Here is a 72,089-nt window from a genome sequence, read left to right on the forward strand (position 1 = left end):
ATCCAGTAGGAGGCTACGCGTGAGTCCCTCACACCTGCACAAAACAAATAAATCCTCGCAACCAATGCAAATAGGGGTTGTCAATCCCTATAGGGCCACTTACGAGAGTGAGATCTGATAGATACAATGAGATAATATTTTCGGTATTTTTATGATAAAGATGCAAAGGAAATAGCAAAGGAAATAACTAGGTAGTAGGAGATTAATATGATAAAGATAGACCCGGGGGCCATAGGTTTCACTAGTGGCTTCTCTCAAGAGCATAAATATTCTACGGTGGGTGAACAAATTAATGTTGAGCAATTGACAGAATTGAGCATAGTTATGAGAATATCTAGGTATGATCATGTATATAGGCATCACGTACGAGACAAGTAGACCGACTCCTGCCTACATCTACTACTATTACTCCACTCATTGACCGCTATCCAGCATGCATCTAGAGTATTAAGTTAAAAACAGAGTAACGCCTTAAGCAAGATGACATGATGTAGAGGGATAGACTCATGCAATATGAAGAAAACCCCATCTTGTCATCCTCGATGGCAACAATACAATACGTGCCTTGCTGCCCTTACTGTCACCGGGAAAGGACACCGCAAGATTGAACCCAAAGCTAAGCACTTCTCCCATTGCAAGAAAGATCAATCTAGTAGGCCAAACCAAACTGATAATTCGAAGAGACTTGCAAAGATAACCAATCATACATAAAAGAATTCAGAGAAGATTCAAATATTATTCATAGATAGACTTGATCATAAACCCACAATTCATCGGTCTCAACAAACACACTGCAAAAAGAAAATTACATCGAATAGATCTCCACAAGAGAGGGGGAGAACATTGTATTGAGATCCAAAAAGAGAGAATAAGCCATCTCGCTACTAACTATGGACCCGTAGGTCTGAGGTAAACTACTCACACTTCATCGGAGAGGCTATGGTGTTGATGTAGAAGCCCTCCGTGATCGATGCCCCCTCCGGCGGAGCTCCGGAAAAGGCCCCAAGATGGGATCTCGTAGATACAGAAAGTTACGGCGGTGGAATTAGGGTTTTGGCTCCTGTTCTGATTGTTTGGGGGTACGTGGATATATATAGAAGGAAGGAGTATGTCGGTGGAGCAACAGGGGGCCCACGAGGGTGGAGGGCGCGCCTAGGGGGGTAGGCGCGCCCCCTACCTCGTGGCCTCCTCTTTTCTTTCTTGACGTACGGTCCAAGTCTTCCGGGTCTTGTTCGTTGAGAAAATCACGTTCCTGAAGGTTTCATTCCATTTGGACTCCGTTTGATATTCCTTTTCTTCGAAACTCTAAAACAGGCAAAAAACAACAATTCTGGGCTGGGCCTCCGGTTAATAGGTTAGTCCCAAAAATAATATAAAAGTGGATAATAAAGCCCAATAATGTCCAAAACAGTAGATAATATAGCATGGAGCAATAAAAAATTATAGATACGTTGGAGACGTATCAAGCATCCCCAAGCTTAATTCCTGCTCGTCCTCGAGTAGGTAAATGATAAAAACAGAATTTTTGATGCGGAGTGCTACTTGGCATAATTTTAATGTAATTCTTCTTAATTGTGGTATGAATATTCAGATCCGAAAGATTCAAGACAAAAGTTCGTATTGACATAAAAATAATAATACTTCAAGCATACTAATAAAGCAATTATGTCTTCTCGAAATAACATGGCCAAAGAAAGTTCATCCCTACAAAATCATATGGTTTAGTAATGTTTCATTTTCGTCACACAAGAATGCTCTCATCATGCACAACCCCGATGACAAGCCAAGCAATTGTTTCATACTTTAGTAATCTCAAACCTATAAACTTTCACGCAATATATGAGCGCGAGCCATGGACATAGCACTATAGGTGGAATAGAATATAATGAGGGGGGGTTATGTGGAGAAGAGAAAAGAGGAGAAAATCTCACATCAACGAGGCTAATCAATGGGCTATGGAGATGCCCACCGATTGGTGTTAATGCAAGGAGTAGGGATTGCAACGAGGCTAACCAATGGGCTATAAAAATGACAGCAGTTCTCGTGAGCGCTAAAGTTTCTGTTTTTTACAGCAAGTTCAACAAGACTTTCCCCAAGTCTTCCCAACGGTTCTACTTGGCACAAACATTAATTAAACACAAAAAACACAACCAAAATAGAGGCTAGATAAATTATTTATTACTAAATAGGACCAAAAATCAAGGAATAAAAAAAATTGGGTTGCCTCCCAACAAGCGCTATCGTTTAACGCCCCTAGCTAGGCATAACAATCACGAATAGATCTAGGTATTGCCATCTTTGGTAGGCAATCCATAAGTGGCTCTCATAATAAATTCATAAGGTAATTTAATCTTCTTTTTAGGAAAGTGTTCCATGTCATTCCTTAATGGAAATTGGAATCTAATATTTCCTTCCTTCATATCAATAATTGCACCAATCGTTCTAAGGAAAGGTCTACCAAGAATAATAGGACATGAAAGATTGCAATCTATGTCAAGAACAATAAAATTTACGGGCACATAATTCCTATTTGCAACAATAAGAACATCATTAATTCTTCTCATAGGTTTCTTAATAGTGGAATCCGCAAGGTGCAAGTTTAGAGAGCAATCATCAAAATTACGGAAACCTAACAAATCACACAAAGTCTTTGGAATCGTGGAAACACTAGCACCCAAATCACATAAAGCATAGCATTCATGATCTTTAATTTTAATTTAATAGTTGGTTCCCACTCATCATAAAGTTTTCTAGGGATAGAAACTTCCAATTCAAGTTTTTCTTCATAAGATTGCATCAAGGCATCAACGATATGTTTAGTAAACACTTTATTTTGACTATAAGCATAAGGAGAATTTAGCACGGATTGCAACAAGGAAATACAATCAATCAAAGAGCAATTTTCATAGTTAAATTCCTTGAAATCCATAATAGTGGGTTTAGCAACATCTAGGGTTTTAATTTCTTCAATCCCACTTTTATCAAAGTTAGCATCAAGATCAACAAATTCTGGATTCTTGGAACGCCTTCTAGGTAAAGGTGGATCATATTCAGTCCCATCATTATCAAGATTCATATTGCAAAACAAAGATTTAATAGGGGACACATCAATAACTTTTAGATCTTCATCTTTATTTTCATAGCAACTAGAAGAACACGCTCTTATAAAGGCATCTTTCTTAGCACGCATCCTAGTGGTTCTTTCTTTGCACTCATCAATGGAAATTCTCATGGCTTTGAGAGACTCATTGATATCATGCTTAGGTGGAATAGATCTAAGTTTCAAAGAATCAACATCAAGAGCAATTCTATCAACGTTCCTAGCCAAATCATCAATCTTAAGCAATTTTTCTTCAATCATAGCATTAAAATTCTTTTGCGAAGTAATAAATTCTTTAATATTAGTTTCAAAATCAGAGGGCATCTTATTATAATTTCCATAAGAATTGTTGTAGGAATTTCCATAATTATTAGAGGGATTACTAGGATAAGACCTAGGATTAAAGTTTCCTCTATACGCGTTGTTACCAAAATTGTTCCTACCAACAAAATTCACATCCATAGATTCATTATTATTCTCAATCAAAGTAGACAAGGGCATATCATTAGGATCAGAAGAAACACGAATTAGCAAATAATTTCATAAGTTCATCCATCTTTTCACTCAAAACATTAATTTCTTCTATCGCATGCACCTTTTTATTAGTAGATCTTTCAGTATGCCATTGAGAATAATTAACCATAATATTATCTAGGAGTTTAGTAGCTTCTCCTAAAGTGATTTCCATAAAAGTGCCTCTCGCGGCCGAATCTAAAAGATTTCTAGAAACAAAATTCAATCCGGCATAAATTTTTTGTATAATCATCCACAAATTTAAACCATGAGTAGGGCAATTACGTATCATTAATTTCATTCTCTCCCAAGCTTGTGCAATATGTTCATGATTAAGTTGCTTAAAATTCATAATATCGTTCCTAAGAGAGATGATCTTAGCGTGAGGAAAATACTTAGAGATAAAAGCATCTTTGCACTTGTTCCATGAATCAATACTATTTTTAGGCAAAGATGAAACCAAACTTTAGCACAATCTCTAAGCGAAAAAGGAAATAGCTTCAATTTAACAATATCATTATCCATATCTTTCTTCTTTTGCATGTCACACAAATCAACGAAGCTATTTAGATGGGTAGTGGCATCTTCACTAGGAAGGCCGGAAAACGGATCTTTCATGACAAGATTCAGCAAAGCAATATTAATTTCACAAGAATCAGCATCGGTAAGAGGAGCAATCGGAGTGCTAATAAAATAATTGTTGTTGGTATTGGTGAAGTCACACAATTTAGTATTATCTTGAGACATCATGACAAGCAAGCAAACTAACACACAAGCAAACAAAAAGCAAGCGAACAAAAAAGGCAAATAGAGAGGGAGGATAGGGAGAGAGAGGGCGAATAAAACGGCAAGGGTGAAGTGGGGAAGAGGAAAACGAGAGGCAAATTACAAATAATATAATGCGGGAGATAAGGGTATGTGATGGGTACTTGGTATGTTGACTTTTGCGTAGACCTCCCCGGCAACGGCGCCAGAAATCCTTCTTGCTACCTCTTGAGCACTGCATTGGTTTTCCCCGAAGAGGAAGGGATGATGCAGCAAAGTAGCGTAAGTATTTCCCTCGGTTTTTGAGAACCAAGGTATCAGTCCAGTGGGAGGCTACGCGCGAGTCCCTCGCACCTGCACAAAACAAATAAATCCTCGCAACCAACGCAAATAGGGGTTGTCAATCCCTATAGGGCCACTTACGAGAGTGAGATCTGATAGATACGATGAGATAATATTTTTGGTATTTTTATGATAAAGATGCAAAGTAAATAGCAAAGGAAATAACTAAGTAGTAGGAGATTAATATGATAAAGATAGACCCGGGGCCCATAGGTTTCATAGTGGCTTCTCTCAAGAGCATAAGTATTCTACGGTGGGTGAACAAATTACTGTTGAGCAATTGACAGAATTGAGCATAGTTATGAGAATATCTAGGTATGATCATGTATATAGGCATCACGTCCGAGACAAGTAGACCGACTCCTGCCTACATCTACTACTATTACTCCACTCATCGACCGCTATCCAGTATGCATCTAGAGTATTAAGTTAAAAACAGAGTAACGCCTTAAGCAAGATGACATGATGTAGAGTGATAGACTCATGCAATATGAAGAAAACCCCATCTTGTCATCCTCGATGGCAACAATACAATACGTGCCTTGCTGCCCTTACTGTCACCGGGAAAGGACACCGCAAGATTGAACCCAAAGCTAAGCACTTCTCCCATTGCAAAAAAGATCAATCTAGTAGGCCAAACCAAACTGATAATTCGAAGAGACTTGCAAAGATAACCAATCATACATAAAAGAATTCAGAGAAGATTCAAATATTATTCATAGATAGACTTGATCATAAACCCACAATTCATCGGTCTCAACAAACACACCGCAAAAAGAAAATTACATCGAATAGATCTCCACAAGAGAGGGGGAGAACATTGTATTGAGATCCAAAAAGAGAGAATAAGCCATCTCGCTACTAACTATGGACCCGTAGGTCTGAGGTAAACTACTCACACTTCATCGGAGAGGCTATGGTGTTGATGTAGAAGCCCTCCGTGATCGATGCCCCCTCCGGCGGAGCTCCGGAAAAGGCCCCAAGATGGGATCTCGTAGATACAGAAAGTTACGGCGGTGGAATTAGGGTTTTGGCTCCTGTTCTGATTGTTTGGGGGTACGTGGATATATATAGAAGGAAGGAGTATGTCGGTGGAGCAACAGGGGGCCCACGAGGGTGGAGGGCGCGCCTAGGGGGGTAGGCGCGCCCCCTACCTCGTGGCCTCCTCTTTTCTTTCTTGACGTACGGTCCAAGTCTTCCGGGTCTTGTTCGTTGAGAAAATCACGTTCCTGAAGGTTTCATTCCATTTGGACTCCGTTTGATATTCCTTTTCTTCGAAACTCTAAAACAGGCAAAAAACAACAATTCTGGGCTGGGCCTCCGGTTAATAGGTTAGTCCCAAAAATAATATAAAAGTGGATAATAAAGCCCAATAATGTCCAAAACAGTAGATAATATAGCATGGAGCAATAAAAAATTATAGATACGTTGGAGACGTATCAAGCATCCCCAAGCTTAATTCCTGCTCGTCCTCGAGTAGGTAAATGATAAAAACAGAATTTTTGATGCGGAGTGCTACTTGGCATAATTTTAATGTAATTCTTCTTAATTGTGGTATGAATATTCAGATCCGAAAGATTCAAGACAAAAGTTCGTATTGACATAAAAATAATAATACTTCAAGCATACTAATAAAGCAATTATGTCTTCTCGAAATAACATGGCCAAAGAAAGTTCATCCCTACAAAATCATATGGTTTAGTAATGTTTCATTTTCGTCACACAAGAATGCTCTCATCATGCACAACCCCGATGACAAGCCAAGCAATTGTTTCATACTTTAGTAATCTCAAACCTATAAACTTTCACGCAATATATGAGCGCGAGCCATGGACATAGCACTATAGGTGGAATAGAATATAATGAGGGGGGGTTATGTGGAGAAGAGAAAAGAGGAGAAAATCTCACATCAACGAGGCTAATCAATGGGCTATGGAGATGCCCACCGATTGGTGTTAATGCAAGGAGTAGGGATTGCAACGAGGCTAACCAATGGGCTATAAAAATGACAGCAGTTCTCGTGAGCGCTAAAGTTTCTGTTTTTTACAGCAAGTTCAACAAGACTTTCCCCAAGTCTTCCCAACGGTTCTACTTGGCACAAACATTAATTAAACACAAAAAACACAACCAAAATAGAGGCTAGATAAATTATTTATTACTAAATAGGACCAAAAATCAAGGAATAAAAAAAATTGGGTTGCCTCCCAACAAGCGCTATCGTTTAACGCCCCTAGCTAGGCATAACAATCACGAATAGATCTAGGTATTGCCATCTTTGGTAGGCAATCCATAAGTGGCTCTCATAATAAATTCATAAGGTAATTTAATCTTCTTTTTAGGAAAGTGTTCCATGTCATTCCTTAATGGAAATTGGAATCTAATATTTCCTTCCTTCATATCAATAATTGCACCAATCGTTCTAAGGAAAGGTCTACCAAGAATAATAGGACATGAAAGATTGCAATCTATGTCAAGAACAATAAAATTTACGGGCACATAATTCCTATTTGCAACAATAAGAACATCATTAATTCTTCTCATAGGTTTCTTAATAGTGGAATCCGCAAGGTGCAAGTTTAGAGAGCAATCATCAAAATTACGGAAACCTAACAAATCACACAAAGTCTTTGGAATCGTGGAAACACTAGCACCCAAATCACATAAAGCATAGCATTCATGATCTTTAATTTTAATTTAATAGTTGGTTCCCACTCATCATAAAGTTTTCTAGGGATAGAAACTTCCAGTTCAAGTTTTTCTTCATAAGATTGCATCAAGGCATCAACGATATGTTTAGTAAACGCTTTATTTTGACTATAAGCATAAGGAGAATTTAGCACGGATTGCAACAAGGAAATACAATCAATCAAAGAGCAATTTTCATAGTTAAATTCCTTGAAATCCATAATAGTGGGTTTAGCAACATCTAGGGTTTTAATTTCTTCAATCCCACTTTTATCAAAGTTAGCATCAAGATCAACAAATTCTGGATTCTTGGAACGCCTTCTAGGTAAAGGTGGATCATATTCAGTCCCATCATTATCAAGATTCATATTGCAAAACAAAGATTTAATAGGGGACACATCAATAACTTTTAGATCTTCATCTTTATTTTCATAGCAACTAGAAGAACACGCTCTTATAAAGGCATCTTTCTTAGCACGCATCCTAGTGGTTCTTTCTTTGCACTCATCAATGGAAATTCTCATGGCTTTGAGAGACTCATTGATATCATGCTTAGGTGGAATAGATCTAAGTTTCAAAGAATCAACATCAAGAGCAATTCTATCAACGTTCCTAGCCAAATCATCAATCTTAAGCAATTTTTCTTCAATCATAGCATTAAAATTCTTTTGCGAAGTAATAAATTCTTTAATATTAGTTTCAAAATCAGAGGGCATCTTATTATAATTTCCATAAGAATTGTTGTAGGAATTTCCATAATTATTAGAGGGATTACTAGGATAAGACCTCCGTGATCGATGCCCCCTCCGACGGAGCTCCAGAACAGGCCACAAGATGGGATATCGTGAGTACAGAAAGTTACGGCGATGAAATTAGGGTTTTGGCTCTTGTTCTGATCGTTTGGGGGTATGTGGATATATATAGGAGGAAGGAGTACCTCGGTGGAGCAACAGGGGGGCCCACGAGGGTGGAGGGCGCGCCTGGGGGGTAGGCGCGCCCCCCTACCTCGTGGCCTCCTCTTTTCTTTCTTGACGTAGGGTCCAAGTCTTCCGGGTCTTGTTCGTTGAGAAAATCACGTTGCCGAAGGTTTCATTCCGTTTGGACTCCATTTGATATTCCTTTTTTTCGAAACCTTAAAACAGGCAAAAAATAGCAATTCTGGGCTGGGCCTCCGATTAATAGGTTAGTCCCCAAAATAATATAAAAGTGGATAATAAAGCCCAATAATGTCCAAAACAGTAGATAATATAGCATGAAACAATTAAAAAATATAGATACGTTGGAGACGTATCAGTGCTCCAAAGACAACAAAACTGCTAATTAAATCGAATGCCCACTGTCCGATATTACCACAACAAAAAGAGCCACCATAAAATGGATTAGTCCATTATCCAACCCACTCCCTTTTCTTATGTTCGTTTCAATTATAGAAGTTGAACACACCAAAAACAAATGCCCATTGCACTACAAACATGATGCTCATATAAACATTTTCATCAGTTTACAAAAACTTGTAGAATTCGAGACCGAACACCCTGGTTAAAATTTAGGAACAAGATAAATCGAGCGTAAATGCCTACAGATCATACAGCTAACGAGCCTGACATCCAAGCATATAGTCAAGCAGATAATCAAAAGAAATTAATTACTAATACCTGCGTGTCCATCCGCTGGTAGCCTCGGAGCACACTTACAAAAGCGGGCGCTCGCCGACAGATCCCTCATTTCCGCCGCCGCTGTAGAGGTCTCCGGCACGGCGAATGTCACCCCCGGCGACACTGATAGATACCTGGGACTCTATAGGGCACGCAACAGCAGCACAATCCATCTGCCCATGGCTAATCCTGCGTGCAAAAAATGGGACCAAGTAATCTTAGCAATCCGCAGCTACTACATCCAATAAACAAACGGATCTAATCAAACCTTCGCCTAGAGGGAGATTAAGTGGCAGTTTAATTAGCTCTTTTTTGAATCGCCCTACGGCGGCACGAACAGGTCCATGGAGCCCTATCCAAGGTCTCAATCCGGAGGAAGAAAACGAGGTGTAGAGAAGAGCAGCAGGCGTCGCTTGGATCTTGGTCGCCCAGTCTTGACCCCGAGGAAGAAGACGACCTGGACAGAGGAGCAGCAGTCGTCGCTTCGACCTGGGTCGCCACCGATGGACTGACCCTGCTTTTGATTAATGAATAGCTGAACAGTTTGGTGTGGACAAGCTGTCCCACAACTTGGGTCACGTGATCCTGCAAATGCACCAAACGAGCTGCACCAGTACCACATCGCGTTGTTCGCTGGTCCAACCTCAAAAGCACGAAACGTTTGTTCCAAAGCGATACGCGTAAGGGCATCTCCAGCCGCGCCCCCAACAGGCTCCTCAGGCCACTTTTTCGGCGCCGACGCCGAAAAAACGGCCCAGTCACGCCTCCAGGAAGCCGAAAACCGCCGGTTCGGACCTTTTTTCCGCCCGGCGGTCACAGGCCGAACCCGGCGCGCTGGGGAGCCGTTGGGGGCTCCGGCGCTAGGGAAAATCACGCCTGGCCCACACAGACAGGGGAAAAGTCAAGGTTTTCTTCCCCCGACTCGCGTTGCACCCCCCGCGCCCTCGGCCACCACTAGCTATATCCCGGCGACGGCCGCCGCCCTACTCCGCTAGATAGCCATTCCCCGCCGGAAAATAGCAGCGCTTCGCCGCGGCAGCCCCTCCCACAGCAGCTGGGCGTTTCCGGCCGCCGTTTCCGGCCACGGAGGCGCGGTTTAACGGCGGGTACACGCCCACCGAGCGCAAGGTGTTCGGCGTTTTGCCTGTCTCGGCGATGGACTCGGATGAGGAGGAAGAGCTCGCCGCGCTGCTGGAGGAGGAAGCCGCGGCCGACGTCCAGGAAGAAGAGCATCTGATGGTGCTCGCCGCCCTCGCCCAGCTGCTGGCGAGCAATGAAAAGCCGCGGCGAGGTGGCTCGGCGCCGGGGCGGGTGAAAGCAAAGAACCGGCATCGTCTGCAAGGCTACTGCATGCTCTACTCCGACTACTTCGCCGATGCTCCACTTCATGGCGAGAGAACATTTCGGCGCCGTTATCGGATGAGCCGAAAGCTCTTCCTCAGGATTGTGAATTCCATCCGGGAGTTCGACAACTACTTCAAGTGCAAGATGGATTGCACTGGCGCTCTTGGATTCACCTCCATCCAGAAGTGCACGACAGCGATGAGGATGCTTGCATATGGAGCTCCCAGTGATTCACTCGACGACTATGGGCGCATGGCCGAGTCCACCAGCATAGAGTGTTTCTACAAGTTCTGTCGGGCACTGGTGGCAGTGTTTGGGCCACAATACTTGAGAACACCCAATGCGGAAGACACCGCTCGGATCCTAGCCCAGAATGCAGCAAGAGGATTTCCTGGGATGCTTGGAAGCATCGACTGCATGCATTGGAAATGGAAGAACTGCCCATTTGGTTGGCAGGGGATGTACAAAGGCGCCAAAGGCAGTTGCAGTGTGGTGCTTGAGGCGGTAGCCACACAGGACCTCTGGATTTGGCACTCCTTCTTTGATATGCCAGGAACTCACAATGACATCAACGTGCTGCAGTGCTCTCCTGTTTTTGCCAAGCTCGTTGAGGGCCATTCTCCTCCGGTGAACTTCGAGATCAATGGGCACCAATACAACAAGGGGTACTATCTAGCTGACGGCATCTATCCGAGATGGTCGACATTTGTGAAGACGATCTCAAACCCTGTGGCAGGAGGCAAGAACGCCTGGTTTGCGAAGCTTCAGGAGGCTTGCAGGAAGGATGTCGAGCGGGCATTTGGTGTGCTCCAATCTTGATTCACTGTTGTTTGGTACCCCACTCAGACCTGGTCGAAAGATCAAATGTGGGAGATCATGACTTGCTGTGTCATCTTGCACAACATGATCATCGAGAGCGAGCAAAAAGACCCAGTGTTTGACGCTGAACCATACTACAGGCAGGGTCCTCTAGCCGAAGTTGATCACCAGCTACCGGCAACTTGGACTGCCTATCTCAGTATGCGTCAGGAGATCCGAGACCCACAGGTGCATCATCAACTGCAGAAAGATCTGATTGAGCACCTATGGAGGCTCAAGGGGGACGCCGCGTGATGAAATACGAGTTTTTATTTGTTGAACTATATAATTTGTATTGAACTATTTGTTGTTGTAGTATTTTGTTGAAGTATTTGATTTTTCTGTGATGAAATATGTGATAAGAAATAATTGTGTTGATAATTGGACGCCGCGACACGGCAAAACCACGCCGAATATGGGCCTATTCTCGCCCATATGGGCCGTTTATTCGCCGAAATTGGGCTGCAAAGTGGGCCAATTTCGGCGCCTGGGGGCGACGACTGGGCGCAAAACCGCCCCCAACGCCGAGTGTATCGCCGGCTCGCCCCCAGGGGTGATTTTTATGCGTCCTGGGGGGGCCAACGGCTGGAGATGCCCTAAGGCCCCTACCACCTATCACTAGCGATAGAGCATGGGGGACAGCGACTTGACGTTTGCTCATCTCCAGGAATCCACCTGCGGCCAAGATTAAGTCCACACAAGCCCGCGTCCACTGAAAAGTTGCTTCCATCTATCATGTCCCTACACTGAAGTTTAGAGCAACTCCACTCGTTCGGCCTCCCAGCAAATGGGCGGTGCTATTTCAGACCCTCGACCGACGCTTTTTAGGCCCTGGGGGCGATCTAAGTCCCAGCCACGTCCCCAGATGCCACCCCCAAGGCGTTGTAAATTCAAACTTATCCGTTCTGGCTACCTAAAAACGTCACAAGTCCGGCGATCAGCGCCACAAAAGTCGCTGTGATCAGCGATCACCTTGCCACAGTTCGGTGATCAATAACAAGTTTGGCGTTCAAAAGAAAGGACGCGTAGGCAATGCATCAAACGACGGCGTCGGCCTCTGGCGTTGGAGTGGCGGGAGTTGGCGTGCGCGGGCTGGTCGGCGTTGGCGCGGCTTCTGTGCTGGGCGTCGTGGAGGCATCATCGCTCGGGCTTAGCAGCAGCGTGGGGGTCGGCGTGGGAGTTGGCGCTGCCGTCAACGGCATCTGGTTCAGGATGAGGCCACGCTTCGCCAGGTACCACGTCTTGACCTGCTCGTCCATCGCTGACATGTCCGCATCCCCCATCAGGAAAGCCAGGTCAGTGTTCCTCTTCTTCGTGGCGACGTTGGTCCGAAGCAGGTCGAGCTTGACGGCGATGTTCGTCATCAATGCCGACCATCGTGCCTCTATTTTCTCTTCTCTCTGGGCGGCACGGGTCTGGGCATCGGCGATGCAGTGCTCGATGGACTCTTGCAGGTGCGTAGTAGCCGGTGCGGCGTCCCTCACCGACTTGGCTCGCTTGTTCCCGTCCGGGCGCCCATCGGCCGCGCCCGGCGTCGACGCATCTGGCTTGTACGTCTCCTTGGCCTTGGCGAGGGTGCGCCGGACTTCCGCCCACTTCTCGCACTTCTCGATCTGGGAGAACACATGGAGGTACTTGAAATCTTGGTCGGTGTTGCTGTCCTCGCAATACATGGCGAACATCCGCACCATCTGCGCCGAGGAACAACAGTCGGCGGCGCACACGGCGAAAGAATGAGCGAGAGACCGGCGTCATACCTGACCCTCGATGTTCGCGTCGCTCTCCGGGCGAGCCGCGATCTCCTCGACGATCCCATGCCATTTGTTGCATGCCGTTTGGATGAGCGCCCAATGATTCGCCATGGCATTCGACCCGCGCTGCATGTGGACGCCCTTCAAGTAAGGGTCGACCAGCTTGCGCTCTCGAACTCGGACTTGATGCGCTCCCAATACGTGTTGACGTTCTAGTTCGTGCCGGTGATCGAGTCGAGGCATACGATTTTCCATGCTTCAGCGAGGCACTCGTCTTCTTTGGACGCCCACTTGACGCGTAGCTCGCCGGTCCTGGCCGCCCTCTTCTTATTTTTCCCTTTCCTCGCCAGAGCAGGTGCCGGCTCCTCCTCCTCCTCCTCCTCGCCGTAGTCGAGTTCGCTGTCCATGTCGCCGTTGAGGTCCATTGTATCCTCTTGGGCAGTGAACCCGGGGGAGGCGGCGGCGGCGGCCGAGCCGGTCGTGATGATGTCGTCCATGTCGGCCTCCGTCGCGTCGGTGTCACCGAGATGCGACGAGGAGGCTTGTGAGAAGAGCAGCGTGACACCGCGCAGAGGTGGCGTCAGGAAGGATGCATAGGCCGGCGGCGAGTAGGTGTACGGGGGTATTAGATGCCAGCGAACGCGGGCGAGGGCGTGCGCTGGGTCGGGTGAGCATGTGGAAAGGTGATGTTGGGGTTGAACCCGCCATGCCTGTCGCCGTCGGTGTAGCCAGGCGAGGGCGTGCAACCCCAGGGGTGTCGCGACGACGAGAAGCCGGCCGGAGACCCGACGCTCTGCTGGCTCCAGGACGCATACGGGTCGTGGCCGCCGGGTGGATTCATCATCCCCGCGCGAGACACCTCGGCTTGTTCGGCCGCATGATCTGCCTGCTCCGCCACGGCCGCAGCCACCGCCACCGCCAGCGCCGCCCTGTCCCGGGCCTTCTTGGCATTGGCCTTGTTCCGCCTGTGGGTGGTGACAGCCTCCCGACGCTGAACTTTGGCCTTCCAGTCGGCGTTAGACATGCTTGGGGGCTTGGATGGCGGCGCCCTCGACTTCCTCTACTTCGGCTGGGTGGTGACGGTGGAGTTGGCATCGGTAGCGGCGGGGGGCCATTATTTCTTCGGCGGCATGACGGCCGGATGGAGGGGAGGGGGAGGAGAATGGCGGGAGGAAGGAGGAATGGAGGGAAATGGAGGGGGGAAAGAGGGGGGACGGCGGGAAAAGGGCCTTCTCTCGCCGACAGAGCGGACCCATGCCCCTTTTCACTTCGGCCGGCGCCCCCAGGCGACTCCCGGGGGCTTGGGTTCGGCTCGGGTTCGCCGGCTGTTATTTCGGCCCAAACCGAGGACAAACGAGATCCTGGGGGCGTGACCGGGCCGATTTTTGGATGCCGGTGATAAAAAATCGGACTGGGATCAGGTGACATTGCTTCACGCAATCACGCCGTAACATGCAGTTGTGCATCTTCCATTCAATCAAAATCTAACATCTCACAATGACCCAACTGAAAAAACGATTCAGACTCGGCTTTTTCAGTCATTCGACAGTAGCAAAACAACGATCGGTTTGCAAAGTTGTCAAAAAAAGATTGGTTTGCCAAATACTAGAAACTACATTCCTACACGTTGTACCAATCTACTCCCTCAGTGGATGTATGTAGACATAGTTTAGAGTGTAGATTCATTTATTCTGCTCCGTATCTAGTCCATATTAGAATTTTTAAAAAGACTTACATTTAGAAACGAAGCGAGTATATACATTTGTTTCGGAAAATAAAATATTTATACATTGAAATTGATAACTTGGACCGATCAAACTTGCATCAGCCAATTCATCAACGCATCCACCCTTTAGAAACTGAAAAAATAAATCATACTTAGAGCATCTATAGTCGGGGGCCTCAAACCCTTTCAAACGTCCGGGCGGACAGTCCGGTCAAAAAAAAAACCTTACCCATCTGGACACCTCAAACCGACCTCAGACGCTCGGGCTGACCGGCACATCTCATATCCAACCCATATCTAGGGCGGCCCGAGCAATGTCGGGGCGCGTCCTATGTCGCATCCAATCCATGTCCTCCTCCTCCGCCATGGCCGCATCGGTGTTCTCCTCCGCTGCTTCCACCATGGTCGCGTCAGCCTCCTCCTCCTCCTGTTGTTCCACCACCACCATGGTGGACGCAGCGGAGGAGAACACCGATGCGGCCATGGCGGATGACGCGGCGGAGGAGGACGTGGATTGGATGCGACATAGGACGCGCCCGGGCACGCTCGGGCCACCCCAGATATGGGCTGGATATGAGATGTGCCGGTTAGCCCGAGCGTCTGAGGTCGGTTTGAGGTGTCTGGATGGGTCGGACATTTTTTTGACCGGTGAAAGGATCGATATGGTTGACTAGAGGGGGGGGTGAATAGGCAACTACCAATTTTTAGCTTTTCTTTACCAAATTAATCTTTGCATCAAAGTAGGTTGTCTAGATGTGCAACTAGGTGAACAACCTATATGATGCAACAACAACAAGCACACAAGCAAGCAAGGGAACAAACACTAAAGAGCTTGCACAAGTAAAGGTAAGAGATAACCAAGAGTGGATCCGGTGAAGACGAGGATGTGTTACCGAAGTTCCTTCCTTTTGAGGGGAAGTACGTCTCCGTTGGAGCGGTGTGGAGGCACAATGCTCCCCAAGAAGCCACTAGGGCCACCGTATTCTCCTCACGCCCTCACACAATGCGAGATGTCGTGATTCCACTATTGGTGCCCTTGAAGGCGGCGACCGAACCTTTACAAACAAGGTTGGGGCAAACTCCACAACTTAATCGGAGGCTCCCAACAAGACCACGAAGCTTCACCACAATGGAATATGGCTCCGAGGTGACCTCAACCGTCTAGAGTGCTCAAACACCCAAGAGTAACAAGATCCGCTAAGGATGAGTGGGGGAATCAAAAATCTCTTGGTGGAAGTGTAGATCGGGGCCTTCTCAACCACTCCCGAGCAAATCACAAGTTTGGTTGGCTAGGGAGTGAGATCGGGCGAAAATGGAGCTTGGAGCAATAATGGAGCTTTAATGATGGAAGAGGTAGGTCAAAGGGGGGAAGAAGACACCCTTTTATAGTGGGGGGAACAATCCACCCGTTACCCCCCACTCAGCCCCGCAGAGAGCGGTACTACCGCGGGGGCAGGGCGGTACTACCGCTCCTACGCGATACTACCGCTCCCCCTCAGCGGTACTGCCGCGCTAGAAGAGAAGGGGCTGGGGCTGGGACCCAGAGCGGTACTACCGCGGAGGCAGGGTGGTACTACCGCTCACAAGCAGCACTACCGCCACTACTACCGCAGCTAGTACCGTAAAACCCGACACGAGAAAATGCGCACTCGAGTCGAGGCGGTAGGAGCACGGAGCTACAACGGTACTGCGGCTGAGGCCAAGCAGCGGTAGTACCGCTCCGCGGAGCGGTACTACCGCTTACTGAGCTTCAGCCGTACTACCGCTATACTGCAGCTAGTGCCGTAAAACCCGACACGAGAAAATGCGCACTCGAGTTGAGGCGGTAGGAACACGGAGCCGCAGCGGTACTGCTGCTGAGGCCATAAAGCGGTACTACCGCTCCGAGGAGCGGTACTGCCGCTTAGTGAGTCTCAGCGGTACTACCGCTGTGGCCCGCGGTACTACCGCTGGGTCCAGGAAAACACGCACAGAGGAGAAAAGAGGAGCACCAGAGAGACGGAAAGAAACGGTGGGTAAGAGAAGAACGTGTACGTGTTGATTCCACCCAAACCATACCGAAGCAGATCCCCTCTTGATAGTACGGTGACTACTACGAAACTTAGTCCACCAACAAAGTCACGAAGGAAGCTACACCGTCTTGAGTAGAGCGCCGAGGCGAAATAATCGTTTCGTGCCGAAGGATGAATATCTGAAAGAACTCAAAGCACCCGATTAGTCTGCAAATGCATTGTCATCAATCACCAAAACACCGAAGAGATAACTATGCCCTTACAATCTCCCCCTTTTTGGTGGATTGATGACAATACGGGATTTGCACAGAAAAGAGTAATGACATAGAATGCAAGAGAACCCACGCCTCTAAAAAATAGACAGGCTCCCCCTAGATGTTGTGCACACTAGATAAGTGCTTTGGACTGCACGACACACATACTAGGATCACGGCTCCCCCTATATTTTAGAGACCAACAACCTAAGCAAGATGTATGAGAACAACATATATGATAGGATAAGCATGCAAGCTATAAGATACCGAGGTGCATAACACATAGATAAGATAACAAAGGTAGCATATGTCTTACACCATATGTCTGGAACTTAGGTCTCACAAGCACAAAACCAAACAAAACCAACAACAAGAAAGCAAAGCAAACGAACGACACAAAGACACACTCGAAAACACAAATCCCTAAACTCTCTCCCCCTTTGGCATCGAGACACCAAAAAGGGCAGAGAGGGACACTACGACTCCAGGTGATGGGCGAGGAAGGTCCTGAACATCACATCTCTGCATCTTCATCGTGGGTTGAAAAGTGCTCGGCATCGGAGTCGGTCCAGTGACAGTTCTGATGAATCCAGTCCTCCTCTTCAGTGATCTATCCCTCAGACCCACTGACAACTGTGGCTCCCAACTGACGCATGATCTCCTTGTGGCGCGTCCTGGCATTCTTCTCCGCCACATGAGTCATGTACTGACCATGGGACTCCATGCAGAAGAGCTTCTTCATCTTGCGCTAGAGCTTCTGGGCCCAAGATGGTTCTGCACTGGAGTGGCTAACGTCCTCATCATGGGCATCAGGAGCAGCCTCACCCTCAGTTCCCATGGCAGCAGCAGCAGCAGCAGACGGGCCCCCCGTGGCAGTAGCAGAAGGACCCCCTGCGTGAGGCGCTAACCGGTTATCCTTCTTCCTCAGACGCTTGATCTCATGTGACACCAACTCTCCAGTTTCTAGCAGCACTCTGGGATAAGTCTGTGCCCAGGCCCTCTCAATGAGCCTCATGATGAAGGGACCATAGATAGGACACTTGCGCTCAGACACGGCAGATACAAGTTCAGACCACATGACATGAGAGATATCCAGGCTCTCTCCAGTGTTTGCTTCCTTCTCATGCTGACAGAAAAGGAGCATGTCCACGAGGTAGGAGTGAACCTGATCCAGATTCCCAATGCGAGGGAAGAGAGTCTCACGGAATATGCGATGAAGAATGTCCAGATACGGACACAGCTCATAGGTCTTCTTCTCAGTGACAGGGTGAACCTTCACAGTGCAGTAGGGCCAAAGGGCTTGCTTGTGGGTGGAAGTAACATGGCGGTGAGGACGGAAACCGACAGGAGTCTCAAGCCCGTTATCCACCACATCAAGTAACTCCATGAACGCCCGCCACTTGACAGAAAGCCGCTTGCCATTGGTCATCCAAGTCAGATCCTGTCGCTATCTGTTCCAAGATGGACGGTGGCAAAGAATTGAGCCAACAAATCTGCATCGAAATCCTTGTTGAACTGCATGATCCTGAGAATGTTCAGCTGAGTGCACATCTGAAAGGCTTCTCCAAAGTACTCTGGATCCTTCTCCATAGCATCGGTGTCAATGGAGCGAACATCAACATAGAGATTCTTCTTGGCCTTGATCACATCAAAGTAGATGGCAAACTGAAAACGGTTCCAGAACGGACGGTTAACCAAAGTGGGTTCTTGGTCCACCATATAGGGGTTGCGGTGACGCTTCTCCCAAAACTCCTTGCTGGTCATCTCAGTCACAGCCTTCCCTTTTGGCTTGTTGGCGGCTCGCTTCGATTGCTGAGGAGGTGGAGAAACAGTTGCAGAAGCACTTGCTGGAGGCGGTTGGGTGCTCGAGGAACCACCGGCAGGCTCTGAGGTCCGGTAGCGCTTGGAGGTGGCACGCCCGGGGTTGATACGGCGACCTTGCTGCTCGGAAATGTCATCACCTGGAGCCAAACACAAAAGGAGGCAAAACAACCAGAAGAAACGAGCATAAGCCAACAAACACAACAAAAAGATCAAGGGAAGGTAGGAGAATGATGGAAATTGGCATGCAGCGGTAGTACCGTGACCAGCCCACGGTAGTACCACCCTAAGCGGTAGTACCGCCCCAAAGGGAGCGGTAGTACCGCCCTAGGCCAAGCAGTAGTACCGCTCCAAAGGGAGCGGTAGTACGGCTTGAGGCGGATACACAGCAGTTTCAAAGCGCGAGGCGGTGAAACAGTGGTGTCCTACTACCGTGGACAGATCCGGCACTACCGGCCTACCAAATTCAAAAATATTCCTACCAAACATCAATCTAGATGATCTAGTTGCCTTCTCCAACCAACTCAAGCCTAGATTTAGCCAAAAATCTAGAGATGCAACCACCATTGCCCCTAAGCACAAGATCTAAAAGCAAGACCAAAAGAGAGAAAGAACGTGGGCAATACCGGCATCCATGGCAAGAGGACGAGGTGGGGATTGACTCCACCGAAGGAAATGGAGAGGAACGCCCCAGAGGAGGAGATCCACCGGAGCCCTTCCGCGGCGGAACGGTGCTGGAGCGAGGGAGAGGCACGAGGGGGCGAGCGAATGGGTATGGGGGAGAAGAAACCTCCCCCTACCCCGATAAAAACCCCTGGCCCCGCCCCGCAGCGGTAGTACCGCGCTGGGGAGCGGTAGTACCGCTCATAAGCGGTAGTTCCGCACTGGTGTGGCGGTAGTACCGCTTCCATGGTAGTACCGTCCATTACCAGCAGTAGTACCGCTTATCAGCGGTAGTACCGCTCGCCAGCAGCGGCAGTACCGCCCAGCACACCGCGGCAACTAGACTACATGGCTTAGCTAAAAAAAAACAGAAAACCCGCAACAAAAAGCAAAAGAACACATCAGCAAGAGGCCAAGAAACCTCTCTTCAAGAGAGGGCGGTGGCTGAAGCCACCTATGTTTGAGTCAAGAGGTATGGCACCGCGAAGATTTTAACCTTGGGCCCATGACCAAAACTCGTCTTTTGAGCACATGTGCCATCAACAATGGCTAAAGTGAAAGACTTGATCACTTTATGCATAATGGGGGGAGGGAGAGTTCATTGAGAGAACAACACTCCCCCTATGTCCATGCCTACACCTAAACTAGACAACAAATTGAGCGTGGTAGGGTGTGCACGGGTTCAAGCAACATTGCTCGAATCAATGATATTTAGCTCATGCCTTAACTCGCGAAATCTTGCTTCATCCAAGGGCTTCGTGAAAATATCTGCAAGGTTGTCATGAGTGTTGACGTAGTTGAGCTCGATCTCTCCTCGCCTAATGTGATCCCGGATGAAGTGATACCGAATCTCAATATGCTTCGTCTTGAAGTGTTGCACCGGGTTGAGAGAAATCTTGATGGCACTTTCATTGTCACACCAAAGAGGCACTTTGTCACAAGTGACACCATAATCCTTTAAAGTTTGCCTCATCCATAAGAGTTGTGCACAACAACTACCGGCCGCAACATACTCCGCTTCGGTGGACGAGAGAGACACACAACTTTGCTTTTTGGAAGACCAACTTACCAACGAGCAACCAAGGAATTGGCATCCTCCGGAAGTGGACTTCCTATCCACTTTGTCTCCCGCCCAATCGGAATCCGAGTACCCTACAAGCTTGAAGTTTGATCCTCTTGGGTACCATAAGCCAAAGTTTGGGGTATGAGCCAAATATCGAAAGATTCGTTTGACGGCCACATTATGACTCTCCTTAGGTGCGGCTTGAAACCGTGCACAAATTCCCACACTCAACATGATGTCCGGTCTAGATGCACAAAGGTAAAGCAAGGATCCAATCATGGAACGGTATACCTTTTGATCCACCACTTTACCATTGGGATCTAGATCAAGTTGGCACTTGGTGGGCATTGGGGTGGAAGCCGGCTTGACGTCACTTAGCTTGAACCTCTTGAGCATGTCTTGAGTGTATTTGGATTGATTGATGAAGGTTCCTTCTCTTCTTTGCTTCACTTCGAACCCTAGAAAGAACTTCAACTCCCCCATGGAGGACATCTCGAACTTTGAGGTCATGAGAGCGGCAAATTCTTCATTGAAAGCTTTGTTAGGAGAACCAAAGATAATATCATCAACATATAATTGGCACACAAACAACTCCCCTTTGACCTTCTTAGTAAAAAGAGTAGGGTCAATTATCCCAACTTCAAACCCACGGTCTTGTAACAACTCGGTAAGGTGGTCATACCACGCACGTGGGGCTTGTTTAAGGCCATAGAGTGCCTTATCGAGTTGATACACATGATCGGGAAAGTAGGGATCCTCGAACCCGGGGGGTTGCTTGATGTACACCAATTCATTAATGGGACCATTAAGAAAAGCACTCTTCACATCCATTTGATGTAGCTTAAAGTTATGATGAGAAGCATATGCAAGCAACATGCGAATGGATTCAAGACGAGCAACGGGAGCAAAGGTTTCACCGTAGTCGATACCCTCGACTTGGGAGTAGCCTTGTGCTACCAAACGAGCCTTGTTGCGAATGATAATCCCATGGGCATCTTGCTTGTTCTTGAATATCCACTTGGTTCCAATGACATTGTGGTTCTCCGTTGGCCTTGGCACCAATCTCCACACTTTGTTGCGCTCGAAGTTGTTGAGTTCTTCATGCATGGCATTGAGCCAATCCGGATCTTCGAGCGCCTCATAGACGTTGTGAGGTTCCACACAAGAGACAAACGTGTGATGCTCACAATAATTTGCTAATTGTCTACGAGTGCTTACCCCCTTTCTTAAGCTTCCAAGCACATTCGTCATGAGATGATCCTTGGTGGAGAGCTTGGAAGCAACTTTGGCGGCACGACGCTCTAATTCCTCCTCGGTGGTGAGTTGAGGAGCGGTTACTTGATCATCTTGAGCATCGTCATGAACTTGTTCTTGGTCTTGAACTTGCTCGGGGGAGAGAACTTGACCTTGAGCATCACTTGGTGTGTCAACACCGTCTTGAGTATGATCTTGCCCTAGGTCTTGTTCATGAGGTTGAGGGCCTTCACTTTGTTCTTCGGAAGTGTGTGGGCCTTGGGTTGGTGATGGCTCCACTTGAGTGGAGCATTGTCCTTCTCCTTCGGCCACAAGGGGTTCCTCAATGGGTAGGATGAAGCCAACACCCATTCTTCTTATGGCTTGAGGAGGAATTTCATCACCTACATCACAAGTGCCACTTTGCTCCACTTGGGAGCCGTTATTCTCATCAAACTCCACGTTACACGTCTCCTCAATAAGTCCCGTGGATTTATTGAGGACACGGTAAGCATGAGAGTTTGTAGCATAACCAACAAATATGCCCTCATAAGCTCTAGCCTCAAATTTAGACAACCGAACACCTTTCTTGAGAATGAAACACTTACACTCGAATACCCGGAAGTACTTGAGGTTGGGCTTGTTACCGGTGAGTATCTCATAAGGGGTCTTGTTCAAACCCTTGCGGAGGTAGAGCCGATTTGATGCATGACACGCGGTGTTGATGGCTTCGGCCCAAAAGTTGTACGGAGACTTGAACTCTGCCATCATGGTCCTTGCCGCATCCATCAACGTCCGGTTCTTCCTCTCCGCAACACCGTTTTGTTGAGGGGTGTATGGTGCAGAATATTGATGCTTGATTCCCTCATCACTAAGAAATTCATCCAAGGTGTAGTTCTTGAACTCGGTGCCGTTGTCACTTCTTATTGTCAAGATCTTTGCATTGTGTTGACGTTGTGCTTCATTGGCAAAGTCAATGACGGTTTGTTGGGTCTCGCTCTTCCTCTTGAAGAAATACACCCACGTGTACCTTGAGTAGTCATCCACAATCACCAAGCAATACTTTCTACCTCCAAGACTATCAAAGTATGGAAGCCCAAAGAGATCCATGTGAAGGAGCTCCAAAGGCCTCTTTGAATAAATGATGGTCGTGGGAGGGTGAGCCTTCTCATGTAGCTTTCCTTCAATACAGGCACTGCAAGCACGATCTTTAGCAAAACTAACATCCGTTAGTCCACGGACATGGTCCCCCTTTAGGAGACTTTGCAAAGATCTCATATTGACATGGGCTAAACGGCGATGCCAAAGCCATCCCACATCAACTTTAGCCATTAGGCATGTCGCGGTCTTAGTGGGTCGCTCCGAAAAGTTAATCACATATAGACCGTTCTCGACATGCCCAACAAAGGCTACTTTAAGAGTCTTGCTCCACAAGAGGGCCACGGTATCGATATCAAAGAAAGTGGCAAAGCCCATGATTGCAAGTTGACGTACGGAAAGTAAATTGTATGCAAGGGACTCAACAAGCATGACCTTCTCGATCGTGAGATCATGAGAGATGACCACCTTGCCAAGTCCCAATACCTTAGAAGATGAGGCGTCACCCCACTCGACATTGGTGGGCATAGATGGAACCTTGTGCACGTCCACCACCAAGTCCTTGCTTCCGGTCATATGATTTGTAGCTCCGCTATCGAGCAACCATGATCCACCACCGGAAGCAAACACCTACAAGAGATCAATGCTAGGTTTTAGGTACCCATTTTGTAATGGGTCCTTTGATGTTAGTAACAAGGGTCTTAGGAACCCAAATAGACCATTCAATGTGCTCATGAAGAGGACCAACAAATTTGGCATAAACATGCCCATCACTAGCACGGCACAACACATAAGAAGGATTAAAATCGTCGGCTTTGTTGGGTGAGGTGACATTGCCCTTCTTGACTTTGTTCTTCTTCTTCTCCTCGGGGACACTTTCTCCCGCCCTCACAAAGGTTTGCATGAGGGGAGGAGGACGTTTGGTCTTGTCATTCTTCTTCTTGTTTTTGGAGTCGGGGACGTACCCAACCCCTTCCTTCGCGACACCTCCCTTTTGGTTGATCAAGAGATCATTGAGGTTCTTCTTGCCTTGTATGCAAGTCGCAAGGCCTCTCTCAAGTTGCTCCTTCAACTTAGCATTTTCCTCAACAAGATGTATATGCTCACAACACGGGTTAGTAGCATTTGCATTATCAATTAAAACCATATGAGGAAAAGTTGCTTTCTCCTTAGTTAGCTTCACTTGGAGTTGATCATGAGACTCCTTGAGACTAGCGTGAATACCCTTCAAGGCCTTGTGGGCCTTGTCAAGTATATCAAACTCCTCTTTGAGTCTAGCAAGATCAACTTCGAGTTTGGCCTTCTCGGGATTTAGCACACGAGAAACAACGAGGGCATGATCATAATCTTTCTCTAACTTAGCATGATCAACGTTGTATGACTCCTCAAGAGCCAAACGAAGACCACGCTCTTCCTCAAGAGCATTGGAAAGATCCGAAATCTCATCGGCATAGTCACGACTATGCCCTTCCATCTTTGAGATGGTGTCTTCGTGAGCCTCGATCATGTCATTGGCCTCACCAAGTTGTTCCAAGAGAGCAACAAAGTGCTTCTTGGATTTTCCTTTGAGTTTGCCCATAAAGGCCTCAAACTCGTTAGCCTCCACATTAGCTCCCTCAACTTCATTAATGCTCTCCGATGGGGAAGGATGATTAATGATGGTAGTTTTGATGTTGGAGGTTACCTTGTTGGTGGCTTTCGCCATGAGGCACTTGGCGTTGATGCTCTCGTTAGGTGAGTCAAAGAGAGACACCCGTGACGTTGTGGCAATGGCGACGGAGGCCATGGCAACCGACTCATCATCGTCATCATCCTCATTGTACTCTTCTTGCACAACCAAGGCCTTGGGAGGAGTCTTCTTGATGAAGTTGTTCTTGTTGGGGAACGACTTGGCCTTGTCCTTTCGGATGAGTTTGCCACCATTGTCTTCCCTCTTCTCATACGGGCATTCCGCAACAAAATGACTCACGTTGCCGCAATTGTAGCACGTCCTTACACGTTGCTTGCCCCTCGTGCCACTCGAGGTGTTTTTGCTAAAGTTGTTCCTCGAGTTTTTCTTGCTCCAAAATTGCCTTGAAGCAAGTGCCATGTGTTCATGATATGCATACTTTGTATCTTCGGGGTTGCTCTCCTCCTCTTCCTCTTCTTCTTCTTCCACGATGAGCTTGGCCTTCAAAGCAAGGTTGGGCTTCTTTCCCCGTTGAGAACGGAGCACCGCATTGTCGGCGGTCTTGTCCAAAATGTTCATGGCCACAAACTCATCCAACACCTCGCTTGAGGTCAAAGTGTGGAAGTCCGGTCTTTGGCGAATGACGGAGGACATGGCCTTGTGATAGGGCATCATTGCCTTGAGAAATTTGCGCTTGATCCAATTGTCATCCGTGTCCTTGCTCCCGTGATCTTGTAGTGAGACCGCGAGTTTGGTGACTCTCCGATAAAGCTCACGAGGTTCTTCATCTTCCTTCATTGCAAACTCATCGGCCTCATCTTGTACCACTTCATAGTTGGAGCGTTGAATGCTTGCGCTTCCCCGGTAGAGAGACACGACACAATGCCATGCATCTTTGGCCAAGGCGTAGGGACGAAGATGAGGTAGGTCTTCGGGTGGAATTGCATCTTGAATGATGAAGAGAGCATTCTCATTGAACTGATTGTCCGCGGCTTCTCGAGGAGTGAAGTTGCTTGGATCATGTGGGTAGAAACCTTCTTCAATGATTCTCCAAAGATTAGTGTTCACATGATTTAAATGACGTTTAAAGCGGTAAACCAAAGAATCAAAATCCTCATTTTTCACAATCTTAGGAGGAGGACCGGCATGATTCAAATGAGTAGAAGGAACCGGTCCACCATACACAAGTGGTGGTTCCACATGGGCAAAGATGCCGGTGCCATTCTTGCCACTAGAAGAAGGAGTCTTTTCACTACTAGCTTCCCCCTTGTCGGGGATAGCATCCGACACCTTGTTGGTGGGATCCCCCACTTTCAACGGTGCGGTGGATAGTTTAAGCCCCTCAAGAAATTTAGTAAACATGTTTTCAATTTCGGTCGTCATGGAGGTTTTCAATGTCTCCAAGGCTACATTGAACTCCTCACGAGAGACCGAAGTTCCCCCATCGCCCGTAGACGAGATAGGATTCACACTGGAGTGTTCCTCCGCTCTGTCTACGGTATCAACCATACTCTTTGGACGGTAAAGTCCTTAATAAAGAGACGAGGCTCTGATACCAATTGAAAGGATCGATATGGTTGACTAGATGGGGGGGTGAATAGGCAACTACCATTTTTTAGCTTTTCTTTACCAAATTAATCTTTGCATCAAAGTAGGTTGTCTAGATGTGCAACTAGGTGAACAACCTATATGATGCAACAACAACAAGCACACAAGCAAGCAAGGGAACAAACACTAAAGAGCTTGCACAAGTAAAGGTAAGAGATAACCAAGAGTGGATCCGGTGAAGACGAGGATGTGTTACCGAAGTTCCTTCCTTTTGAGGGGAAGTACGTCTCCGTTGGAGCGGTGTGGAGGCACAATGCTCCCCAAGAAGTCACTAGGGCCACCGTATTCTCCTCACGCCCTCACACAATGCGAGATGCCGTGATTCCACTATTGGTGCCCTTGAAGGCGGCGACCGAACCTTTACAAACAAGGTTGGGGCAAACTCCACAACTTAATCGGAGGCTCCCAACAAGACCATGAAGCTTCACCACAATGGAATATGGCTCCGAGGTGACCTCAACCGTCTAGGGTGCTCAAACACCCAAGAGTAACAAGATCCGCTAAGGATGAGTGGGGGAATCAAAAATCTCTCGGTGGAAGTGTAGATCGGGGCCTTCTCAACCACTCCCGAGCAAATCACAAGTTTGGTTGGCTAGGGAGTGAGATCGGGCGAAAATGGAGCTTGGAGCAATAATGGAGCTTTAATGGTGGAAGAGGTAGGTCAAAGGGGGGAAGAAGACACCCTTTTATAGTGGGGGGAACAATCCACCCGTTACCCCCCACTCAGCCCCGCAGAGAGCGGTACTACCGCGGGGGCAGGGCGGTACTACCGCTCCTACGCGGTACTACCGCTCCCCCTCAGCGGTACTGCCGCGCTAGAAGAGAAGGGGCTGGGGCTGGGACCCAGAGCGGTACTACCGCGGAGGCAGGGCGGTACTACCGCTCACAAGCAGCACTACCGCCACTACTACCGCAGCTAGTACCGTAAAACCCGACACGAGAAAATGCGCACTCGAGTCGAGGCGGTAGGAGCACGGAGCTACAACGGTACTGCGGCTGAGGGCAAGCAGCGGTAGTACCGCTCCGCGGAGCGGTACTACCGCTTACTGAGCTTCAGCCGTACTACCGCTATACTGCAGCTAGTGCCGTAAAACCCGACACGAGAAAATGCGCACTCGAGTCGAGGCGGTAGGAACACGGAGCCGCAGCGGTACTGCTGCTGAGGCCATAAAGCGGTACTACCGCTCCGAGGAGCGGTACTGCCGCTTAGTGAGTCTCAGCGGTACTACCGCTGTGGCCCGCGGTACTACCGCTGGGTCCAGGAAAACACGCACAGAGGAGAAAAGAGGAGCACCAGAGAGACGGAAAGAAACGGTGGGTAAGAGAAGAACGTGTACGTGTTGATTCCACCCAAACCATACCGAAGCAGATCCCCTCTTGATAGTACGGTGACTACTACGAAACTTAGTCCACCAACAAAGTCACGAAGGAAGCTACACCGTCTTGAGTAGAGCGCCGAGGCGAAATAATCGTTTCGTGCCGAAGGATGAATATCTGAAAGAACTCAAAGCACCCGATTAGTCTGCAAATGCATTGTCATCAATCACCAAAACACCGAAGAGATAACTATGCCCTTACAACCGGGCCGTCCGCCCGGACGTTTGAGAGGGTTTGAGGCCCTCGACTATAGAGGCTCTAAGTATGATTTACTTTTTCAGTTTCTAATGGGTGGATGCGTTGATGAATTGGCTGATGCAAGTTTGATCGGTCCAGTTCTCAATTTCAATGTATACATATTTTATTTTCCGAAACAAATGTATATACTCGCTCTGTTTCTAAATGTAAGTCTTTTTGGAGATTCTAATATGGACTAGATACGGAGCAAAATAAGTGAATATATACTCTAAACTACGTCTACATTCATCCGCATGTAGTCCATATTGAAATCTCTAAAAAGACCTATATTTAGGAAATGAGGGAGTAGATATTTTTCTTGGATTAGTTTGAATTGCTAACCACGTATATCACGTGGTGACTGAGGGAGTAGATTGGTACATCGTGTAGGAATGTAGTTTCTAGTATTTGGCAAACCGATCGCTGTGTTGCTACTGTCGAATGACTGAAAAAGCCAAGTCCGAATTGTTTTTTCAGTTGGGTCATTGTGAGACGTTAGATTTTGCTTGAATGGTAGATGCATAGCCGCATGTTACGGCGTGACAGCGCGAAGCAATGTCACCTAATCCCAGTCCTAAAAAATCGTTCCTCTTATGCACGGTACGCATGCATCCCCGTGCAATTTCTGAGGGGAGACAGGATAATTACACAGTGTGTGCCGTTTGTCAAAAGTTTGGGCGTAGTGCAACTTCAATTTCCACTCGCTAGCAAAAGGCATGAATGCTTTGTCCAAGTAGCACCATGGATCAGTTTCCGTGTGACACGACACGGCCGATGAAAGCGCAGTATCGGTGCTATTACCGCCGTGATTGAGTAGCTAGTAGCTTAATTAGTCGGCATTAAGGCACCGGATTGCGTGGGTCATTTGACCGGCGCATGTGTCATCCCATCGAAGATATCTTTGAAACATCAAGGGACACATGAAATGATGCACACAACAGCCATATCTAATCAACCCTAGACTCTAGAAACACCCTTGTCAATCAGGATCAGGTTTTTAACTCTCAGCTAGATTGACTTCTTTGTGCTAGCTGCAGCTGCACCATTGAACTTTGGGTACAAATGATCGAGGCAGGTACGTAGTATCAAGTCTAGACCACCGTTCATCCTTCATCGCAAAAAACAAAAACAAAAAACTCCAAATCACCGACCCGGCAAAAACGAAAGGAGCCAGACCACCGGGAATCGCCGAACAAAGGTTGGTAGTAATTAGGTTCCGCGAACTCCACTGTTCGATGAAAAAGAGCCGTCTATGCCTGGAAGACTGGAACCACATGTGTCCTTCAGAGGCTGAAAGCATTTCAGCTTCAGTTTACGTCGCAACCAGTCTTTCCGTGCGGCGCCACTTGCACCGAGTCGATCTCTCCACCGAGAGTAGAGATGCGACCGCAAAACTAACGTGCAATCGTGCATGACAAGTATTATGCCGGTTAGTTAATTGACTTGATCATCCGGCACGCCGGCACTAGCTACCTCTGCCCTTAGTTTAATCAGCGGCTGCATCTCGCTCGTCACGGAGCACGGAGAGATTCCATGGTCAGTTGGTCCAGGCTCCATGGATGCTCGTGGATAATACGTGGTTTCTATATGTTGGCCTCTGTGGATGATATGAGGCTGGGAGACCGGAGGCGGAGCGGGCGATGCATGGGAGGGGTAGGGGAAGTTGGGTACCTGCCGGCATGTCCCCCGGAGGAGGAAGGGCGGGGCGTCTGCCGGCCGGTCGGCCCTGTCGGCGATCTCTCACACTTCCATGGCGTCGCGCTATACATACGCACCTCACGCAACATCGTTGTTTTCTTCCGTTTTTTGTTCTAAAAATAACTACATATATTCGTTTTTTTATTTTACTGGTTACTGAAAAACCACATATATTCCATTAGACAAACATACACTACTTTAAGGGCATGCGTATTTTTGCGAGAAACTTATAAGGGCATGCGACCATAAATAGGAGGAGATGCCTGCGACGGGACCTCCTATTCCGCGCTGAAGGCGCCGTGGAATGCAAAGGGCACGCACTGCAGCGCAGCCCAGCGCAACAGGAAAAAACACCACAAAAATTGGCTCCCTGAACTCGTGCCGTCGCACTCTATCAGGCTAACCACTAGACTAACAAAGTGTAAGAACAATAGTGGATGCGCTATTTATTGCACATTACATCGTACCATTCAGATTTTTGAACTATTTCTAAACCTTTTGGAAAATGTGAACAAAATTTGATAGTTCACAGATTTCAAACGAAGTTCACAAAAATGCATATTCAAAAAAAGTTCACCAAATTGAAAAAGTTCATGTATTGAAGAAAATTTCATCAAAAATTTACGTTTTTTGAAAAATGGTCACATATTTGAAAATGTTCATCAATTTTAAATAAGGTTTATTGATTTTTTTTAAAATATCAATTTGAAAAAAGTGCCGGTTTTGACCAAAAAATTAACAATTCTTAAAAAAAATCATCAATTTTTTTTTAAAAAAAGGTCATCGATTCTAAAATATTTCCCCAAAATGGCAAAAAAACAGCGTCTCTCCTCTGGTCTCCCCACCCGCAGGGCCAAAGAAAAAAAATTTAAAAATAGTAATTGGAGAAGTGGGGTATCGATCCCCATACCTCCATTCATATTTTTGAATTATTTCTAAACCTTTTGGAGAATGTGTTTTTAAAGGAAAATGTGTTTTTAAAGAAAAATGTGAACAAAATTTGATAGTTCACAGATTTCAAACGAAGTTCACAAAAATGCGTATTCAAAAAAAGTTCACCAAATTGAAAAAGTTCATGTATTGAAGAAAATTTCATCAAAAATTTACGTTTTTTGAAAAATGGTCACATATTTGAAAATGTTCATCAATTTTAAATAAGGTTTATTGATTTTTTAAAAAAAATATCAATTTGAAAAAAAAGTGCCGGTTTTGACCAAAAAATTAACAATTCTTAAAAAATTCATCAATTTTTTTTTAAAAAAAGGTCATCGATTCTAAAATATTTCCCCAAAATGGCAAAAAAACAGCGTCTCTCCTCTGGTCTCCCCACCCGCAGGGCCAAAGAAAAAAAATTAAAAATAGTAATTGGAGAAGTGGGGTATCGATCCCCATACCTCCATTCATATTTTTGAATTATTTCTAAACCTTTTGGAGAATGTATTTTTAAAAGAAAAATGTGAACAAAATTTGATAGTTCACAGATTTCAAACGAAGTTCACAAAAATGCGTATTCAAAAAAAGTTCACCAAATTGAAAAAGTTCATGTATTAAAGAAAATTTCATCAAAAATTTACGTTTTTTGAAAAATGGTCACATATTTGAAAATGTTCATCAATTTTAAATAAGGTTTATTGATTTTTTTTAAAAAAATATCAATTTGAAAAAAAGTGCCGGTTTTGACCAAAAAATTAACAATTCTTAAAAAAATTCATCAATTTTTTTTAAAAAAAGGTCTTCGATTCTAAAACATTTCCCCAAAATGGCAAAAAAACAGCGTCTCTCCTCTAGTCTCCCCACCCGCAGGGCCAAAGAAAATAAAAATAAAAATAGTAATTGGAGAAGTGGGGTATCGATCCCCATACCTCCATTCATATTTTTGAATTATTTCTAAACCTTTTGGAGAATGTGTTTTTAAAGGAAAATGTGTTTTTAAAGAAAAATGTGAACAAAATTTGATAGTTCACAGATTTCAAACGAAGTTCACAAAAATGCGTATTCAAAAAAAGTTCACCAAATTGAAAAAGTTCATGTATTGAAGAAAATTTCAGCAAAAATTTACGTTTTTTGAAAACTGGTCACATATTTGAAAATGTTCATCAATTTTAAATAAGGTTTATTGTTTTTTTTAAAAATATCAATTTGAAAAAAAGTGCCGGTTTTGACCAAAAAATTAACAATTCTTAAAAAAATTCATCAATTTTTTTAAAAAGGTCATCGATTCTAAAATATTTCCCCAAAATGGCAAAAAAAACAGCGTCTTTCCTCTGGTCTCCCCACCCGCAGGGCCAAAGAAAAAAAATTAAAAATAGTAATTGGAGAAGTGGGGTATCGATCCCCATACCTCCATTCATATTTTTGAATTATTTCTAAACCTTTTGGAGAATGTTTTTTTAAAGGAAAATGTGTTTTTAAAGAAAAATGTGAACAAAATTTGATAGTTCACAGATTTCAAACGAAGTTCACAAAAATGTGTATTCAAAAAAAGTTCACCAAATTGAAAAAGTTCATGTATTGAAGAAAATTTCATCAAAAATTTACGTTTTTTGAAAAATGGTCACATATTTGAAAATGTTCATCAATTTTAAATAAGGTTTATTGATTTTTTTTAAAAAATATCAATTTGAAAAAAAAAGTGCCGGTTTTGACCAAAAATTTAACAATTCTTAAAAAATTTCAGCAATTTTTTTTTAAAAAAGGTCATCGATTCTAAAATATTTCCCCAAAATGGCAAAAAAACAGCGTCTTTCCTCTGGTCTCCCCACCCGCAGGGCCAAAGAAAATAGTAATTGGAGAAGTGGGGTATCGATCCCCATACCTCCATTCATATTTTTGAATTATTTCTAAACCTTTTGGAGAATGTTTTTTTAAAGGAAAATGTGTTTTTAAAGAAAAATGTGAACAAAATTGGATAGTTCACAGATTTCAAACGAAGTTCACAAAAATGTGTATTCAAAAAAAGTTCACCAAATTGAAAAAGTTCATGTATTGAAGAAAATTTCATCAAAAATTTACGTTTTTTGAAAAATGGTCACATATTTGAAAATGTTCATCAATTTTAAATAAGGTTTATTGATTTTTTTTAAAAAAATATCAATTTGAAAAAAAAAGTGCCGGTTTTGACCAAAAAATTAACAATTCTTAAAAAAATTCAGCAATTTTTTTTTTAAAAAAGTTCATCGATTCTAAAATATTTCCCCAAAATGGCAAAAAAAACAGCGTCTTTCCTCTGGTCTCCCCACCCGCAGGGCCAAAGAAAAAAAATTAAAAATAGTAATTGGAGAAGTGGGGTATCGATCCCCATACCTCCATTCATATTTTTGAATTATTTCTAAACCTTTTGGAGAATGTTTTTTTAAAGGAAAATGTGTTTTTAAAGAAAAATGTGAACAAAATTTGATAGTTCACAGATTTCAAACGAAGTTCACAAAAATGTGTATTCAAAAAAAGTTCACCAAATTGAAAAAGTTCATGTATTGAAGAAAATTTCATCAAAAATTTACGTTTTTTGAAAAATGGTCACATATTTGAAAATGTTCATCAATTTTAAATAAGGTTTATTGATTTTTTTAAAAAAATATCAATTTGAAAAAAAAAGTGCCGGTTTTGACCAAAAATTTAACAATTCTTAAAAAATTTCAGCAATTTTTTTTTAAAAAAGGTCATCGATTCTAAAATATTTCCCCAAAATGGCAAAAAAACAGCGTCTTTCCTCTGGTCTCCCCACCCGCAGGGCCAAAGAAAATAGTAATTGGAGAAGTGGGGTATCGATCCCCATACCTCCATTCATATTTTTGAATTATTTCTAAACCTTTTGGAGAATGTTTTTTTAAAGGAAAATGTGTTTTTAAAGAAAAATGTGAACAAAATTGGATAGTTCACAGATTTCAAACGAAGTTCACAAAAATGTGTATTCAAAAAAAGTTCACCAAATTGAAAAAGTTCATGTATTGAAGAAAATTTCATCAAAAATTTACGTTTTTTGAAAAATGGTCACATATTTGAAAATGTTCATCAATTTTAAATAAGGTTTATTGATTTTTTTAAAAAAAAATATCAATTTGAAAAAAAAAGTGCCGGTTTTGACCAAAAAATTAACAATTCTTAAAAAATTTCAGCAATTTTTTTTTTAAAAAAGTTCATCGATTCTAAAATATTTCCCCAAAATGGCAAAAAAACAGCGTCTCTCCTCTGGTCTCCCCACCCGCAGGGCCAAAGAAAATAGTAATTGGAGAAGTGGGGTATCGATCCCCATACCTCTCGCATGCTAAGCGAGCGCTCTACCATCTGAGCTACATCCCCATTGGTGAGTAGTATCACTCCGATCTCTTTGTGAACTTGTAACCCAAAACATGGTAGAACAAACCAGGAACCAAAATGATCATTTTTCGTGAACGAAGAAACTAAACTGAGTATCCACGAACAAATCAGAAGACACAATCGGGGTAACACGCAGCGGTTTGGTGCCGACTGAATGGCCATCGTGCTGCCGCATTCGTCGCGACCTAGCCCATGGCGACCGTCTCAGCGGGAACTAGTCTTGGGCTCTAAACGGGCAAGACGAAGCAGGAGCTAGCGCGCGCTGACCAGCGAAGGAGACATGAGAATGAGTTTACCAGGTGGTCATGACGGTGAACAGCAAGAATGAGGGAAACGATGTGCATCGCATGGCCGCTGGAGTAACTAAAAACGGTGACTCCGACTCGCTTGGAACATGCATGTCCACTCCAGGCTAAATTGGCTGATGCCGGCCATTGTGGGCTTCAGTATTGTGGAGACATGTGGTTCAATTATCTGTACAATTCAGGCTAAATTCATAGCATGTGGATCTGACCAGAATGGGGAAGCACCTGTCTGCCATCAAACACTTGGTAGCACCTGAACAATCATCTGTACAAATCGGTGCGCCAACACAAGGGCGGAATCTGTCATGAGGAGCGGCATCGACCAAGCAGATGCATCCAAGGCAGACATCCTCGATTTCAAACGAATGCCTGGAATTACGGGTTTTACTAGTGCCCCCGCGGCGCAGCACACCGAGCAGCTCGTACGTGTTTACTAAATGTACGCCTACTACTCCCTTCGTTCTAAAATAGATGACTCAACTTTGTACAAAAGTAATACAAAGTTGAGTCATCTATTTTGGAACGGAGGGAGTATCTCCCAGTGAGCCAAGTTAGTTTTCTATGTAGTATGCCCTGTGAAGTTCTCTCTATTCAGGCTTGAAGCTGGCTTAAACTTCTTCAGCAGAGCACGAGAGCGGATGCTCGTCCAAGCATCGCGTCCGCTCACGCACGAACCCGTTCAAGAAGCATTCTCTCTGGACTGCAACCTCGCATCCGCGTCCAGGTAATTTGGTTCCGAGGATGCCGCCGTTCTGTGACGGGCCGATCCCGTCTTCCCTATACGAAGCGTCATTTTGCAGATGGAAGAAGATGGATTGACCACTGCCGAAAAAAAGGCGCAAATGGCTCTGAAGTCGAAAATCCTACACCGTTGCACATGCTTGGGAGTTTGATCGCAGTCCGCTCATACATTTTGGCAGACAAAGTATCTGCTTGCACCGTTGCACGGGCGAGCAATGCAGCTGGCCGGCGTTGAACCTGATACCTGCTGGATTTACGAGGGGGGAAATGGAAGAAGAAAAAAAGTGTGGATTTACGAAGGGAAAAATGGAAGAAAAAATAAAGTTTGGAGAAGTGGGGTATCGATCCCCATACCTCTCGCATGCTAAGCGAGCGCTCTACCATCTGAGCTACATCCCCTTTGACGGTTTATCATTTTCACTCAAATGATAATATCTGATTATTCACCAATGGACATCGTTGATGAAGGAATGTTGGCCCAAGATGAGTGGAGAACGTATTCCTCCCCTTCGATCGGCCCTGCCTTCCGTTGTCCCTCAACAAAGCACTTCTTCTACCTGGACAAGAAAGGGAAATTCTCAGTGGCTTTGGCATATAAGTTCTTACTCAAACGAAATTGCAGCGAGAGGATTGGTTAGAAGGACGAGGTGGATCATCTAACACTCACAGGGATGAAAAATCCTGGAGTTCTTTGTGGAAGTTGAAGGTGCCGAAGTCCGTATCTTTTTATGGCGACTTGCACACCACTCACTCCCCACCACTGATGTCTTGAAGAAGCGAAAGATGTCAGTACATGATTTTTGTCCGCTTTGTGGATGTCAAGACTCATGGAGGCATGCCCTCATCTCTTGCACTATGTCCAGGTGCATATGGGCGCTGACCGACGACGATCTTGTCTCACACATGATGGCAAATGCAGAACCTAATGCTAGACTTTGGCTTTTTTTAGCTCAGCGACGAACTTGATCAGGCGAGCTTCACACGGATGATTGCCACTTTGTGGTCAATCTGGTATGCTAGACGCAAGGCAGTGTATGAGTCGTTGTTTCAGAGCCCTCAGCAAACCATTCGCTTTATGGACAATTTTATTTCTGAACTGGGCCAACTTGAAAGTGGACACGGACGTAGGGAGGAAAGAGCACCACCACAGGCTCGGCCTAAACGTTGGCTTCCACCACCCAATGGTTCTGTGAAGATTAATGTAGATGTTGCTGTTGTGAGATCACAACGTGGAGGAGCAGTCGCAGCATTGTGCAGAGATCAAACGGGCCAATATTTGGGATCTTCGGTTGTGATCTTCCGAGCAGGGCCGGTCCATACATATTCGGAGCCCTGGGGCGGGACGACAAAATGGGGCCCTTGTGTACAAATAAAAATTCAGAATATATTGTATGTCCAAAGCAATTTAGTAAATACAAGCATAGATTGATGGACTTTGAACTAAAACCGCAAGGGAGGTGAAAAAAAACACATGCAGATCTTGTTATTTCTCCTAGCACTTCTGGAAGAAAAGTCGTCAACAACCACATCAGTATTTATTTCATCCTAATTTTCTTTCTCAATGCATAAAGTAGCAATAATATACTGTTTTTCTTTCACTTTCTTTTCTCACTGATAAACATTTTTCAGAAGACATATCACCAAAAAATTACAGAAAAACAGTCAATACAAGGAGAAAAGCACCTGAATATAGGCATATGGCTTGATGTCGAATTGTCGATGTAGCTTCCCACATCTGCAAGGCTACAACACTCATTCCCCGTCTCCCCCTCTAATCCCTGGATCCAATGAAGCTTTTTGTTTTGTTTTTGCGCATGGATCCAATGAAGCTTTGAAGAACATGCCAGTAGAGTAAGAACTAGGAAGAGAAGAATTGAAGATGTCAGATGGAGCAATCAGAGGCGGAGTGCCGGGCTATTTTGAATCAAAAGAGTACTTGATTAGGGGAAGGAGGTAGACATACCATCTCTAATGCGGTGATGCCTCAAGCGTTTGCAATCAGATGTGGAACGTTGAGAATGCAAAGAGAGATGATTGGGCAGAGGAACATCATCGTTGGTCTCCATTAATGGATGCACGGAGCGGCGCCTCGAATTTGGAAGTGCACCGGAGCGGCGGCACTGTTCTTTGGGATTGGAAAATTTAGGGAGGAGCCGAGGGGGCGAGGAAACTGGAGACGAGATAGAAGGAGATCGATGAAGCGCTGCAGCAGCGTAGCTAAACTAGCTATCGATTCTTTTAGCCCGTGAGTGCTAGCTACGTGGTGGGCTTGGGCCTTACTGTATAATATACTACTACGTGGGTTGGGGCCCCTACCTCCCTGGGGCCCAGGGCGGTCGCCCCATTGCCCCGGCCTATGGGCCGGCCCTGCTTCCGAGGTATTAATGACCCTTTAATCCTGGAGACGTTTGCATGTCGTGAAGCATTATCGTTAGCAGATGACTTGGCCATTCAAAATATTTGTGTCGCATCAGATTGCCAAGAAGCGATATTACAAAGGAGACAGGAGGTCCAAATGCGGCTATAGTACATGAAATTATAAGCCGTTGTAATAGTTTCAATTCCAGTTCCTTTATTTTCGAATGTAGGAACTTTAATTTTGAAGCTCATAATCCTGCCAAGTTTGCTTGTAACCTACGCGTAGGTAGGCATGTGTGGTTGGGCATTCCTCATGACCCAAACCTTGTACCTATGACCATGGCTTTGAATGAATAAATATGTCGAGATCTCTCAAAAAAAAACTTCTTCTATCGCTAAAAAAGCACTTCTTCTCCAAGGCCAAGGCAATGATCTCGCAAGCCACAAAGGACCAAAACCTCACCAAGCGATTCATCGATTGAACCGATGAGGCAGTGACATAATCAAAATAGCAAATTAAATTGCAAGGCTCCCCGTAGTAAGAAAGCCGCCTAGGACTCATGTATTCGTTCTTTTGCCGAAGAATCCTAAAGGAAATGTGGGAAGGACTACTCTGATGCGAAATTACACAAGCAACGCGCTACATTGTGTATTTTCTTTTTTGACAATGTCTTCAATGTGTTATGCTTGTCACTGCGCCTTCTGATCAGGAGAGAGTTTTCCTAATCAGAAGGTTAAGCATCACACTAAAGATGTCGTAAAAAATCCAAGTGCCTTGTTCTCTATATGTCACTGGAAAGAAGTCGTACCTGCATTTCCTTTTGCCCCCTCTCGATAAGTAGGTGAACATACCTTCATCGTGGGCATTTTGATCACTGCATGGATCCTTGCAGTTTGCTTCACTAGCTCATGTCACTGTGCCGGCTTGCATGGAGGGGACTTTGTCCATTATGTCCTGACCTGCATGATCTTAATTAGTTATGGTGCGCCGGGTATCCTTGGTTGGCGTCCTGACATTTCGATTGGCGACTGAACTTAAGATCCGTCTCGATTGCGTTCATAACTTCATATGCATGTACTCCAGTTTTCAGAACCAGGGCCCAGCGTTAATGACGCCAAGACCCCGTGTCAATGCCGGGCGTCATGCACACTGGGACCTGATTGGGAAACTATAGCCATGGTGAGGCCTAGATAGAAGCATGAATGGTATGGTGGTGAGGTGGCCAATCGATAGGCGATTGATTTCATTTCTAATTGCCCCTAGAATTGTAGAGGAGTGATAGGTATTTATAAAACTAGCTATGTTGTCATGCATGTGTCTAATTTTAGTTGGGAAAGAGTCAGTTGATTTGTGGCCAGTCGACTCATTCTCCCTACCCTACATATGCATGCTAGTTGCTAGTTTAACAGTCCGCCTTGTGTTGCGGAATACTTCCAGGTGCATGTGTATGTTTACTAAAAGTTTATTACACTTAATCGAAAACTAGTTTCTTACTTTTTGTAAAAAATAAAGTTAATTACTTTTTGTAAAAAGGAAAATAAGCCAACTTCAACTTAATGAAGCCGTCAACTACCTAGGACACAATGGTGTTGATTACACAGGAAACAAGCAAAAGATTACAAGCGAGGAGCTCACAAACACCAACCACTACAAGCACTCACAGAGCACAATGTTCCGGGTGCAGTCGCCACAAATCAACTGACTCTTTCCGACCAGATTTGCTGTTATGTTCTTCTGATCGATTCAAGGGTTCAACAAATGACAACTGCGCCTCCGGAGCACTGGTTCTTAGGGGCACATGCACGAAGACTTTCCACCTGTCATCAACAAGGCCAAACTGGCTCCAATATAGGAACGACGACTTGTTCTCTGGCAATGGTCATTCGGTGGTCCAGAGACCAGGATGTAATTTTTATTATGTGGGTGCTTTGTACTTTTGATGAACTTTTAATATACCTGAGTCCTTTTCGCAAAAAATTCAGTATACATATTCTTTAGTAGCTATTAGTGAGAACATCTATTTTATGATTTTTCTTTGTAATATACAACCAAATAGGCATTTAAAAAATTATTAGGAGTGAATCAAAGAATGGATAAAAAGATTGTCAAAACCACAAAATTAATCAAAACCAAAATTTATCTATCTTATTCATGAGTTTTGCCAAGATTTCTTACTAGTTCAACACTATACTAGATCATGATGATGCGTGTTACCCACCCGTTCATATGCTATGGAGTGATCTATACTTTATAAACATATAGATACAATAATGATCAAGTATATGATTAAAACTCAATTATGATTATTAAAATAACACATTTTTATTTGTATTATAACTGAAAAAATAAAAATAAAAAATCGTGTGTCAACTTCAACTATGTGTGTAGTTATTGTTCAAAATTGGTGGGAAGTTATAGTACTTATTCTTGGATATACATTTTTAAGAAAATTTAGTACAGATTGAGTTGGACAAGGAAGTGCGCGGTTCCTATTTAGCATTGTAGGCGCCCGTTTTTATTGTTTCTGCAAACGGGCGCATACAGGTGTGCTAGTTGGACTCGGCCCATATCCGTTCCTCCTTTTTTTTTTGTTAAAAAGAGAAGAGAAAAAAATCCGCCATGAATGATTCAAATCTGCGACCTCCTCGTTGAAGGTTGGCTGCTGTAACCATGGCATCAACTAGCACGGATGTGCTAACTTTTTAACCTATTTGTATTATATTCTCTTCTCAAAAAAATTGTATTGTATTATATTCTTTCTTTCTTTTTCTTTTTTTCCTTTTTTCTTCTTTTCCTGTCCTGATGAAACATTTTGCAAATACGTGAACTATTTTTTTTTTCAAATTGATGATCTTCTTCTGAAATTCGATGAACTTTTTTTTCAAATCCATGAACTTTTTTGAATTTTGATGAATTTTTTTCAAAATCAATGAACTTTTTCCAAATTGGATGTTTTTTTTTCAATTTTGGTGAAATTTTTTTCAAAATTGATGATTTTTTGCAAAAGCGTTGAACTTTTTTCAAAATCGATGAACTGTTTTTCAAAACGTTGAACTTTTTACAAAATCAATGTTTTTTTTTCAAATTTCAGTGATCTTTTTTTCAAATTCTATGAACTTTTTTTCAGAATTGTTGAACCTTTTTCAAATTCTTGAACTTATTTCCAAAATCCATGAACATTTTTGAATTCACAATTTTTTTTCCTTTTTTTCCAGTTTTTCGTTTTTTTGTTTTTTTAAGACATTCTCACTAAGCTTTATTCAAAACATCTGAACATTTACAGAATAAAATTCAAATCCCCGGGTTGGCCTGACCAGACATGGCGACCAAACCCGGGTGAGAGAGCGTGCTTCGTGAGATTGTGAGCCTCGAAATTCGAACTTATAAATTCATGGATGAAATTACAAGCAGTAAAAGAACTAGATCGTATTATTTTTAATGGTCAACCTCGCTCTACATGGGCTGGCCCACGAGAAGGGGCGTTCGGGCGCAGGTTTGCCAAGTGGCGTTGAAAGCGCCACATAGGAGCTCCCAAGGAAGTGGTCCACACACTATTGGGGAAGATCCTATTTACGAGATCACAAGTTAAGAGTTGCCTCTTACGAAGTCACTGCATATGTGTCACTTGTCACAACCTAAAAGTCTTTTTATATTTGTTTATTCAAAACGTTTTACCTCTTGAACCATGCGTCAAAATCTCGATCCGTTCTCACCACTAGATTTCTCGCGTCGATATCTTTGAAACTAGTATCATGTTAATAGGTTTCGATGAACTATTTTTATGAAAAACCGAGGCAAATAATAAAAACAAACTGATAGAAAAACAAATGGAAGAAAAATCTAAGTTGGAAGCACGGTTGCGAGTCTTCACTATTTTTCTCTTTCTGAGAAGCACAACACCGCTTCTTATGGAAGCACAATTTTTCGAATTTGTCAATATTTTTGCGAACACTGCTTCTTTTCATTTTGCAAACACTGCTTCTTGTGGAAGCACAACACTGCTTCTTTTCATTTTGCGAACATTCTTTGAATTCGTCAATATTTTTTTTAATTCATGAACATTTACCAAATCCACAAATAGATTTAATATTGTGGTTTGTTCTGAAACTCATGAACATTTTTTGAATTGACGCACATTTTAAAAGATTTAGAACAATTTTCTAAAATTCATAAGCATTTTTTGAATCTGCGAAGAGTTCTTAAATCGATGGACTTCATTGAAATTTGGGAAAAAAATTGAAATTCACAACCATTTATTCAATTTTGTGAACATCGAAAAAAATCATGGACATTTTTTGAATTCACAAATATTTCGTTCAAATTCATGAACATGTGGACATTTTTTTTCAAAATGATGAGCATTTTCTTACCTTTCGAACATTTTTTAAAATCAAGAACTTGTTTTGAACATGCCGAAAGAATACAAATATTTTTTGGATTCATGAACTATTTGTGATTTCCCAATGTTTTTTGAGTTTGTGAACATTTATTGATTTCTCAAACAATTTTTTTAGAATTCTTTTTTTTATTTGGAACTTTTTAACCCGAATTATTTTAAAGGAACGAATTAAAAAAACAGGTGTTGTCCCAAAAGGGCACCTGGGTGGAAGGGGGTGCACATCGAGCGTCTCCTCAGCGCGCACTGCGCGGAATAGGAGCTCCCCGTTATTGGGGAGAAGAAATTGTTGCGGTGGCTCCTAGCTCAATCCATATGTTTCTCAAAAAATATATTCCAATACATCTTACAGTTTTCTTCGAGGGAATATCTTCCCGTTTCTTAATATCTCAACTCCCAAGTTACCAGCGAACTGAACGTAGCTAGATGGTAACGATTTTATAGTGGAACCAACCCATCATGGTTCAAGTTTTAAACTTGGCATTGGTGGCCATATTTTTCTGGATTAACTTCAGGCCTTTCGACCGTGTGCATTTTTCTATATTTACACCAGGGCTTTCGGTGATATGCATTTTCCTATTTTCCTATATTTACTTCAGCTCATTCTAGCGGCAATTGTTGTTTTATATTTCATTTTTTGCATGAAGAATCTCAAACATAATAAAAGTTGCATCGAGATTTCTATACCCCCGAACAACCACTACCTGCCGACACGTCATTGTTGCTGCTTTCCTACTGAAGGCGGCTTGACCTTGTCGATGATAGCCGGGAAGTCTTCGTGCATGTGCCCCAAGAACCATCATTTAGAGCCGCAGTCGTCGTCGTTCAACTCTTGTATAGATCTGCAATAAGTAAGTGACACCAAATCTCGCAACGTGATGAAAAATCCTAACATCATTGCTCCAAAGTAGTTTTTATTATATTTGAGGTGTTTTTATACTTCTGATGAATATTTATAACAATTTGTATCTTTTGCACATTCTTTTTGCAACAGGAGGTAAGACGACGAATGGTAGGATTGATGTGAAATTGAACAATCGGTGTAGAGCAATCATAAATCAGCCTAGAGCTTGGTTTACTTGTCTCTCCCAGGAACCGCTTCGCTCTGCCTTTTGGCGATAGAGGAGCGGTAGTTCGTACCTTCTTTGGCGGCCATATTTTTCTGGATTAGCTCAGGTTCTTCTCAAATTGAACGAAGGATGGATTTGAGCAGATCCACCAAAAACAACCACCGTACGAATCTCGTGAGATTTATCAGAGACACACCTCCACATACACTTGGACGATGCTAGACGCATCATTGTGATGGGGCTAGGCCGGGAAAACCTTATTCCTTCTCCAGGGAGCTGCCGCCTTCTCACCTTTTTGAGCATGACACAAATCTTAACAAAACTTAAAAAAACATCTAAAAATGTTTAGTTTAAAAAGTCGTATTTGGCTCCACATTTTTGTTACTAGTGTACTTTCCATTACTTTCTTTTGGTAACTCGATTTCTTTTACCATCGAATTACCTTCGATGACCTTCGATGGGTGTCTCTTATTTTTTGCAACCATCCTAGAGCTAAACAGCGGGCCACCTTTTTCAAAGTTACCTTCAATATAGTTTTGAGTAGATCTGTTTTTAGGATTCCTTATAGTAAACCATGCCAAACCAGCATTTACAACTAATTTTTCCTTTTTGAGAAAATGCCATCATGACTTACTTTATTAATTCAAACCGGACTTAGATCGTCAATCAACAACGACAAAATAAAACTAGAGGGATCATCTGCCCAACACACAAATATCTAAATTACATTCATGGGCAAGTGTATGCGCCGCCCGGTTTGCTTCCCTTGGACAATATTTAAACAAAACTCCGTGAAAAGAGCTAAGCCTGGATGCGAATGTCCTCAAAGATTGGAGTGGCAACTGAACCCTCCGTTCTCAAGAGTATGAATAACTCCTGCACAATCAGACATGATCACCAATTTATTAGTAGCGAAATCAAACAATGGCTCCCCTGAAGCCCCGGCTGGCTGGGCAAAGCTAAACGTGGATGATTCCTTCATCCATGGCGAGTCCACGGGAGGGGCCGGAATGGTGCTGAGAGATGACACAGGAGCAATCATCTTCTCATCCTGCCGTTACCTGCGTTCGCGCTCCTCACCGATAGAAGCGGAGCTGACTGCTTGCCTTGAGGAAACGAGCCTGGCGATTGCACACACAGACAAGAATCTCATCATTGAGATGGACTGCAAGGAAGGGGTTGAGCAGCTGAATGATACTGGCACAAATAGATCACCCGTTGCTGGTCTAATACACGAGTTGAAAAGCCTTCTACTTGGCATCCGGCCACACAAATTCCTGCATGCTGGAAGGTCATGCAATGCTGCTGAACATTGCATGGCGCAGATGGGACGAGGCGCTCAACGCACTGCTATCTGGTTTCATTCAGGGCCAGATGATTTAAGTATGATTTGTGAAAACGAGTGTAACGATATTACTTAACTAATATATACCCGTTTCACCAGAAAAAAAAAACAATGGCTCCCCTCAAAAGAAAAAGAACAAAGAAATCAAACAATGGCCAGGAAGAAACGTGAAAATCACGCTCGGAATCGAATAGGAGGGCCCCACTGCAACCGTACACACCTCATGGTCGGTGCAGAACCGTTTGGTCAAAGGAAATCTCTAAAGGTCGATGAGGCCCACACACACAATAAATCTTGAGGTAATAGCACCCCAGGTACCGTAACTTACATTTAATGTGATGATTTAGTTCTAAAGTTGCAAAACTTGACCAAACCATTGTTGGGGAACTTAGTAATTTCAAAAAATTTCCTATGCACACGCAAGATCATAGTGATGCATAGCAACGAGAGGGGAGAGTGTGATCTACGTACCCTTGTAGACCGACAGCGAAAGCGTTAGCACAACGCGGTTGATGTAGTTGTACGCCTTCACGGCCCGACCGATCAAGCACCGAAACTACGGCACCTCCGAGTTCTAGCACACGTTTAGCTCGATGACGATCCCCGGACTCGGATCCCGCAAAGTGTCGGGAAAGAGTTCCGTCAGCACGACGGCGTGGTGACGATCTTGATGTACTATCGTCGCAGGGCTTTGCCTAAGCACCGCTACAATATTATCGAGGATTATGGTGGAAGGGGGCACCGCACACGGCTAAGAATATGATCACGTGGATCAACTTGTGTGTCTAGGGGTGCCCCCTGCCCCTGTATATAAAGGAGCAGGGGAAGGTGCGGCCGGCCAGGAGGAGGGCGCGCCAGGAGGAGTCCTACTCCCACCGGGAGTAGGATTCCCCCCTTTCCTAGTTGGAATAGGATTCGGGAGGGGGAAAGAGGAGAGAGAGAAGGAAGGGGGGCGCCGCCCCCCTCTCCTTGTCCTATTCGGACTAGGGGGGAGGGGCGCGCGGCCCAGCCCTGGCCACTTCTCCTCTCTTTCACTAAAGCCCACTAAGGCCCATATATCTCCCGGGGGGTTCCGGCAACCTTCCGGTACTCCGGTAAAATCCCGATTTCACCCGAAACACTTCCGATATCTAAATATAGGCTTCCAATATATCAATCTTTATGTCTCGACCATTTCGAGACTCCTCATCATGTCCGTGATCACATCCGGGACTCCGAACAAACTTTGGTACATCAAAATGCATAAACTCATAATATAACTGTCATCAAAACCTTAAGCGTGCGGACCCTACGGGTTCGAGAACAATGTAGACATGATCGAGACACGTCTCCGGTCAATAACCAATAGCGGAACCTGGATGCTCATATTGGCTCCCACATACTCTACGAAGATCTTTATCGGTCAGATCGCATAACAACATACTTTGTTCCCTTTGTCATTGGTATGTTACTTGCCCGAGATTCGATCGTCGGTATCTCAATACCTAGTTCACTCTCGTTACCGACAAGTCTCTTTACTCATTCCGTAATACATCATCTCGCAACTAACTCATTAGTTGCAATGCTTGCAAGGCTTATGTGATGTGCATTACCGAGAGGGCCCAGAGATACCTCTCCGACAATCGGAGTGACAAATCCTAATCTCGAAATACACCAACCCAGCATTTACCTTTGGAGACACCTGTAGAGCTCCTTTATAATCACCCAGTTACGTTGTGACGTTTGGTAGCACACAAAGTGTTCCTCCGGCAAACGGGAGTTGCATAATCTCATAGTCATAGGAACATGTATAAGTCATGAAGAAAGCAATAGCAACATACTAAACGATCGGGTGCTAAGCTAATGGAATGGGTCATGTTAATCACATCATTCTTCTAATGATGTGATCCCGTTAATCAAATAACAACTCTTTTGTTCATGGTTAGGAAACATAACCATCTTTGATTAACGAGCTAGTCAAGTAGAGGCATACTAGTGACACTCTGTTTGTCTATGTATTCACACATGTATTATGTTTCCGATTAATACAATTCTAGCATGAATAATAAACATTTATCATGATATAAGGAAATAAATAATAACTTTATTATTGCCTCTAGGGCATATTTCCTTCAGTCTCCCACTTGCACTAGAGTCAATAATCTAGTTCATATCGCCATGTGATTCAACACTAATAGTTCACATCACCATGTGATTAACACCCATAGTTCACATTGTCATGTGACCTATACCAAAAGGGTTTACTAGAGTCAGTAATCTATTTCACATCGTTTATGTGATTAACACCCAAAGAGTACTAAGGTGTGATCATGTTTTGCTTGTGAGATAATTTTAGTCAATGGGTCTGTCACATACAGATCTGTATGTATTTTGCGAATTCTATGTCTACAATGCTCTGCACGGAGCTACTCTAGCTAATTGCTCCCACTTTCAATATGTATCTAGATCGAGACTAAGAGTCATCCAGATCTGTGTCAAAACTTGCATCGATATAACTTTTTACGACGAACCTTTTTGTCACCTTCATAATTGAGAAATATATCCTTATTCCACTAAGGATAATTTTGACCGCTGTCCAGTGATCTACTTCTAGATCACTATTGTACTCCCTTGACAAAATTAGTGTAGGGTATACAATAGGTCTAGTACACAACATGACATACTTTATAGAACCTATGGCCAAGGCATAGGGAATGACTTTCATTCTCATTCTATTTTCTGCCGTGGTCGGTTTTGAGTCTTACTCAATTTCACACCTTGTTACACATGCAAAACTCTTTCTTTGACTGTTCCATTTTGAACTACTTCAAAATCTTGTCAAGGTATGTACTCATTGAAAAAACTTATCAAGCGTCTTGATCTATCTCTATAGATCTTGATGCTCAATATGTAAGCAGCTTCACCGAGGTCTTTCTTTGAAAAACTTCTTTCAAAAAACTCCTTTATGCTTTGCAGAATAATTCTACATTATTTCCGATCAACAATATGTCATACACATATACTTATCAGAAATGTTGTAGTGCTCCCACTCACTTTCTTGTAAATACAGACTTCACCGCAAGTCTGTATAAAACTATATGCTTTGATCAACTTATCAAAGCGTATATTCCAACTCCGAGATGCTTGCACCAGTCCATAGATGGATCGCTGGAGCTTGCATATTTTGTTAGCACCTTTAGGATTGACAAAACCTTCTGGTTGCATCATATACAACTCTTTTTAAAATCCATTAGGGAATGTAGTTTTGTTTATCCATTTGCCAGATTTCATAAAAATGCGGCAATTGCTAACATGATTTGGACAGACTTAAGCATCGCTACGAGTGAGAAAATTTCATCGTAGTCAACACCTTGAACTTTGTCAAAAACCTTTTCGACAAGTCTATCTTTGTAGATAGTAACACTACTATCAGCGTCCGTCTTCCTCTTGAAGATCCATTTATTTTCTATGGCTTGCCGATCATCGGGCAAATCCATCAAAGTCCATACTTTGTTCTCATACATGGATCATATCTCAGATTTCATGGCCTCAAACCATTTCGCGGAATCTGGGCTCATCGTCGCTTCCTCATAGTTCGCAAGTTCATCATGGTCTAGTAACATGACTTCCAGAACAGGATTACCGTACCACTCTGGTGCGGATCTTACTCTGGTTTACCTACGAGATTCGGTAGTAACTTGATCTGAGGTTACATGATCATCATCATTAGCTTCCTCACTAATTGGTGTAGTAGTCACAAGAATAGATTTCTGTGATGAACTACTTTCCAATAAGGGAGAAGGTACAATTACCTTATCAAGTTTTCTACTTTCCTCCTACTTACTTCTTTCGAGAGAAACTCCTTCTCTAAAAAGTTTCCGAATTTAGCAACAAAAGTCTTGCCTTCGGATCTGTGATAGAAGGTGTATCCAATAGTTTCCTTTGGATATCCTATGAAGACACACTTCTCCGATTTAGGTTTGAGCTTATCAAGTTGAAACTTTTTCACATAAGCATTGCAACCTCAAACTTTAAGAAACGACAACTTAGGTTTCTTGCTAAACCATAGTTCATACGGTGTCATCTCAAACGGATTTAGATGATGCCCTATTTAACGTGAATGTAGCCGTCTCTAATGCATAACCCCAAAACAATAGCGGCAAATCTGTAAGAGACATCATAGATCACACCATATCAAATAAAGTACGATTACGACGTTCGAACACACCATTACACTGTGGTGTTCCAGGTGGCGTGAGTAGTGAAACTATTTCACATTGTTTTAATTGAAGACCAAACTCGTAATTCAAATACTCTTCTCCACGATCAGATCGTAGAAACTTTATTTTCTTGTTACGATGATTTTCCACTTCACTCTGAAATTCTTTGAACTTTTTAAATGTTTCAGACTTATGTTTCATCAAGTAGATATACTCACATCTGCTCAAATTATCTGTGAAGAACAGAAAATAATGATACCTGTCGCGAGCCTCAATATTCATCGGACCACATACATCAGTATGTATGATTTCCAACAAATCTGTTGCTCGCTCCATTGTTCCGAAGAACGGAGTCTTAGTCATCTTGCCCATGAGGCATGGTTCGCAAGCATCAACTGATTCATAATCAAGTGATTCCAAAAGCCCATCAGCATGGAGTTTCTTCATGTGCTTTACACCAATATGACCTAAACGGCAGTGCCACAAATAAGTTTGCACTATCATTACTAACTTTGCATCTTTTGGTTTTAATATTATGTTTATGTGTATCACTACGATCGAGATCCAACGAACTATTTTCATTGGGTGTGTAACCATATAAGGTTTTATTCATGTAAACAGAACAACAATTTATTCTCTTACTTAAATGAATAACCGTATTACAATAAACATGATCAAATCATATTCATGCTCAACGTAAACACCAAATAACACTTATTTAGGTTCAACATTAATCCCGAAAGTATAGGGAGTGTGCGATGATGATCATATCAATTTTGGAACCACTTCCAACACACATCGTTACTTCACCCTTAACTAGTCTCTATTTATTCTGCAACTCCCGTTTCGAGTTACTAATCTTAGCAACTAAACTACTATCAAATACTGAGGGGTTGCTATAAACACTAGTAAAGTACACATCAATAACATGTATATCAAATATACTTATGTTCACTTTGCCATCCTTTTTATCCGTCAATCACTTGGGGTAGTTCTGCTTCCAGTGACCAGTCCCTTTGCAGTAAAAGCACTTAGTCTCAGGCTTAGGATCAGACTTGGGCTTCTTCACTTGAGCAGCAACTTGCTTGCCGTTCTTCTTGAAGTTCCCCTTCTTCCCTTTGCCCTTTTTTTGAAACTAGTGGTCTTGTCAACCATCAACACTTGATGTTTTTCTTGATTTCTACCTTCATTGATTTCAGCATCACGAAGAGCTTGGGAGTTGTTTCCGTTATCCCTTGCATATTATAGTTCATCACGAAGTTCTACTAACTTGGTGATGGTGACTAGAGAATTCTGTCAATCACTATCTTATCTGGAAGATTAACTCCCACTTGATTCAAGCGATTGTAGTACCCAGACAATCTGAGCACATGCTCACTAGTTGAGCGATTCTCCTCCATCTTTTAGCTATAGAACTTGTTGGAGACTTCATATCTCTCAACTCGGGTATTTGCTTGAAATATTAACTTCAACTCCTGGAACATCTCATATGGTCCATGACGTTCAAAACTTCTTTGAAGTCCCGATTCTAAGCCATTAAGCATGGTGCACTAAACTATCAAGTAGTCATCATATTGAGCTAGCCAAACGTTCATAACGTCTACATCTGCTCCTGCAATAGGTCTGTCACCTAGCGGTGCATCAAGGACATAATTCTTCTGTGCAGCAATGAGGATAAACCTCAGATCACGGATCCAATCCGCATCATTGCTACTAACATCTTTCAACACAATTTTCTCTAGGAACATATCAAAATAAACACAGGGAAGCAACAACGCGAGCTATTGATCTACAACATAATTTGCAAAATACTACCAGGACTAAGTTCATGATAAATTTAAGTTCAATTTAATCATATTACTTAAGAACTCCCACATAGATAGACATCCCTCTAATCCTCTAAGTGATCACGTGATCCAAATCAACTAAACCATGTCCGATCATCACGTGAGATGGAGTAGTTTCATTGGTGAACATCACTATGTTGATCATATCTACTATATGATTCACGCTCGACCTTTCGGCCTCCGTGTTCCGAGGCCATATCTGTATATGCTTGGCTCGTCAAGTATAACCTGAGTATTCTGCGTGTGCAACTGTTTTGCACCCGTTGTATTTGAACGTAGAGCCTATCACACCCGATCATCACGTGGTGTCTCAGCACGAAGAACTTTCGCAACGGTGCATACTCCGGGAGAACACTTCTTGATAATTAGTGAGAGATCATCTTAAAATGCTACCGTCAATCAAAGCAAGATAAGATGCATAAAAGATAAACATCACATGCAATCAATATAAGTGATATGATATGGCCATCATCATCTTGTGCTTGTGATCTCCATCTTCGAAGCACCGTCGTGATCACCATCGTCACCGGCGCGACACCTTGATCACCATCGTAGCATCGTTGTCGTCTCGCCAATCTTATGCTTCCACGACTATCGCTACCGCTTAGTGATAAAGTAAAGCATTACAACGCAATTGCATTGCATACAATAAAGCGACAACCATATGGCTCCTGCCAGTTGCCGATAACTTGGTTACAAAACATGATCATCTCATACAATAAAATTTAGCATCATGTCTTGACCATATCACATCACAACATGCCCTGCAAAAACAAGTTAGACGTCCTCTACTTTGTTGTTGCAAGTTTTACGTGGTTGCTATGGGCTTAAGCAAGAACCAATCTTACCTACGCATCAAAATCACAACGATAGTTTGTCAAGTTGGTGCTGTTTTAACCTTCGCAAGGACCGGACGTAGCCACATTCGGTTCAACTAAAGTTGGAGAAACTGTCACCCGCTAGCCATCTTTGTGCAAAGCACGTCGGGAGAACCGGTCTCGCATAAGCGTACGCGTAATGTCGGTCCGGGCCGCTTCGTCCAACAATACCGCCGAACCAAAGTATGACATGCTGGTAAGCAGTATGACTTATATCGCCCACAACTCACTTGTGTTCTACTCGTGCATATAACATCAACACATAAAACCTAGGCTCTGATACCACTGTTGGGGACCGTAGTAATTTTAAAAATTTTCCTACGCACACGCAAGATCATGGTGATGCATAGCAACGAGAGGGGAGAGTGTGATCTACGTACCCTTGTAGACCGACAGCGGAAGCGTTAGCACAACGCGGTTGATGTAGTCGTACGTCTTCACGGCCCGACCGATCAAGCACCGAAACTACGGCACCTCCGAGTTCTAGCACACGTTCAGCTCGATGACGATCCCCGGACTCCAATCCAGCAAAGTGTCGGGGAAGAGTTCCGTCAGCACGACGGCGTGGTGACGATCTTGATATACTATCGTTGCAGGGCTTCGCCTAAGCACCGCTACAATATTATCAAGGATTATGGTGGAAGGGGGCACCGCACACGGCTAAGAATATGATCACGTGGATCAACTTGTGTGTCTAGGGGTGCCCCCTGCCCCCGTATATAAAGGAGCAGGGGAAGGTGCGGCCGGCCAGGAGGAGGGTGCGCCAGGAGGAGTCCTACTACCACCGGGAGTAGGATTCCCCCCTTTCCTAGTTGGAATAGGATTCGGCAGGGGGAAAGAGGAGAGAGAGAGAAGGAAGGGGGGCGCCGCCCCCCTCTCCTTGTCCTATTCGGACTAGGGGGAGGGGCGCGCGGCCCAGCCCTGGCCACCTCTCCTCTCTTCCACTAAAGCCCACTAAGGCCCATATACCTCCCGGGGGGTTCCGGTAACCTCCCGGTACTCCGGTAAAATCCCGATTTCACCCGGAACACTTCCGATATCCAAATATAGGCTTCCAATATATCAATCTTTATGTCTCGACCATTTCGAGACTCCTCGTCATGTCCGTGATCACATCCAGGTCTCCAAACAAACTTCGGTACATCAAAATGCATAAACTCATAATATTACTGTCATCAAAACCTTAAGCGTGCGGACCCTACGGGTTCGAGAACAATGTAGACATGACCGAGACACGTCTCCGATCAATAACCAATAGCGGAACCTGGATGCTCATATTGGCTCCCACATATTCTACGAAGATCTTTATCGGTCAGACCGCATAACAACATACTTTGTTCCCTTTGTCAGCGGTATGTTACTTGCCCGAGATTCGATCGTCGGTATCTCAATACCTAGTTCACTCTCGTTACCGGCAAGTCTCTTTACTCGTTCCGTAATACATCATCTCGCAACTAACTCATTAGTTGCAATGCTTGCAAGGCTTATGTGATGTGCATTACCGAGAGGGCCCAGAGATACCTCTCCGACAATCGGAGTGAAAAATCCTAATCTCGAAATACGCCAACCCAACATTTACCTTTGGAGACACCTGTAGAGCTCCTTTATAATCACCCAGTTATGTTGTGACGTTTGGTAGCACACAAAGTGTTCCTCCGGCAAACGGGAGTTGCATAATCTCATAGTCATAGGAACATGTATAAGTCATGAAGAAAGCAATAGCAACATACTAAACGATCGGGTGCTAAGCTAATGGAATGGGTCATGTCAAGTAGAGGCATACTAGTGACACTCTGTTTGTCTATATATTCACACATGTATTATGTTTCTGGTTAATACAATTCTAGCATGAATAATAAACATTTATCATGATATAAGGAAATAAATAATAATTTTATTATTGCCTCTAGGGCATATTTCCTTCAACCATACCTCAACTTGCACCTCATGTGATGATTTAGTCCCAGGCCAATCACAACTCGCCAATTGACTGCCAAGTGGCTGGACCGGTCAGCGCACGCAGTTTTGCAGAAACCCCCCCTGCCGTTTCCAATTATCAACCCATTCTGTTCTTCAGAGCAGAGCAAACCGTTGGAAAAAAGAGCGCGAATTGTATAGAAGAGGATGTTACGTACCGCACAGCGCGGAGGCGAGGTTGCCGTTGTTGATGAAGTCGCTGACGACGAGCTTCTCGTCGGGCGACCAGTAGTAGGTGCGCAGCTGCACCACGTTGGCGTGCCGCACGCGCCCGACGGCGCCGGCCTCCGCCGCGAACTCCTTGTACCGCTCTGGGGCCGCGGTGCCGCCGCCCAGCCGCCGCACGGCCACCGGCGTCGTCCCGTTGCCCACCACCACACCACCACCTTGTACACGATCCCCTTCCCGCCCTTCCCCAGCACGTATGCCGATGACCGCAGCAGCTCGTCCAGCTCCATTCGGAACCCCTTGTCGATCGCCACCAGCTCCCCGTCCTCGCAGCCGCCTCCACCCCCGGAACCGTTGCCGCGTTTCTTCTCGCCGCCGCCCGCGTCGGACCTGTCCGACGAGTCCCCGCAGGTGTTTTGCGTGCATGCACGGGCAGGCGAAGAGCCCTCGCCCCTCCTCGTCCTCGTCGTCGTCGTCCCCGCGCCGGTCGCGCAGCTTCCAGTATATGTACACCACGATGACTCCGATGAGGGCGACGCCGGCCGCGTCGGCGACCGAGATGAGCACGACGGTACGAATTACTCTACTTGTACATGTGTCATGTGTGTGTGCTCTACTGTACGAAATTCAGAGCTCGAATACAACACTACTCATATTCTGTGATTCACAAATTAATGACCCTAGGAAGGGCATATACAGCAGAATTAGCAGTTTAAAACATGGTATAGAGGCAACGTCGCTGGGCAAAATGCAAAGTAGGGCTTGTGTACTTAACATGCATGTAATCTGAAACATGTTACTCTGCACCTCCTTTCACTGCCTTGTCTCCAAAAACAAATGCATTTAAACGAGAGTGGTAACACGATAAATAAAGACCATGTACGATGACAAGTTTATCAGTGCATAATTCTACAGAACCTGACCAACATTAAGTTGCATTTGCACAACTCTAGAAAACTGCTTGATCAGACACAACTAGGAAATTGCCTAGCAACCAACAGAAACTAACTTAGCCCAGCAACCAACTCTCCAAAAACTGTTTGATGGGACACAATTAAAGTAACTTTAGTCAGGTTCTGTAGTTGATCAATCCTAAGTACTGATAAAATCCTGAAGCTTAGCGCAGCTACCAACATTTCTGTCATAAGCTAGAATTTAACCGAGGTGAGTTCATCAGTCAAAACCGAAAAGGCGAGAATATCAAAGAGTAATGATCCACGGTGCAAAAACAGAACATGCAGTCGATCAATCATGCACACCTTAACAGAACAGAAACAAGATGAACACTGTAATTAAGTTCATGAGCCATAACCGAAAGGGGACTGACAAAGACATTCAGTTAGCAATTTAGCCCGCAGGACACCGCGACCGCCTCCTGCAACTCCAGCACCGCCTGCACGACCTCCAGGGGACTGACAAAACACATAAATATGCAGTACTTCGGAGTATATCATAATAGAAGAACGAAATGATCATTGCAGTGAGTTTGTGGCATCCGGTCCTGTGCCTGATCATCAAACGCTCACGCTTTTCAAACAGAATTCTAACAACTGAACAACATTCCTTATATGCATAGGATGATTCAGAGTAAAAACTGAAAGTGAACTGAGCCATCTAAACAGTAACTGATGCATGCAGGAAAAAGATTAGCACAAGCAACAACATAAGTTGAACAAACAGTCGGAACAGAGCACAAGAAGATCAACCAAATTCGCACCAAAATTCATTCAAGTCGCACTGGATAAGCTAGGCAACAACCATTCGGTGCCACATAATGCAATCAGAAGTACAGAACACAGTGCTCATCTCTCATCCGAACCTCTATTGAACTAAACGACTACCCAAATCACTCATCCAAACCACTAAACACTACTAGCAGTAAATCCTCCATGGCTAGAAACATAACAGAGCAAGATGACTCACGTACGCGTCACTCGGCGAGGCTGGCGAGCTTCTTGGGCTCCATGAAGAGGGAGAGGACGGAGATGGCGATGTCGATGTGCTTCACGGCGAGCGATCCTGCATGCGCGGTACAGGTAGTCGAGTGACTTGCCCACGTCACCGCCCCCGCCTCTGGCTGCCTGACGGGACTTGGCGGTGGCGGTGGCGTCCGGGTCGTCGGAGAGGTCGACCTTGGCGAGGGCCTCGGTGGCGGCCGCGACCGGGTCCGGGTCGTCCCTGTCGGGGCTGCTGTCCGGCTAGGAGGTGGAGGAGTCGGGGGTCTTGTCGGGGACGGGGGCCTTGCCTCTGGCGAGGCACTCGACGCAGCGCGGGATGAAGTGCTCCTCCAACAGCTTGATGGCCATGACACGGTCGAGGGCATGGGCCTGGGATTTGGGGCGGACCGGGAACTGCTGCGTGAGCAGCGCATCGTGGCGTCGGCGTCGGCGTACGCGTCAGAGGTTGGAGGCGAGCTCGCCGAGCGTGGCATCCGCGTCCGCAGCGGTGGCGGTGGGGGCGACGTCGACAGATTTAATTCAGGTGGGGGTGACTGCGGGTTGATAATTGGAAACGGCAGGGGGTTTTCTGCAAAACTGCGTGTGCTGACCGGTCCAGCCAATTAGCGAGCTGTGATTGGCCTGGGACTAAATCATCACATGAGGTGCAAGTTGGGGTATGGTTTGATCAAATTTTGCAACTTTGAGACTAAATCATTACATTGAATACAAGTTAGGATACCTGGGATGCTATTGGCTCATAAATCTTCCAAAATAAACAAGCCATCGCAGTTGCACCGTGCCAGTCCAAACCTTCTTTTGTTTTGACGGGCGCGGGGGGTTGGACGGGCGCGGCGCCGTAAACCGAACCCCGCCGACCGGGGTCAACAGTCCGGTTAGAATGGAAAGTGCGTCCCCTGCCAGCCCAAACAGTACGTACTAGCCACTGGCCGCCTTAACGGCGCCGCGGTGGCGCAAGCGCAACGCGGTTTCTCTCGACCGCACGGCAACCACGCGTACCAACGCCAACACCGACGGGTCAAGAAAGCGGGCAGGGGAGCAAAGCCACCAGCCCACCACACCAGATCACCGCAAGTCCAGGACTCCAGGCTGCGAGGCTGTCACGTCCTGGCTCTCCAACAAGTCCTCCTCCTCCTCCTCCCCTCGCCTCGCCCACCAGTCCACCACGCCATTCCTTACCCTCCAAGCGACGACTGCTCCCCCCTCCGCGCGCGCGCGCGCCAAATCTGTTCACGCCGGGGCACGGGAGGCGCGGCGGCGGCAGGAGACCGGCCGGCGCGCGCGCGCGGGCGGGCGGGCACCGATGCACCACAGGCTATCGCGGGTCGCCCACAGGGTCCTCTGCTGCGGCAGGCAAGCCTCCGGGGACGATCTGTAAGTATACCGACACCAACGCTCTCCCCCCGTCCCCGCTTTCGCTTCGACCTGGGTGGCCTCGTCGGCGAGTTCGGCGGGGCGCGGAGTTCGATCGGCGCGTCGCGTGAGCACCCTCGATTCGAGTTCGCTCGCTCTAACCTGGGTGGGAATTTCGCCGTGCCGCCTTGTCTGGCTAGGTTGTGCTACGCGAGGGTGCCGCCCACGGCGCCCTGGGACGAGTAATTCTGTTGAGGCGCTGCTCAATTTCGCTTTGAAAGAGTCTTGGTCCGGCCTGGTTTGGTTTGTAGGAGCAGCGGCGGCCGGTGAGGCTCGTCGGGACTGGGCAAGTAGATGCTACGGCACGCGATTGGGGGCGAATCTCATCTCCGGAAGGTCCAAAACGTGCTGTGTTAGTTTGGCGTTGGAGGACGCATCTGTCCCTTGTTTAAGCCCTCTTGTCTCTTTGCGATGCTAACAGTTTCGCAATTGTTGTCCCAGACCGAAGCCAAGTGTATTATGCTCACAAATGGACATAGAACGATAATTGGGATGGGATGTTATTTCGATGCAGAGTTCCTCTGATTTTCTGTTCTTGGGAGTTAGGCAGGATTGGTTCAGGAATTAGGAGCACGAGTGAATTGTCATTGGTTGAAAACGGGAACTGACTTGGACCTCTGATTCTGTACCTGGAGAGTTCATGCTCACCGTGTAACTAATGTCTTTGGTTTTTTCAGGAACGACGAGCGGAATGGATCCATCAGGTGGGTGTTCTCGCTGAGGGAGCTCCAGTCGGCGACAAATAGATTCAATTACGACAACAAGATCGGAGAAGGCTCGCTTGGGAGCGTCTACTGGGGACAAGTTTGGGATGGCTCTCAGGTTACTGCTCTCTACATGTTGATCCATTCTATACATTTCCCAATTCCCTTTCCCATGATGGGAAGAAGAATGCCAGCTTTATCGCCTTGATGTTCCTTGCTGTCTAGTTGGGCCAGTAGTTCATTGCTTTACTTGCACAGTTGGGCAAATGCTATTCGATAGCTGCCTAACTAAACAACAACCAACTGTCAGTTATAACTACTTTAGTCTGCTCTGGAACACTGATCTTTGATTGCGTTAGCATTCGTTAGGTAGGATATCCTCTCGTAGGCAGGTCAACTTAGACAACTTGCTACAGGTTTGCAAGTATACATCTGCTGAATAGAAAAAACAATCCAGCACATGCCCTGACTTGGCCCCAACTACTGCGTCACACGTCTGTTTTTTATTAAAGAAATCACTCACTGACCACCCGAAAATAACGTATTTTCAAAGGTGCACCAGTTCTGCTTTTACCAAGTTAACTCTGCTTACACCGATAGTTTTTAGTCAAGTTAATTTTTGATAAATATTTTTGGATGCAGATTGCTGTTAAAAAGTTAAAGAATGCAAGAAATGGGACAGAAATGGAATTTGCTGCAGAAGTCGAATCTTTGGGAAGAGTAAGGCACAAAAACCTCCTGAGTTTGCGTGGATATTGTGCTGATGGGCCTGAACGCATTCTGGTGTATGACTATATGCCGAACTCAAGTCTTTTTGCACATCTCCACGGAACACACTCTTCGGAGTGCCTTCTTGACTGGCGGCGGAGAACATTCATTGCCATTGGTGCTGCTCGGGCTATTGCGTGAGTAAACGTCTTCGTAGTAGCATGACATAGATAATTCTTTCGTTTTTACTTCCGGTAAGCAGTTTGAGATAACCTCATGGGTGCTTTCTTGCAGGTATCTTCACCACCATGAGACACCTCCGATAATCCATGGAAGCATCAAATCGACCAATGTGTTACTTGATTCGGATTTCCAAGCACATGTCGGTGACTTTGGTCTTATGAAGCTCATCTCAGATGAAATAGATCATGATAAGATTATCGGTGAAAACCAACGAGGCTATCATGCTCCTGAGTACGTCATGTTTGGCAAGCCTACAACAGGTTGTGATGTCTACAGCTTTGGCATAATACTTCTGGAGCTCACTAGTGGGAGAAAGCCAGTAGAAAAATCAGGCTCCCAGAAAATGCTCGGGGTCCGAAACTGGATGCTCCCGCTGGCCAAAGAGGGTAGATACGATGAAATCGCGGACTCAAAACTCAATGATAAGTATTCTGAGTCTGAACTAAAAAGGGTGGTGCTGATTGGACTAGCGTGCACACACAGAGAACCCGATAAGAGACCGACGATGCTTGAGGTAGTGTCCCTGCTGAAAGGTGAATCGAAAGAGATGCTTCTGAGGCTTGAAAAGGAGGAGCTATTTAGGCCAGACTCGATGGCTAGTTCCGTCGGAACGACTCCGGAAGGGAGCACCGACTGCATTCTTAAGAATGATGAAGGGCTGGCTAGGGCTTGATGGGTTGGTTGGTACCCTGGACTAGCCCCTAGGTATTGGTAGAGTGGATATTCTTGCTGAATTGGAGCTTGGTCTGCATGGTTTGGCTTGACTGAAATGTATAGGATTGGTTTGTTATTTATGATGAACTCCTCCCTTTTTTGAGAGAGGGGGAGATGTAGAGAGGTGAGTTGGCTTTTTATAGAAAGTGCTTTTTGTGTGCACTGGGTGGAAGGCCCGTATACTCCCCAGATGTTTGGGCATGCTTCATCCTGTTGTCAACTGTGTTGGTTACTCTAAACAAAATTTCCTTCGCATATACTCGTACAACTGAATACAGATGTCTGGATGATCATGCTCTCTCCTTCCTGACAATTAGCCCTCTGCAGGCCAGTTTTCCTGTCTTTGCTTTTGCGGGTTCTTTGTTTTGCAGGATTTTCATGGCTGAGCTTTTGCTCTGTCTGTCTTGCGTGTGTTTGGCGAAAAGAGATGATCATATTCTGTCTGTAAGAAGCTCTGCCTATCCTATTTCCTGCTATCATGTTGTCCTAAGCTAGGCCCAAGCCCTAGCTCATGAGACAGTGACATACTGATCACAGAATTTAGGGTCCATTTTAAACGACTTTCACCGAAACAGTCCAACCTAGGCAGTGAAAAAAGAAAAAGGAAATCATCGCAAAAGGGCTAAAACACTAGCACGTAGAGACATAGGCGTGCTAGAGTCCCTAATAGTTTGTTTCCAACTTCAAATCATTGCGAAAAAAGCCAAATATGATAAGCACCACGCAGAGGGTGCGGCTATGTCTCACTATTTGCCGGCAGTGCAGCGGCCTAGTACTCACATGCTCTTTTTTCACTTTTGTTTATATTTTAAAAATAAAAAAATACATACAGTATATTGCAAAAAGACTAATTTACTTAATTATTTCAAAGTGCTCACGATACACTTAAAAATGTTCATGCAGTTTAAAAAAATCTTCGCCAAACTTTTAGAAAATGTTTGTACAGTTAAAAGAATTATGTTACGTTTAATTAATGTTCACACGTTTCAAACAAATGTATGTGACATTTTTCAAAATACTATTATACAATGTAAAAATTGTTTGTGTAATTCAAAACAAATTCGTACCAATTCAAAAATGTGTACGTTACGTTTAAAAAATTTATTATTATACAATGTAAAAAGATTGTTTGTGTAATTCAAAACAAATTTGTACCATTCAAAAATGTGTATGTTGCATTTTAAAAATGTTATACAATGTAAAAAAGATTGTTCATGTAATTCAAAACAAATTCGTACCATTCAAAGATGTGCATGTTACATTTTAAAAATGTTATACAACGCAAACAAGAATGTTTGTGTAGTGCAAAACAAAATCGTGACATTCAAAAATGTGTATATTATATTTTTTTAAATGTTCATGCGTTTCAGAAATATGTTATGACATTTCAAGAAAAATGTTTATGCAATGTAAAAATGTTAGCATAGTTTAAAGAAAATGTTTCATATCATTAAAAAAATGATTCAACATGTTTGCAAAATGTTTAACACACACTCCAAAATGGTTTGAAAATATGTGTTTCGAAAAATGTAATCGTGTATTTGGAAAATGTTAAATGTACATAGAAATTTCGTTAGTTGTATACGAAAATTTTGTTATCTATGAAAAAATTAGACAATATAAATATCTTTAAAAAATGCTAATCATTTATATGGGAAATGTGAAATGTGAGTAAAAAATGTTCCTGGTGTATACGAAAAATGTATGGTGTGTATCGAAAAATTAGACACATGTTGAAAATAAATAAATAGGAAAACCCAAAGAAAGCTGGTGAAAAGTGAAGAAAGAAACAATGAAACCCGAAAAAAAAGAAAAGAAAAAACCATAGGAAACTAGGTAAGAACGTTAGAAAAATGATAAAAATAATAGAGGAAAAACCTTGCACATCGGCTACAGTACTAGACCGGCCCAGTATGCTTGCAGAGAAGCTTTTGCTCTAGGAGAAGACTTGGCTCTTACCAAGATTAGACTTGCTTCAGATTGCTTGGAGCTGGTAAAAGATCTACACATGAAAAAAAACAGAGGATATTATTGCATGATTCTTCGTGAGATCAAAGCAAGCAAGTTAAAGTTTTTGGCATGTGAAATATGCCATGAGCAGCGCATATGTAGCGAGGTGGCTCACAAATTAGCTAGAATAGCGACCTTGCTTGAGGTTGGCTGGCATGTTGGGTTATGTAACCCTCCCCCCTCCCCAATATTTGTATTCCTTTGAACCTTGAAGTTTGAATAAAGTGTGTCGTTCCTTAAAAAAAACTTAGGTCTCTCAATGGGCGAGAAATAGGGGAGCAGCTTTGTCTGGCTTATAGCGAGACACAAGCCCGTCTTGGCTCACGCGTCGCTGCCAACGTGCCGTGCAAGTTGCTTAATGCATTTTTGCTAATTTTTCTTCTATGTTTTTCTATTTGTTAGTTTTTTTGTTCATAATTTCTAAAACAGTGCTAAAATCATTTTAATGTAATTAAGAAAATGTTGATAGCATTCCAAAAAGTGTTGTGATATTTAAAAATGTCACATGTTTCAAAAATAGTGTACATAACATTTTAAAAAGTTTATACAATGTTTAAAAATGTTTGTGTAAATAAAATTTTGTTTAGTATTAAAAAATACAATAAAACTTAATAAATGTTCACACATTTCAGAAACATGTTCATGATATGTTAGAAAAAAGTTTATAAAATGTACAAAAATGTCCGCACAGTTTAAAAAAGTTTGAACAATAATGTCCGCACAGTTTATACAATGTACGAAAATGTTCATTTGTTTTTTCATTGTGCTGACTTTTGTTTTAATTAATATGAGTATTAAATCTAGGATATCCTTTGGCGTCTTTTCTTAAAAAAGTTGGTGTCTCTGTGGAAAAACAATCGGGCCACGCTGTATTTTCATCCCTTGCCGTTTAGCTTTAGGTTTAGGCCTTAGTACCTTAGATTTTTGGGTCGTTCATCTTCTCGGCTTCGGCGGCAGTGATGTCGCCGCTGAATAAAGAAGTTTCAGATCCTTCCCCGACGAGGCGATTGGTTCTATGGTTGGGCATGAATTTGGAAATCAGTCTGTTCAAGTAAGGATGGCGTGACAGTGGCGGCATCCTCATGGTGGACTTGTGCCCTTGGGCTCCGCTGTTGTGACGACTTTTGCTCCAGCACCGACGCGGAGCTTGGGAGATAGTCCAGGAGCGGATGCAGATTGTGATATGCATTGGCGGCATCTGGAACGTGGCTGGCAGGTATGGCTTCCTTCTCCGACATCTTAGTAATTCGGAGGTGTCAGATCTGGAGTTCGATGATGTGTCTGGTGTGTTGCCCCGGTCTGATTCCTTCAACGACAATGACCTCACCTTTGGTGAGCCACCTTGGAGGTCTGCAAAGCTACATATGAGCGATGGAGCCACGCCAAGCTCGGGCGACGAGGTGATTTGTCATTTTTTTTCCTTTGGTGGCTACTGTGGTGGTGTAGGAGGCAGGTGACGGACGTTGGTATCAAGCTCAAGGGGTTTTACTGTTCTGATTGTATTTTTTCTTCTTGGCTGATGTTCCTTTGCATAAAATGTAGTGTTCAACTGTCTTTTCAGTTTTGTCAGGTCAATGAATATGTTACTTCTACTATGATCCTTATGCAAATTTCGAGTAAAAAAACGTATTATCATGCAAAAAGTCTAAACAATTGAACAACTGAATAGAATTACTACTAAAATTTCAAATAGTTCATATCCTAGCCAAGCCAAATCAAACATAATTTATAGATCACATAGGAAGCACACAGACATAAAGTGTACAATCAAAATCAGGCATAAATTTCCTGATTAGCAGCACTGCAAATCAAGGGAATTATCAGGAAAAAATTGCAAATCAAAGGGACGTAAACAAGTAGTAAAACTAATTAGTTACACACGGGCGACCGTTACGGTTGCGGCTGATTGATCATCATCATCATCATCATTGCTTGCTCCCAAGCAATTCAGCACCTTTTCCTTCTTTCCAGAAAAGTACTTCCACACCGCGAGCTCCTCGGCCGTCCCTCGCACTTCGTCAAATGACAGCAGGATGTAGATCGTGATGAAGGCGACCACCGCGGCCACGAGCGCGATGACGTACGCGGACGTCTCCCAGTCCCTGCAGCTGCCGGCGGCGTAGGCGCCCAGCAGGCCGAGCAGGTCCAGCACCATGACGGTCTGCAGGCTATGCATCGCCCACGGCGGAGCGAAGCGCTCCTTGAGGGTGTACTGCAGTGCCAGCATGATGACCACGACGGAGGCCACGAACGACGTCGCGTTGCAGTAGAAGAAGGCCTGGTACCGTTGCGGGTTGGTGTCGAGTAGGATTGGGTTGCCGGCATGGGACAGGTATGCAGCCGACGGCGGTGGTGAAAGCGACGGCGACGGCGACGGGGAGGACGCCGTATCATCGTCGCCCCACGTGCCGCCGGGAGGCGCGAGACCCGCCTGGTAGGTCACGCTCGCCGCGAGGATGCCGAGCAGCATCAGGGACTTGCGCAGTTGGTATCGTTCTTGTTGACGCCAGTCGCCTTCGCCCTCGCCGCCCGCCCCCATCGGTGCCGACGACGGCGACAGCTGCTCGAGCAGCCCCTTCAGGCATATCCTCTGTGACAAATGTGGGCAGTCGGCGTACACCCAGAAGAGGATCTGCAGGACGAGGAACGCGACCACCGCGGCCACGAGCGCGAAGACATAGATTGAGGTGCGCAGCAGCCGGCAGCTACCGGCAGCGTAGGCACCCATGAGGCCGAGCAGCCCAACGATGATGCACATGTGAAGAGCGTTGCTCTGGATGCTCTTCTTGTATAGTTTCTGGTTCACCAGGATGAGAATGACGGCGAGGGACGCCATGAAGCCCGTGGCGTTGCAGTAGAAGAACACCTCATACCTACTCCCGTAGTGGTCGAGGAGAACCGGGTCGCCGGCGATTAGCGATCTTTCGCCGTTGCTCTCTGTCTCTGGCCAGAACCCGCCGGGAGGGTTCAGTCCGGTCTGGTAGGTGACGGTGGCGGCGAGGATGGCGAGCTGCAGCAAGAACTTACGCCTCCTCTCGAGCGCTTTTTCTTCAATACGCTTCCTCTCGGACTCGGAGGCCGGAGAATGAGTTGCTTCTCCTCCTTGCCGCCGCGACAGGCGGAGCAACGCTTGTACAACCTTACCCCACATTCTTTGCGCCCACCGTGTGGGCTCGCTCTCCCGGCCTCCAACCGCGAACGCCACGACTTTGGCGATGATGTAGACAAAGATGGTGACGGCCAGGGCGGACACGTAGATGGTGGTGGTGTTATCCCGGCAGCTCCCGGCGACGTAGGCGCCCATAAGGCCGAACAGGTCCAGTATCATGACCGTGTTGAGCGCCAAGCGCCCGGCGGCGCTCAGCTCCTTGCTCTGGACGATGATGATGACGACCACCGACGCCACGAACGCCGCCGTGTTGCAGTGGTAGAACACCTTGTACCTCGTGGGGTGCATGTCCTGGAGAACCGGGTTCCCCGCGGTGTGATCCGGATGCCCTTCCGGCCAGACGCCGCCCGGCGGGCTCAGCCCTGCCTGGTAGGTCACCGTCGCCGCCAACGTGGCCATCAGCAGAACCAGCGACCGCGACTGCTCTAGCTTCTCTTCCTGCCCATCATGGACGGGGGTTGTCCTCCTTTCACTTTACAATCCAAGTGACATGAATTAGCTCAACTAATTATATGGAGAAAAATAATTATGGAAACGAAGCTAGCGGAGTGTGTCTGAGCTTGATTACGTACGTGGTGATCCGAGATATCCGCCGTTCCCTGAATGCTTCCAAGGTGAACACCGGCACCAGCACAATGTAGAGGAGCACGGCGCCGACGAGGGACACGACGTACACAGTCGTGGTGGGCCGCCTGCAGCTCCCGGCGGCGTAGGCGGCCATGAGGCCCAGCAGCTCCACCATGACGCACACAAACAGCGCGTGGTACCGGGTGAGGCGGTCGCTCAGCGTCCTGCTCATGAGCAGCATGATGATGACGAGGGAGGCGACGAAGGAGTTGGCGTTGGCGTAGAAGAATGCGTGGTAGCGGATCTTGTAGCGCCCGTCGTGCAGCAGCGGCGCGCCGGCGTGGTGCTCGGCCACGCTCTCGCTCCAGAAGCCTCCCGGAGGCGCCAGGCCCGCGGCGTACGTCAGCGGCGTCGCGAAGGTGGCGAGCAGCAGGAGCATCTTGCGCCGCTCTTTGAGGTTAAGGTTCTCTACCGTGACCGAGAAAGGTCCGGAGTCCGGCGGCTCCTTGCAGAGTCTCTCCACGACCACGAGGATGGCGACGCAGGCGAAGACGAGGGCGAAGAGCGCGGAGACGTAGATGGAGGCGACCACGTCACGGCAGCTCCCCGCGGCGAAGGCGGCCATGAGGGCAAGCAGGTCGAGCAGCATGGCGATGCGGAGCACGGCGAGGCCGGCTCGGTTGCCGCTGATGCGGCGGTCCAGCAGGAACATGATGACGACCAGGGACGAGACGAAGGCGGCGGCGTTGCAGTAGAAGAAGGCATTGTACCTGCGCGAGTAGGTGGACACGAGCACCGGGTCGCCGACGCGGTTCGGGTAGACCGCCGCATCCGGGGACACCGGCGCTCGCGCCCGCGGGTGGACGGCGCCGACGTGGCGCGCTGGGGCGTAGTTGTCCTCGGACCACACGCCGCCCGGCGGGTTGAGGCCGGCGCCGTAGGTGACGCTGGCGACCAGTGTGGCCAGCAGCAGCAGGTACTTGCGCCACTTCCACAGGAACTCCAGGTCTTCTTGTTCCTTCGCCGTCATGATTCTTGGCTGGGAACGCAGCGTGTATACTGCACTGCACTGACTGTGCACGATCGGAGCAGCATGTACATTACATATACCATTATATATAGTGTGCTCTGCTCCGCGGGTAGTCCGGCCGCCGTGTGCTGTGCTCTACGTGTGCATGTGGGATGGTATCATGCATGCATGGCGATTGAGTGCCCGTCGGCGTGTCGTCTTTTGGAAACGAATCACTGAAAGTCACACGTTGCTTACACATCGTACCTAATAATATATTCACTGCTGAGTATTCGCTCTTCACGCAACGCTCCATGCCTCCCTTCTCACGCACAAGGAAATCTGTATAAAGCTCAGCCCGGTGATCACTTTGGTCCCCTCCTACCAAACCGCCGGGGGCATATTGGGTGCTCTAGCGTATAAGAGCAACTCTCCCAAATCACCGAAATCAGTCCATCTTTAAAGGAGAGCGGTTTTTTCTAGCGGTGCCGGTTTTTATCGGGGTTCTACGTGCACGCCATATGTGCACATACACACATGGGGTATGTATTGTGTGTTGTTATACCATGCGTTGTGTGACACATGTGCACCATATTATCTTCTTCCCGTGACATGTGGGACAGCTAGCGAGGAGACCGCACAACAAAATGACTAGTGGCTATGTTTTATAGTCAAAAGGCAGTATGCCATCTTTTGAACCAACCCACGGCATAGTTACATCTCACCCACCCACGCTTTTCAGTTTGATTACATAGTTGTACCGATTATATATTTTGAACCAAGACAATGCGTTTGGATATTAGTATTCATGATATTTAAATCTTCAAAACGAGATCAATTTTGAAAGCTTTTGAAGAAAAATCAGATTCGGATTATGAAATCATACTGAAACTTATATGAAGCTATTGCATGTGTGTTTCATCGTATTTTTACATGTTTCATTATTATTTTTCATTACATGGTTGCGCTACTTTTCCATTCCGGATTTCAGTACTATTTCATTCAGGTTTCATTTATATTTTTGGAGCTTTCAAATAAGTTTCATATCATTTTGTCAAAATATCTTTCATGGTTGGGCTAGACACTAAAAGTGTTCTCTTCACATAGTTTCTATACGATATCATTTTTATATCATCACAATTTTACATGTTTTAAGTATTTATTCATACATTTACGTTATTGTTTCATTCCACAATTCATCTATGTTCCATCTCGGATTTGATATAAGTTTTATTACATTATCTTTTGCATGTTTTTATTATTGCTTCACTTCAGTTTCGTTGTCGTATCATCTCACATTTCACATGAGTTTCATTATGGTATCAAATTTGAATTTGAACTTGTTCAAAACATGTTCAAGATTTAAATGTCATCAATACTAATCTGCAAACGGATTCTAAATCAAATCATTGGTTCAAACGTTAAAAGTGTTACAACATTTAGAATCAGATTAAAAGTATGGGTGGATGGACCGTGGGATGAAAGAGTAAAATAGTATGAGTGCAATAAATGCTATGTTCCTATACAATGGATGGTCCCACGAAAACAATACAAATCAACTGAATTCAGTAGAGTACTTCAGTAGAGTACTCGTATGCATTGTGTACACCTGCACACATGGCGAGCATGCAGGACCCCGGTAGAAACCGACGCCACTAGTTTTCATTTCCGGTCTTTAAAGTGACTGTTATTATGCCGACCATGGTGAAAACACCGGCCTAATGGAGTCGTTGTGACCGCCTCGATTGCCCACTATCTTTTTGGGGTTATGGAAGAGTGGGTTTTCTAGTGGAACCGGTTTCTACCGGGTATCTCGTTGCCATCGGATGATGCTAAGATTGGAACGTACTTATATTGTAGTCAAGCCCACTCTTGGGCTCAAGTGTGTAGGCGTACACAACGATACCGTATCGACATGAGTGTGTATGAATGCAAGACGCCTGTGCGGTCCACACATTCAGTTCGGTAGTAGGAACCCCCCCCTCCCGAGAAGCACAGACCATGCTCGCCATTTGCTTCTCATAGTTCATCAGCTCCACTCGCCACTATCGCCACATTTGGCAGCGCATACTAGATTGTCTGTCGTAAAAAGGAGGTAAGGAACTGGAGTCTCTGCTCTGCTCTGTTCCATATATTTGGTTTGCCAGATGAACATTTTCAGCATATGCATTTTTGTTCGCGCCGCAATTCCTAGGGTTAGGAAGTGCCTCAGAGTTGCTAACTATAACACCTACTCATGGATGGACACGCACGGATACCTCAATATGGATGATACAATGGGAGTGGTAATGATTTTTTATGTTTATATGTACATTAACTGTTAGTGATTCCATTAGGGATTTGTTTAGCAGAAGCATATGAACATTGGCAAACAAAGTCAACAGCATATAATGAGTACATCGGACCAACATTAGTTGGCTAGGATTATAGGAAATGGCAATTTAGACCAATAGCTATTTTCACAAAGTGGGCACGCCACGATACTTAGGGCCTGTTCGGCACTCATCTAGCTCCTTAAAATACGAGAGTACATGGAGCGCCACTTTGGCCACTCCGCGCAAATAGGATGCGGGCTGCTCCTGGAGCGGAGCTGCGGAGTGGAGAGCTGCCAAACAGGCCCTTAATGTATCATATGTATTTCAAAATGTCATGTTTGTTGAGACAGTGAACGTTTTAGGCAGGTAATCAATCTTTCCATATGCAGTACATGTTGTATCACTAGTCCAGTGGAATCTAAAATGTAAATAACATATTGACTAGTTGATCTTATTGAAGAATTTAGCTTCGGAAATTAATTACGTATACTAACATCTCCTCATTCTATGAAAAAATGGAAGCTATTAAAAGAAGGAACTGAAACTGCACAAACTAAGTCTGACCAGACAGTACGCAACAAAAGGAAGAGAAAGCATAGCCATTTAAGTGAGGATGATCATGCAGTCAGAAGAAATGGAAGCAAACCAAGCGAGCAAAGAACTAGAGTCAGTGCACAGCGCAGGACAATAGAGGAGTGAAGATTTGAATCCAAATATGAGAAAGAAGAACAAGATAGTAGCGTCAAGTTCGAAAGTGAGGAAGCACTGACGAAAAGGCAGAAGAAAGGTAGGCACGTCGGATCAATCTCTGACAGTGAGACTAAACATAGAAGATGGAAGATTAAGAGAAGCATAGTTGAAAAGACCTATCGCTCCAGGCTCCCTCGATCGCTCCCTCCAGGGCGATCAGGGGGCCAACCCTAGCGCCCCGGCCGATGTCCTCCCCCATCCTCCTCCACCTCGTCGTCCCCAGAGACATGCGCCAGCTAAGCCCGGGTGAGGGAGTCCTGAATTAGGGGGTCTCTGGACAGCCAGACTATATCCTTTGGCCGAACTGTTGGACTATGAAGACATAAGATTGAAGACTTCGTCCCGTGTCCGGATGGGACTCTACTTAGCGTGGAAGGCAAGCTAGGCAATACGGATATGTATATCTCCTCCTTTGTAACCGACCTTGTGTAACCCTAGCCCCCTCCGGTGTCTATATAAACCGGAGGGTTTTAGTCCGTAGGACAACAGACAATCATACCATAGGCTAGCTTCTAGGGTTTAGCCTCTCCGATCGCGTGGTAGATCAACTCTTGTACTACTCATATTATCAAGAATAATCAAGCAGGACGTATGGTTTTACCTCCATCAAGAGGGCCCGAACCTGGGTAAAACATCGTGTCCCCTGCCTCCTGTTACCATCCGCCTTAGACGCACAGTTCGGGACCCCCTACCCGAGATCCACCGGTTTTGACACCGACATTGGTGCTTTCATTGAGAGTTCCTCTGTGTCGTCGCCGTTAGGCTTGATGGCTCCTTCGATCATCGATAGCGATGCTGTCCAGGGTGAGACTTTTCTCCCCGGACAGATCCTTATGTTCGGCGGCTTCGCACTGCGGGCCAACTCGCTTGGCCATCTGGAGCAGATCGAGAGTTACGCCCCTGGCCACCAGGTCAGGTTTGGAAGCTTAAACTATACGGCCGATATCCGCGGAGACTTGATCTTCGACGGATCCGAGCCCCTGCCTTGTGCGCCACACGGTCACGATAAGTATGATTTAGCTCTACCATCAGATAGTGTTCAGGAGATCGCACCGGCAACCGCTCCGACCTTCAATTCAGAACCAGCTGCGCCATCCATGGACGGGTGGATAGACCCCGCCACGGAGGCCGCACTCTCATCGGCGATCGAGCCGAGTATCGACCTTACCCTTCACGAGAGCCGTGACGCCGAACTACCGGATTCCTCCCCGGCCACGGACTCCCAACCGCCTGCGCCCGTGCCTATCAAATCCGATTGGGCGCCGATCATAGAGTTTACCTCCGCGAATATCTTTCAGCACTCGCCCTTCGGAGACATACTGAACTCATTAAGGTCTCTCTCCTTGTCAGGGGAGTCTTGGCCGAACTATGTCCGGCAGGATTGGGATGCGGATGACGAAGAAATTCGCCGCCCACCCACCACCCACTTAGTAGCCACTGTCGAGGACTTAACCGACATGCTCGACTTCGACTCCGAAGACATCGACGGTATGGACGACGATACGGGAGGCGAAGAGGAACCACTGCCCACAGGGCACTGGACAACGACCTCATCATATGATATATACATGGTGGACACACCCAAAGAAGGCAATGGCGACGAGATAGCGGAGGATGACCCCTCCAAGAAGCAACCCAAGCGCAGGCATCAGCGGTGCCGCTCTAAGTCTCGCCAAAGCAAAAGCAGTGACCCCGGCATAGGAGATAATAGCACTCTAGACAGTGCCGAAGACGACAACAATCCCCTCCAGTAAGATTTAGGGCAGGAGGATGGAGAAGCCAGCCCTCCAGAGAGAGCGGCAGATGGAGAGGCAGAGGATGCTAATTACATGCCCCCTCCGAAGACGAGGCAAGCCTCGACGATGACGAATTCATCGTGCCTGAGGATCCCGTCGAACAAGAGCGCTTCAAGCGCCGGCTTATAGCCATGACAAATAGGCTTAAGAAAAAGCAACAACAGCTTCAAGCTGATCAAGATTTGCTAGCTGACAGATGGACTGAAGTCCTTGCGGCCGAGGAATATAAACTCGAACGCCCCTCCAAGAGTTACCCAAAGCGTAGGTTGCTACCCCGACTGGAGGAGGAAGCACTCAAACCTACATCTCCAACATATGATGCGGCTGACCGGCCACCTCGTGGCCGCGACAGAGAGGCATTTCAGCCAAAAACTCAGCCCGCACCCTGACGCCACTCAAATAAAAATGACAAGGCACGGGGAAACATGCTAGACCCGCGAGACGTATTGGAGGACAAAGCAAAACATGCAAGATCGATCTACGGATCATGAGGGCGCACCACTATGCGAGACGATAACCGTCACGCCGGATACAGTAAAAGTAAATCCGGCCGGGACGAACACAGCGGGCAAGACTCATTTGAGATGCGTCGCGATATAGCCCAGTACAGAGGCACCGCACACCCTCTATGCTTCACAGACGAAGTAATGGATCACCAAATCCCAGAGGGTTTCAAACCCGTAAATATCGAATCATACAACGACACAACAGATCCTGCGGTATGGATCGAGGATTTCTTCCTGCACATCCACATGGCCCGCGGTGATGATCTACACGCCATCAAATACCTCCCACTCAAGCTCAAAGGACCAGCTCGGCATTGGCTCAACAGCTTGCCAGCAGAGTCCATTGGCTGTTGGGAAGATCTGGAAGCCGCATTCCTCGACAACTTCCAGGGCACTTATGTGCGACCGCCAGATGCCGATGACTTGAGCCACATAATTCAGCAGCCAGAGGAATCAGCCAGGCAATTCTGGACACGGTTCCTAACAAAGAAGAATCAAATCATCGACTGTCCGGATGCAGAGGCCCTAGCAGCTTTTAAGCATAACATCCACGATGAGTGGCTCGCCCGGCACCTTGGCCAGGAAAAGCCGAAATCTATGGCAGCCCTCACGACACTCATGACCCGCTTTTGTGCGGGAGAAGACAGCTGGCTGGCTCGCAACAATAACATATCAAAGAACCATGGTACTTCGGATACAAAGGATGGTAATGGCAGGTCACGTCGCAACAAACACAAGCGCCGCATTAACAGCAACAATACGGAGGATACGACAGTCAATGCCGGATTTAAAGGCTCTAAACTCGGTCAGCGGAAAAAGCCATTTAAAAGAAGCACTCCGGGCCCGTCCAGTTTGGACCGTATACTCGATCGCTCGTGTCAAATACACGGCACCCCCGACAAGCCAGCCAACCACACCAACAAGGATTGTTGGGTGTTCAAGCAGGCCGTCAAGTTAAATGTCGAAAACAAAGATAAGGGGTCGCATAGTGATGACGAGGAGGAGCCCCAGCAGCCGAACACCGGAGGACAGAAGAGGTTCTCCCCACAAGTGCGGACGGTGAACATGGTATACGCAACCCACATCCCCAAGAGGGAGCGGAAGCGTGCGCTACGGGACGTATATGCGTTGGAGCCAGTCGCCCCAAAGTTCA

The 72,089-nt window shown here is 45.4% G+C and overlaps 2 protein-coding genes, 2 non-coding genes and 3 pseudogenes across 5 annotated transcripts; 1 reads left to right on the forward strand and 6 right to left on the reverse strand.

The window, feature by feature from the left end:
• Window positions 1–9,406, reverse strand: part of LOC147958301 (protein FAR1-RELATED SEQUENCE 5-like) — a 12,375-nt pseudogene extending 2,969 nt beyond the window's left edge.
• A 24,292-nt stretch (window positions 9,407–33,698) lies between these two features.
• On the reverse strand, window positions 33,699–33,771 carry TRNAA-AGC (transfer RNA alanine (anticodon AGC)). The gene has a single exon. It is a non-coding gene; the product is annotated as a tRNA-Ala (tRNA).
• A 1,390-nt stretch (window positions 33,772–35,161) lies between these two features.
• Window positions 35,162–35,234, reverse strand: TRNAA-AGC (transfer RNA alanine (anticodon AGC)). Its single transcript has one exon. It is a non-coding gene; the product is annotated as a tRNA-Ala (tRNA).
• A 16,999-nt stretch (window positions 35,235–52,233) lies between these two features.
• LOC147958304 (receptor protein kinase-like protein ZAR1) lies at window positions 52,234–53,631 on the reverse strand (annotated as a pseudogene). The gene is made up of 2 exons (XR_015609749.1): window positions 53,065–53,631; window positions 52,234–52,969 (listed from the first exon to the last, which is right to left on the reverse strand). The product of XR_015609749.1 is annotated as a receptor protein kinase-like protein ZAR1 (transcript).
• Window positions 53,632–54,700: 1,069 nt separating this feature from the next.
• Window positions 54,701–55,464, reverse strand: LOC125518420 (uncharacterized; annotated as a pseudogene).
• A 605-nt stretch (window positions 55,465–56,069) lies between these two features.
• Window positions 56,070–59,071, forward strand: LOC125521016 (PTI1-like tyrosine-protein kinase At3g15890). The gene is made up of 4 exons (XM_048686067.2): window positions 56,070–56,406; window positions 57,123–57,267; window positions 57,792–58,054; window positions 58,152–59,071. The coding sequence occupies exons 1-4, from the start codon at window positions 56,336–56,338 to the stop codon at window positions 58,771–58,773; spliced, it is 1,101 nt and encodes a 366-aa protein (XP_048542024.2). The 5' UTR covers window positions 56,070–56,335; the 3' UTR covers window positions 58,774–59,071.
• Window positions 59,072–62,650: 3,579 nt separating this feature from the next.
• Window positions 62,651–65,622, reverse strand: LOC125523956 (uncharacterized). The gene is made up of 2 exons (XM_087535512.1): window positions 64,530–65,622; window positions 62,651–64,465 (listed from the first exon to the last, which is right to left on the reverse strand). The coding sequence occupies exons 1-2, from the start codon at window positions 65,588–65,590 to the stop codon at window positions 62,698–62,700; spliced, it is 2,829 nt and encodes a 942-aa protein (XP_087391638.1). The 5' UTR covers window positions 65,591–65,622; the 3' UTR covers window positions 62,651–62,697.
• Window positions 65,623–72,089: the final 6,467 nt, after the last annotated feature.

This window comes from Triticum urartu, chromosome 7A, assembly GCF_056163025.1.
Source record: "Triticum urartu cultivar PI428250 chromosome 7A, HENAU_Tu73, whole genome shotgun sequence".
NCBI lineage: Eukaryota > Viridiplantae > Streptophyta > Magnoliopsida > Poales > Poaceae > Triticum > Triticum urartu.

Bases quoted from the DNA above. Each gene is read 5' to 3' on its own strand.
- LOC125521016 (XM_048686067.2), top strand. From the start codon at position 56,336: ATGCACCACAGGCTATCGCGGGTCGCCCACAGGGTCCTCTGCTGCGGC. The intron at 57,268-57,791 runs GTTACTGCTCTC...TTTTGGATGCAG, and splicing joins AAGTTTGGGATGGCTCTCAG to ATTGCTGTTAAAAAGTTAAA. The intron at 58,055-58,151 runs GTGAGTAAACGT...GCTTTCTTGCAG, and splicing joins GGTGCTGCTCGGGCTATTGC to GTATCTTCACCACCATGAGA.
- LOC125523956 (XM_087535512.1), bottom strand. From the start codon at position 65,590: ATGACGGCGAAGGAACAAGAAGACCTGGAGTTCCTGTGGAAGTGGCGC. The intron at 64,466-64,529 runs GTTTCCATAATT...TGGATTGTAAAG, and splicing joins AGACACACTCCGCTAGCTTC to TGAAAGGAGGACAACCCCCG.